Here is a 62,795-nt window from a genome sequence, read left to right as displayed (position 1 = left end):
GACCGCGGTGGTGGCGTGCCTGGTGTACGAGCAGCACCGGCGGCCGGCGTGGGAGCGGGCGCTGGCGTGCTCGTGCCCGACGGACCCGCGGCGCCGGCGGCAAAGCCCCTCCCCCCCCGGCGACCCGGGCCCGGACTACGCGGTGTTCATGCTGAAGTACTTCATGTGCCTGGTGGTGGGGATCACGTCCGGGGTGTGGATCTGGTCGGGGAAGACGGTGGAGTCGTGGAGGAGGTTCGCGGCGAAGGTTTGCCCGTGTTGGACGCGGAAGAGCGCGGCGGCGGCGTCCGCGTACGGCGAGGCGAGCGCGGCGCTGACGGGGCACGCGGGGTCCGGGTCGGCGCCGCCGGGGATGTACCACAAAGCTACGGCGTCGCACATATGACGACGCCGGAGGAAAGACTAAAACGACAGGATTCGTCCATTTCTCGCTCGATCGCTCACAGTTTATGTGCAGCTTTTTTGTTTCCGTCACGTGACTCTTTTTTTATGTTGAACACTTTTATTTCATGACACAATTGGCTTGTTGCACGGTGTGGCTATGCTAGTTCCTCTGACCTGAAGGTGTGAGCGCCTGGACTTCCTGTCTGTTTTCCTTTCCTGGAATAATAATAATCAGATTTTCTAAAGATTATGTTGTGGGCGGTGAGGTCCCGGTCGACGATCATTTACTGTGAGTTCAAATAGGGCTGTGCAATTAATCGAAATTCGATTACGATTTCGATTACAACAGTAAACGATTACAACATTAGCATAATCGCAAAAAATCGATTATAATTTTGTTTTGGTTTTTTTTCAATTTTTATTTATTTATTTATTTTTTCAATTTTTTAATTTTTGTCACTTTTTTGATGGATTTTTGTCATTTTTTTAATGGATTTTTGTCATTTTTTTGATGGATTTTTGTCATTTTTTTGATGGATTTTTGTCATTTTTTTTGCTGGATTTTTGTCATTTTTTTAATGGATTTTTGTCATTTTTTTAATGGATTTTTGTCTTTTTTTTTTATGGATTTTTGTCTTTTTTTTTTGCTGGATTTTTGTCTTTTTTTTTGCTGGATTTTTGTCATTTTTTGCTGGATTTTTGTCTTTTTTTTTAATGGACTTTTTGTCTTTTTTTTTATGGATTTTTTTAAAGGCAACAAATAATCGTTTGAATAATCGTGATTTCAATTATGACAAAAATAATCGTGATTATTATTTTTTCAATAATCGAGCAGCCCTAGGTTCAAATCATGAAGTTCAGATCAGAGACGCCTGTGATCATGAAGGATTGATAGTTTGTCTTGAAGCTAAAGGCTAACATGCTATAAAAGAATATATATAAAGGCACTATTTTAAGTTGTGTAAAGCATTAACCCCTTAACTCCCACCTGAACCGAGCACATTTTCTTGACGAAAACTATGATGGAAAAGTGGCAAAAATGTGGCAAAATAATGACCAAAAAATTACAAAAATGTCACAAGAAATTGACAAAAAATGACAAAAATGTGACAAAAAAATGACAAAAATGTGATAAAAAATTGACGAAAAAATGGCAAAAATGTGACAAAAAAATGACAAAAATGTGATAAAAATGTGATAAAAAATTGACAAAAAAGTGGCAAAAATGTGATAAAAAATTGACGAAAAAATGAAAGAAAAAAAATGTGACCAAAAAATGACAAAAAAGTGACAAAAATGATGGAAAAAAAAATGTGATGACGTGAGGAAAAAGATCCTCTCGGTTCAGGCGGGAGTTAAGAGGTTAAATTAGCCTTTAGCTTCAAGACAAACTCCCTGATCCTCACAAACATAAACGTCTCCTCTATGGAAATATTCCTACCAGGAACTCACTGGTCTGAGCTCATCTTAATAGAAATGAATACGAACAGGAAGTACTAGCGCCCACAGCTTCAGCTCAGAGGAGCTAGCGTAGCCACATTGTGCTACAAGCCTATTGGAAAGAGAGACTATTTCATTGTCAACGGTGTTTTTTTTTTCGTTTGACACTCATGTGAGGATCTTTGGCGATCTCTCATGGGCCAAACCCGGCCCACAAAACAGCATCATCTGACCCACCGAGGCTAAACCTGATGTACCTGTAGATGATGTCATACTGTACATCTAACTATGAAACATTTGAACTTAAGGCGAGTTTTCCTGCATTTCTGTGATGCTGTGATGATGTTGTTGGTAAAGTTAAGAATGAGTTTTGGCCACAGCTCCATTTTAAATGAATGGCTTCCTCTTTCAGTGTGTTAGAAAATAAATCAGGTATAATGTGTTTTCCCTCAGACTGTTGTAGATTTAAGTATTGAACTGAACTGGAATCATGATCAAAAATGCCCTTTTCACAGAATCGAGTGCTGTTTTCAGACACTTGACCCCAAAAAATGTCGCCTCTGTTAAAGTCTCACTCGCTCCTTTAGCTTTGGTGACAGCAGAGGTTCTCAACCTGGGGAGAAATATTCAGGGGTCGCCGTGTTAAGAAAAAGAAAATATATATATATATTATTTCATTATGACATGTGTGCAGGGGCCGGACTGGGACTAAAACACGGCCCTGGACTCGGACCAGCCCGGCCCAAGTTAGTGTAAACACAAAGACGTATTCTGACATCAGTTTATAACAGGCCTAGTTTTTATTGCGTAATTGCTGCTTTGTCACCGATGAACAACAGAGCTGTTAAAGGAATAGAATAAAGATTTTTTTTTTTTTTTTTGCTGCTTCGCTGTGCGATTGCAAGGCCGGGGAGCAGCGCCCCTTACAGCCCCTCTGTCCTCCTCCACAATGGACCTATGGCCCGTCCGCCCCTGCATGTGTGTGCATTATTAGTTCATTTGGGGGGGGGTCATGAGCCACAGTCATAGCTACGATGGGGGTCGCGGCTCCAAAAGGTTGAGAACCACTGGATTCCAGCACATTCCCTGTGGCGTCGTTTCAAAAGCTTCTGCCACGTAGAAAGTTTATTATTCACTAAGATCTTGTATCGATGATGGAAGAGTGTGACCCATGTGCAAAGCCTCCTCCAGCACATCACAAAGATCCTCAATGGAGTTAAGATCTTGAATCTGCGGCGGCCGATCCGGGAACCACTTTTCCCCAATGTGAGTTTGATGAATCCATAACCTGGAATAACCTGGTCATTCAGGATGTTCATGCTGAAGACCTGCACTGGTAAAAACGCCATCTTCTCCTGGACAAACGGCTTGAAAAGTGCTTGAATTACAACAGTTTATGTTGATTTTGTGTATGTTCAGACTGTCTTTGAACAAACATTATTCTTGCTTAAAATAAGAAAAACGAACCTGTACACAAGAAATAAGACGTGAAACACTTGAAATGAGACCAAAAAGGCGCAGGTAAGGAAGTCAATGGTGAGAAGATCCAATATCTACACAAACCAGTGTTAATTTTGACATATTTTAATTTAGTTTTAGTCTTTTGACTAAAATGTAGTTTAATTTTAGTCGAGATTTAGTCAAAAAAATTGCATGTCATTTTAGTCGACTAAATTTAAGACTACTTTAGTGGACTTTGCATTGATAATCTTCATTATAATCATATTTAATGTTGTTCCTCTGCTTCATGTTTCTGCTCCACATGAACAAAGCTCAGAGCTGATCCTTTAAACATGATCTGAGGCTCTTTCAGACGCTCAATACAAGTTTGGATGATTTTAGTCTCTCCTTTTCATTTTTATTTAGTCTCATTTTAGTCGACTCAAATATCTGGACATTTTAGTCACAGTTTTTGTCTCATGAGAAACTTTTAATTTAGTTTTAGTCCAATTTTAGTCACAAAAATATCACTTTGACTAAAATTAAGACTAAATATTTCAGTCGACGACATTAACACTGACTCAAAATCAGCACAAATCCAAGAATTTCAAGCATTTTTCTGTCATTTTATCTCAGACGGGACGGCCTTTTTACAGTGAAACAGCTGCAGTTCATTAAATCCAGGTGGACGCGACATTTAGATCTTTACCCTCTGCTACCGAGTCCTTCATCTCAAAACACCTCAGTGTCTGACAAAACAAACCTAAAAAGTGACACTAGAACACAAGTCGACACAATGAACGTTAGTTTATACGTCAGATGGAAAATAGGGCTGTGCAATTAATTGAAATTCGATTACGATTTCGATTACAACAGTAAACGATTACAAAATTAGCATAATCGCAAAAAATCGCTTATAATTTTTTTATTTTTTTATTTTTTGGATTTTTGTCACTTTTTTGCTGGATTTTTTTAGGGAATTAAAATTAGGGGAAAAATGGAATTAATAAAATAGAAATATTAATAAGAGAAAAAAAATGGAGATAAAAAACAAGGTTAAAAGGTGTAAAAATGGAGCAAACATTCCGGAAAAAAAAGGGGAACATTTTGAAAAAAAATGTTTTGAAATTGACAAAAATAACTGAAAATAGGTTGAAAAAATTGATGGAAAAATTGGGAAAAGAGAAAAAGTGTAAAAATGGAGCAAACATTCGGGGAAAAAATTGGGGAAATTTTTGAAAAAAAATAAAAAAAATAGAAATTGACAAATGTGCAAAAATCCATTTTTTTATTTTTATTTTTGTTTTTTTTTCACATTTTTTTTTTTTCTTTTTCTAATTTTTAATTTTGGGATTTTTGTCACTTTTTTGCTGGATTTTTGTCACTTTTTTGCTGGATTTTTGTCACTTTTTTGCTGGATTTTTGTCACTTTTTTGATGGATTTTTGTCACTTTTTTGCTGGATTTTTGTCACTTTTTTGCTGGATTTTTGTCACTTTTTTGCCGGATTTTTGTCACTTTTTTGCCGGATTTTTGTCACTTTTTTGATGGATTTTTGTCACTTTTTTGCTGGATTTTTGTCATTTTTTTAATGGATTTTTGTCATTTTTTGCCGGATTTTTGTCACTTTTTTGATGGATTTTTGTCACTTTTCTGCTGGATTTTTTGTCACTTTTTTGATGGATTTTTTTTCACTTTTCTGCTGGATTTTTTTTCACTTTTTTGCTGGATTTTTTTTCACTTTTTTGCTGGATTTTTGTCACTTTTTTCCTGGATTTTTGTCACTTTTCTGCTGGATTTTTTTTAAAGGCAACAAATAATCGTTTGAATAATCGTGATTTCAATTATGACAAAAATAATCGTGATTATTATTTTTTCAATAATCGAGCCGCCCTAATGGAAAATACTGAATAAAAGTTCCCTTTAGACTCGCGACCCACTGAAAATGGCTCCGCGACCCCCGTTTTCCTTTATATAAAATGACCCAGTGGGACGTTCTGCCAGGACATCCAAAACACTGACACTTTCTCTCATTTTTAGATACTTTAACAGGTATTTGATCTCTAATTTACACAATAATATTTCTCAAAATCATCTTGGGGGCCAGAGGTTCTGCGCTGAAGGGCCGGCCGGATTTGACCCCTGACCTAAAACGTCCCGCTGAAAGGAGCCATGACACGTTTTAATGGAAGAAGAAAGTGTTGTAAACTCGACCTTCACAACCGCAGCTTCGTGCAAAGTTATACAATTTATTCAAACGTTTGTAGCCGACGTTCCCAGTGACGCTTTTCAAAGATAAAGTTCAAGGTCGTTCTCAGACGGCGTCCAGCAAACGCTACTAAAGTTATTTTTCCATTTATTCCTGAGAGAATCGGCCTGAGGGAAATCCACTTTCTATGGAGCAGCACCAGACAGACTTCATTTTTGTTTCAGAGACGTAATTTTATTTATTGCTGTAAATATCTGTGTAAAGCAGGAGCTGTACAGTGTGAAAGTCTATGATGAAGCGTAAAGACTCTAAGTTCTCATTTGCTCGTGTAATGTTGTACTTTTATAATGTTTTTGTTCCTTGTGTTGTTTTTGTGTGATTGAAAAGTAAATTTATCCCTGGGAAAAATGTATTAATTTATTGTAAAACTGGAATTCTATACAGACGCCGGCTCTGTTTGGCCTGGAATTAGACACATTTTTAGGTTTAGTTGTGATCGGGGCTGGAGCTGCTACTTTGTTCTCGATGCCAGAACTTTAGTGATACTTGGTTTTTGATACTGAAACCTGAACGATGGGGAGTTGATGAAATTGTCATAAAATAAAATAAAATGGGACAAATAATCTGGAAAAAAGTAGAGGAAATTGGAAAAATGGGTAGAAAATATTAGTGATGAAAAGTGTGTAAAAAGAGGTGGAAATTCGGGAGACATTGAGGAAAAAAATGTAGTAATAATTGGCAAAAATTAGGGAAAAAATTGAGGGAAAATTTGGTTAAAAAAAATAAAATAGAAATTGACAAAAATGTGTAAAAAAAAACAACAAAAAAATGAAAATAGGGGAAAATATTTGTAATGGAAAATAAAAATAAGGGGGAAAAAAAGGGAATCTTTTGGGGGGAAAAATTAATAAAAATAAATAAATAAGGGAAAAATAGGGAAAAATGGGGCAAACATTCGGGGAAAAAATGGGGGAAAATCAAAAATAAATAAATTAAAAAATAGAAATTGACAAAAATGTGTAAAAAAAAAAAAAAAACAGAAAAAAACTGACAATAGGGGAAATATTATTGATGGAAAAATAAGGTAAAAAAAAATAAAAAAGGTAATCCTTTGGGGTGGGGAAATTAATAACATTAATAACAAAAAAGTAAGGGAAAAGGTTTAAATATGGAGCAAACATTCCGGAAAAAAATTGGGAAAAATTTGAAAAAATAAAATAAAATAAATAAAAATAGAAATTGACCAAAATGTGCAAAAATAAAATAAAAAATGAAAATAGGGGAAATATTTGTAATGGAAAAATTGGGAAAAGAGAAAAAGTGTAAAAATAAGGTAAAAAAAAAAAAAAGCTAACATTTTTTTTATGGGGGGGGATTAAAAAAAAATGTGGAGAGAAAAAACAAGGGAAAAAGGTGTAAAAAAATGGGGGGAAAAATAATGATTTGAGCTGAAACAACCAAGTCACTTCCTTCAATGCTGCCCCTGGACCAACAGCATCAACACTAGTATTGTTTAACCCCTTAACTCCCGCCTGAACCGAGCACATTTTCTCCAGTTTGGCTTTACCCCAATCCAAAAGCTTCTGGAAAAAAGGTGTGAAAATAGCAACAAAACCGAGACGAAAACAGTGATGGAAATGTGACAAAAAAATGACAAAAATTGGATGAAAAAATTACGAAAAAATGTGCTAAAAATTGGACAAAAAATTACAAAAATGTGATAAAAATGTGACAAAAAAGTGAGAAAAATTGGATGAAAAATTGACGAAAAAATGACAAAAATGTGACAAAAAAATGACAAAAATTGGATGAAAAAATTACAGAAATGTGATAAAAAAAATTGACGAAAAAAATACAAAAATGTGATAAAAATGTGACCAAAAAATGACAAAAAAAATAGCCGAAAAAGTGACAAAAATGAGTTGAATGAAAAAAAATGAAGAAAAAAAATGTGCTGACGTGAGGAAAAAGATCCTCTCGGTTCAGGCGGGAGTTAACAGGTTAACAGCCCCAGCCCAGTGGATCAACATTTGTAACAAACACATATAAATCTGCTCATTATGTTTCCCCTGATCCCGTTTTGAATCCGTCTGTTCTGTGTAAACGTGAAGCTGCGACGGCTCCTGGACCAGCTCTTCAATTCATGTGTTTGAGTTTGAAATGTGGAATAAAACTGTCTTGAACCGTTGCCATTGTTTGTTAAGTGTTGCAGGAATGTGTGAATCACAAACACTCACCCTGATATTGTACATGTTTTAGTGGTGGGGAGAAACCAGCACCTGGAGGAAACGAGGAGAACCTGCAAACTCCACAAAACATGAAATATATGAGAAGGTGAGAAAATAGCGACAAAACTGAGACGAAAACAATGATGGAAATGTGACAAAAAAGTGAGAATAATTTGACGAAAAATTGCGGAAAAAAGAAAGAAAGGACGAAAGAGTGATAGGAATTTGACAAAAAAATGCGAATAATTTGACGAAGAAGTGACCAAAAAATGGACCAAAAAAAATCGGAAAATTTGACAAAAAATTTAGAAAAAATGGATGAAAAAGTGACAAAAAAAATGACGAAAATTTGACGAAAAAGTGACAAAAAATTGACAAAAAAAGTGATAAAATGTGACGGAAAAAAAATGAGGCAAAATGTAGAAAAAATTTATGAAAAAATTACAAAAAAGTCACGAAAATTTGACAAAAAATTTAGAAAAAAAAGGACGAAAAAGTGACAAAAAAATGGACCAAAAAAATGGAAAAAAAATTTGACCAAAAATTTAGAAAAAAATGACGAAAAAGTGACAAAAAATTACAAAAAATGTACAAAAAATTTAGAAAAAATGGATGAAAAAGTGACAAAAAATTGACAAAAAAGTGATAAAAATGTGACGGAAAAAAAAATGAAAAATTTGACAAAATGTAGAAAAAATTTATGAAAAAATTACAAAAAAATTACAAAAAAGTCACGAAAATTTGACAAAAAAGATAGAAGAGATAAATGACTTCAAATACATTCCTTCAGTGCACACGACAGGTTTTAATGCTTTGGAAAATGACTTATTTTGAAGTAAAACATCTGCTTAAGTCATAATTATGTTATTTCAGTGAAGCAGCAGTTTTGTTGGGCAGAAAAGTTACTTGAATTTTAACAGTTTAACCTCTAACCCCCCGCCTTAACTGCTCCGCAAAAAGTGGATTCTAAGCAAGTAAAAAATGTCTGACTTTAAGAAATAAGTTCTTATTTTTCCCCTAAAAAGTAATAATGTTTAGTGGAGCAAAGTTTTCTTGAGAAAAAATAAAATCTAGCCATTTCTTGTTCAGATAAATTTACTAAAAAACATAATTAAAATAAGACAAGAAAGAAAAAGTTTTTGAATCTTCTTCAGCTTCAGAACATTTTACTTAAATCAAGCAACATTTAAGTAAAATACCCACCATTTTTCACTAAATAAGAATGTTTTCCTTAAATTATTCCATTTACTGAGGACATTTTGCTTAATTCTAGTTATTGATTTGCTTAAATTTAGTGTTTGTTTCTTGTTTTATGATGAGAAAAATATTCTAGAAATAAGAATTCTTAGAAAAGAAAAAAATGCTGACGCCATTGGCAGAATTTTTTCCTTAAAACAAGAAAAAACGTCTTATTTTACGATTGTTTTCCTTGGTTTTAGGAGGGCACTTTTTGCAGTGTGAGCACATTTTCTCCAGCTTTACCCAAATCTAATCTTCTCGACTGGAGAGCAATAGGCCAGTGTAGCGCCTCATTTGAAAGCTAAGACCTACAAAACTGATCTAAGTGGATCTTTTTCCTTGCGTTGTTGCCACTTTTTCCATCGTTTTTATCACTTATTTGTTGGACGTTTGTTTTGTTTTTATCACGTTTTGATGTTTCTTATTGTTGCGTTTTCACCCTCATTTTAGTCGCCTTTTCGTAAAAAAAATGTGTCGTTTTTTCATTTCTTTTTTGATGTTTTTCTTAATGCGTTTGTTACATTTTTGAAGTTTCTTTTTGTCGCCATTTTGACACTGTTTTAAAGGAGCTTATACATGTGGGTAATGCTAAGCTGGAGAAAACGTGCTCTGATCAGGCGGGGGTTAAGAAACGGTTTGCCTTCATCTATGTCACTTCCTGTCAGTGTCTAATAAGGAAGTGAAACTAAAAACATCACAAAATGCAGCTCCAGAGTTGCTTCCATGGAAACTACTCCTTTTTCCTCCTCTGTTTTATGGAAATCGGCCTGAAATCCGATATATCGAGGCGGGAAAATATCGCGATAAAAATTGATCTTTTTCCTTACGTCATCAGGTTTTTTTCTCACTAATTTTTGTAACTTTTTTGTAATTTTTTTGTCAAATAGTAAATGTTTTGTCACTTTTTGTCACATGTTCATCATTTTTTCATCATTTTTTTGTCCATTTTTTGTGACATTTTTGCCATTTTTTCCATAATTTTTCCATCCATTTTTTTGTCCATTTTTTGTCAACTTTTGCCACTTTTTCATCATTTTTTTTTGTCACATTTTTGTCATTTTTTCGTCAGTTTTTTATTAAATTTTTGTCATTTTTATTGTTACATTTTTGTCATTTTTTGTCAAATTTTCGGCAATTTTTCGTCACTTTATTGTCATTTTTTTGTCATTTTTTTGTCACATTTCCATCATTGTTTTCGTCTCAGTTTTGTTGCTCTTTTCTCACCTTTTTCCCAGAAGCTTTTGGATTGGGGTAAAGCCAAACTGGAGAAAATGTGCTCGGTTCAGGTGGGAGTTAAGGGGTTAATCATATCCTAAAATCCAAATCCAAACATGGATCGTTTCTGTTTTTTACTGAACGATAAGTCGATGTAGTAATTATCGTGACTTGTGTTTGAGAAGTACACAAGGCCGTGGGAACCCAGGGTGCTGAGGGCGCTGCAGCACCCCCTGGTGGATAGTTTGTGAACTGCAGGCAATATTAACCCCTTAACTCCCACCTGAACCGAACACATTTTCTCCAGCTTTACCCCAATCCAAAAGCTTCAGGAGAAAAGCTGTGAACAACAAAACTGAGACGAAAACAAGGATGAAAATGTGAAAAAAAAGTGAGAAAACATTGACGAGAAAGTGACAAAAAATTTACATAAAGTGAGAAAAATTTGCAAAAAAGTGAGAAAAATTTGACGAAAAATTGCGGAAAAAAATGACAAAAATGAATTTGACAAAAAAATTACAAAAAATGTATAAAAAAAATGACAAAAATGGACAAAAATTTGACCAAAAAAAAAATGTGAATAATTTGACGAAGTGACCAAAAAAATCGAAAAATGTGAAAAAATTTTAGAAAAAATTGATGAAAAAGTGAAAAAAACATTTTTTTTTAAATTTGACGAAAAAGCGATAAGAATATGCCCAAAAATGTGAATAATTTGACGAAGAAGCGACCAAAAAATTGACCAAAAAATCGAAAGTTTTGACAAAAATTTAGAAAAAAATTACGAAAAAGTGACAAAAAAATTACTAAAAAGTGATAAGAATTTGACCAAAAAAAAAATCAAAAAAATTGACGAAAAAAATCAAAAAAATTGACGAAAAAGTGACAAAAAAAAGTTACAAAAAAATTACAAAAAATGTACAAAAATTTTACAAAAAAGTCACAAAAATTTTACAAAAATGTGATGAAAAACAATCTGCTGTGAGGAAAAAGATCCATTTAGTTTTGTAGGTCTTTCAAATGAGGCGTTACACTGGCCTACAGGATTTGGGTAAAGCTGAACTGGAGAAAACGCTCTCGGTTCAGGCGGGAGTTAAGAGGTTAATAAACAGGATTTATGCACAGAAACAGTATTTCGGGGGTACATTCTGTCCCTCAGCGCCCCCTCACTAAAACACCTCCCCACGGCTCTGGAAGTACTTGTACATATTCTCATTAAAGCACCGGGAAAGTCGCGTGAACGAAGAAGAAACGTGACAAACAACAAAGCGACGACACAGGCCCTTTTGTTCATGATTAGTGTTTATTTAAAATGGTCCATCTGCAAATGGTTCTGTTAAAAACACGACGGTTCACAGCTAAGGCCTACACAGTAAGCAACGAGGAGCGCCCCCCTGTGGCCTGCGGAGTTTGTTCAGGACCGGGGCAGCACAATACTGTTTAAACGGACTTCACCGATGGACCGAACCATTCTTCACATTCTGTAAACGAGAGTCTCACCGGGATCGTACGGGCTCGAAGGCGGCGGCTTCTGAGGGACGTTTCTGATGAAGATACGGAGTCACTGCAGAGGAATCGAGTCTGAACCAGGACTGAACCAAACACTCTCAAATCAACCCTTTTCTCCAGCTTCAAACACACAAACCTTCATGTTTCACTGGCTCCTGGTAAAAGAATCTACATAGAAAAAGAATATCTAGTCTAGAATATCCCCTAAAACCAAACTACTTCACATTTTGTCATCAGGGCGTCTGGTTTAAAATGGAAAAATTCTGAATATGCACATGGTGTAATAAACTCTAGCCCTCTTTGTGTTACTAGGACAAAATATCGGATCGGACTTGGATCGCAATACTTTGTGCTGCAATACTAAGCATCAATACTTTTTCAAGTATCGCAATACTTATATTTCATCAAACAGGGGAAAGAGAAATGGAGAAAACAACTTCATAGCAAAAATATGTGGTCAGTTGGGGAAAATTAAAAAAAAAAAAAAAAAGAAAATAACGAGATTTAAGGTCATAATTTTGACCTTAAATCTCGTAATTTCGACTTCCCGTTGGGCTTTTATTTTTTAACATGGCGGAAACGGGCTTCCATAAGAAATTGACAAATATGTGACAAATATGTGTTAAAAAAAACTGAAAACAGGGGAAATATTTGTAATGGAAAAATTGGGAAAAGAGAAAAAGTGTAAAAATTAGGTTAAAAAAAAAAAAAAAGGGAATCTTTTGGGGGGAAAATTAATAAAATTTGAGAAAAAAAAAAAAAGGGAAAAAGCTGTAAAAAAAAATAAAAAATGGGGCAGAGGAAAGAGAATTGGAAAAAACAACTTTATAGCAAAAATATGTGTCAGTTTCAGCTAAAACTGCAACTGAGTATTTTTTGATCCATGATTTTATGAACTTCTACAGTAAAAATGGTCGAGCGATGTCATGATTTTCAAATTAATTTAGATTTAAAGCAGCACTAAGTAACTCTTGCCCCTAGAGGCCATGAGCGCCACTGCAGGTGTCATTGTGACATTAACATATAAAAAAAAAAATGGGACATTGGAAAAATGGGTAAAAATGAGGAAAAGAAATTGGGAGAAATAAGGGAAAAGTGTGTAAAAAAGAGGTGGAAATTCGGGAGACATTGAGGAAAAAATTGTAATAAAAATTGGCAAAAATTTGGGATAAAATGGAGGGAAAATTGAAAAATTAATTAATAAAAATTAATATCATTGTGGAGAAAAAAAAAAACAAGGGAAAAAGATGTAAAAATGGGCCAAACATTCCAGAAAAAAATTGGGGAAAATTTTGAAAACAAAAAGAATAGAAATGGACAAAAATGTGTAAAAAAAAAAAAAAGAAAAGAAGAAAAAACTGAAAAAAAAGGGGAAATATTTGTAATGGAAAAAATTAGGAAAAGAGAAAAAGTGTAAAAAAAAAAAAAAAAAGGGGGATCTTTTGGGGGGGGGGGGAATTAATAAAATTGTGGAGAAAAAAAAAATAAGGGGAAAAGGTGTAAAAAAAAAAAATGGGGCAGAGGAAAGAGAATTGGAAAAAACAACTTTATATAAAAAATATTATAATATATATATAATTAAGTAACTCATGCCCCTAGAGGCCATGAGCGCCACTGCAGGTGTCGTAGCATGTTACGTTTTTTTTACTCAGTAATTGTCCGTGAGAGTAAATACTTCGCTGACGTGAAAGACAAAGGGACAGAGGGATATTGTTCATCCAATTACACAAGAGAGATTATTTGTTTTTCACTCAAACTTTGTACTATAGCTGTAAATACTGTTTAAGTGGTGCTAGCCCTCAGTTAGCTTTGCCCGTTAGCCTGTTAGCTTCTTCTCCGTGATTCCATTAGTGTCCACATCTCCACCAGGGGGAGACGAAAGACCCTCCATCCAATCCTCCCATAAACACTTGTATCACCCCCACAGGGACTACGGGAAGGATTTATTAAGGTAAAAGAGTTACTTAGCGCTGCTTTAATGCAATCTAATTCAATGCTTTAAGGCCTTGATTTTGGCACAATTAGCTACAACTTTTCAGACCCGCTTTAGTGCTGATTTCATCTCGATCTAGACCTGGTGTGAACAGTTTGAGGAACCAGTGAATCAGATCCATCCCGTCCTGGCAAAATGAGAACTGGCATAAATAAATGAACATAACCTTCTCCTTCATTGGCACTAACCCCACGAGAGTCTTCTCAAACCGAGCTCTCTTCGCCTTTTCGACCTTTCCGACACGAGCCGCTTTCGTCGCCGCCTTCGAGCCCGTTCTCCCGGCGGACGTGGGGAAGTAACATCTCCTAGAAACGTCGAATCCTTTGCAGACTTATTTTACATACGTTTTGGCATCAGTCCCGTTTGTTTTCAGCGTGGGTTAAATAGATTTTATTCATAATGCGATCGTGAAACGGCAGAAAGACGTTGAGGTGAAGTGAGAACATCTGGATTCTGAGCAGCTGTGGTTTGACACTAAAAACGATTTTCAGAAACGGCCCGATCGATGCAGGGGATTCCTTCATTACTTTGGCAGCTCATGTTTTACTCGCTGAAATGAACTGAAAAGGGCTTTAAAAACACTTTACAAGCCACAACTATTGCACCTTTTTGACCTTTCGCTAAAGCCCCGCCCCCTTAGCAAGTGCTGCTAACGCCGTCAAGAAGTGGAGTTTAACATATGTCATGTAAACGAGGGAGAAGAGTTTGTTAGTGACTCTTTTTGGTGCAATACCAGCGCGATATCCTCCAGATCAAGGCAAAATTAGTTACAATGTGCAGGGTAGGAATATATTTTAAATATCCGCTAAAGGTCAGCACACACTACACAACTTTTCTAGTCGCAAACGATTTTATATAGAATGGGGGGTCCACACGACACGATTCTGACAAACAGCTGATGTTTTATAACACAGCGCGTCTGTCGTCTCTACGGCTTCAAAACTGACCCCAAATCCGCAAAGACAGGCCTGTGTTTGTGAGCGCGGGATAACGTGTGTGTCCCGATTGGTCAACGGTGTCAACAATGTCACAACACCGCAGCGCTAGCTTACTGCTACTACCAAGCTTCAACTGGGCTATAGTTCTGTCACATGGAGATAAAAGTCGGCGACAGGAAGAAGCGGGACGTGTTTCAGTGGATTTAATAAGAAAAGGAGACGGGCGTCGACCTCAGGATGGAGGAGACGGAGGAGAAAGCGGGGAGGCTAGTCGTCGTTAGCATCGAGGTGAAGCTAAACAGTTCGTCTCCAAACTCAGTAAGAGCCGCTAAACTCTGTTCGTGGTTGAAATGTAGCTGGAAAAGGTGGTTGTGGTGAACGTTTGGTGATATAAAGTTGAAATGAGTTGTTTGTGCCGCTGGTTTAACAGAGAAGTGAAAAAAGGAGGCGCGGCCGTGTTTTTCTGTCTTTATATCTCTCTGTCATGCACATTTGTGTCGGTAAAATCACCCACGTTTCTCCCGTGCGTCCAAAATCGGGCTTAAAAATCAAACATGTTTGATTTCCTACGACTGGAGTCTAGTCGCGTCTTTCTACCCCCCCACACTACACGACCCGACTCTGTGTGACGCCTTCGACTGAGAATTAGAGCGAAATCGGGCATAAAAGTCGTGTAGTGTGGGCCGACCTTAAGGGACACAACTAGCGAGGTCAAAGCACCGACCAGAAATCAGAAAATAAAATCCCTAATGCTGCTTTAAATGTAACCGGCACAGTCATGTGGACTAGTCCTGCTCTTGCACTACCGCTTCTCCTCCTTTTGTTAAGCTAGTGATGAGAAATATGAGTGTGTTAAGCTAGCTGCTTGCTAACAGTACAGAAGCCAGGTCGGTTAGTGCTAGATCGTCTGCTCTGGAGGGACAGTCTGCTGTGAAAACGTGGAAAAAAAAATGTGAAAAATTGTTGTCACATATTTATCACATTTTTGTCATTTTTTCGTCAATTTTGAATCCATGTTTTGTCACATTTTTGTCATTTTTTTGTCATTTTTCAATCAATTTTTGTCCTTTTTTTGTCACATTTTTGACATTTATTTATCAATTTTTTGTGACATTTTTGTGACATTTTTGCCACTTTTCCATCAATTTTTCGTCACTTTTTTATCAATGCTTTCTCACTTTTTTGTCACATTTCCATCATTGTTTTCGTCTCAGTTTTGTTGCTATTTTCACAGCTTTTTTCCAGAAGCTTTTGAATTGGGGTAAAGCCAAACTGGAGAAACTGTGCTCGGTTCCGGTGGGAGTTAAGGGGTTAATTTTATTAGGATTAGGATTAGGATTATTTGTATTTTTAGACAAACCAACACATAGATCTATACAAAATCACAGCAGACCGTCCCTCCGGAGCAGACGATCTAGCACTGACCAGCCAGGTCCCCCGTTGCTTTGTGTGGCGATGTCCAGCAACAGCAGCTCATGAAACTCTTGGCAAACGACTGGACGGACGTTAAACAAGTCTTACCCGGGCCTACAAGCTAGCAGGAACCGTTTCTGCTTTGTTTTTTTTGGCTTTGAAGCGAGGAAAAACCCACCACGTTTCACTATTTTCTATGACCTTAGATCCGGAGAGTGGCGTGTGATTGGACGGTGGCCGTTTTGGGGCGGGGTTTTGCAAAACGTCAATTATTGTTACTTTTAAATGTCAAACCCTTTGCTCAAAATCAAGACGTCGCTTCGCTCGAAACGCTCCTCACTTTCTGCCGTGTTCAGAAGAAAAGGCGGATAAATACTTTGTAAATTTGATGCTTGTTCTGAGGGTCTGGTGGTGCAGTTGGAAGTGTTTGTTCTGGAGCGACACGGAGAAGGGGAGGAGTTTCGCGGCGTCGGGACCTCGGCTCCTACGACAGCACGGCGTTGGTGTGGCGGATCCCGATCAGGTTGTCTGCGCTGAGCGAGCGCCTCATGGCGGCGCGGCTCAGGTCTTTGTACTTGTCCTCGCACAGGCGGGAGATGGCCTGAGGGGGGAGACACGCACCACATTATTTACAAGCTTTAAAACTAAAAGAGTTACACCTGCCTCCTTCAAATACTATGGGTGCTTTTCATTTCGAAGGCACAGTTTATTTGTTTGGACATTTTCCACAGGGAATTGCGTAGCCGTGTATCAGAGGCGCCATTATTTACTTAATTCAACAGTGACACTAAAATATAAACAAAACTGCTAGGCCTATGCTGTTTGCATGAATAAAAGAGCAGAGGACATATTGGTAATATATATTGGGAGGTCCCGTTCACGGTAAAGGTCCCGAGTCGTCTGTGAAACTTACATGGCTGCTCAATCTCCTCCTATGCAGCCTGTTTCTTAAAGGAACAGGCCACCGTTTTTACACACTGAGATATGTTCTTACCTGAGCTGTGACGAGTTCTTTAGGACCTGTCTGATCTTCAGTCACGTAAACACAGCGCAGACGGCGTTAGCATTTAGCCTCTCCCTCTCTCCTCTATAGCTCCAAAACAGGTCAAGATAGAAGCTACCAAGCTCTTCCACGTTTTCCCTATTTAAATATGGTTACGTGAAGTGTTCCACTACAAAGTATAATTACACACAATTAAACAATGTGGATTTTCTAAGCGGATAAAAGGGGGAACTATATTGTCAGGCGTAATAATACCAGGAGTAGTTTGGCATCCACGCAGTAAAGTGAAGATTACTGCGCGGATTTCGAACGACTCCTGGTATTATTACGCCGTCACGTAACCATATTTAAATCGGGAAAACGTGGAAGAGCTTGGTAGCTTCTATCTTGACCTGTTTTGGAGCTATAGAGGAGAGAGGGAGAGGCTAAATGCTAACGCCGTCTGCGCTGTGTTTACGTGACTGAAGATCAGACAGGTCCTAAAGAACTCGCCACAGCTCAGGTAAGAACATATCTCAGTATGGAAAAACTAAGGCCTGTTCCTTTAAAAGTACATAAAGGTGGGGTTAGCGGAGCTTCGACAGAGCTCCAGAGCTTCAAAATGCTTCCATTATTACGGGCTGATATACAAAAACCCGCATGATTAAAAATACTTCACCCACCCCAGCGTTGTCACATGGGTAATAGCGACTTTTAGAAAAAATAAAACCCTTTGGAGCCAGGCTTTTAAGCCGCTCTAGGGAGGTCTGAAGTCCCATTAGAATCCTGTTTCCCAAGTGTCTTTTGAAGTCACCCCTGGCCACCAGGGGGTGGTATTACAGCAATGCCCCGAGGACCATAGAGAAGCACGTTCCACGCCCATTAGCAGAGGAGAACAATCTTCTCTATCTGACCGTTTGCTAAATTCACTTTACATCAGTTCTGTTGTTTTGTCTTTACAATATTTACAATATTTACAATTACCACAAAGCAAATTCCAGATGTAATATTCTAGTGGATTTTACAATGGGACAAAGCTGAAGTTACTGTTAGTGTGGCCGTCTATCTCAATTCAGCTTTAAGGCCCCTTAATCAACTGCCCACCCCTGCCCTCGTGGTTAGAGGCGATTGCAGACGGAACTCTGTAATATAGAATCCAATGCAGACTTTACATCTCCCAAAAACAACTTAACCTCTTAACTCCCGCCTGAACCGAGAGGATCTTTTTCCTCACGTCATTTTTCCATCATTTTTTTTGTTGGGTAGTCAACTCATTTTTTTGTAACTCATTTTTTTGGGTCATTTTTTGTCACATTTTTGTCATTTTTTCGTCAACTTTTTGTCTTTTTTGTGGTCATTTTTTCGTCAACGTTTTGTCATTTTTTTTGTGCAATTTTTTCATCTAATTTTGGTCATTTTTTGGTCATTTTTTTTTTGTAGTTTTTGTGACATTTTTTGCCACTTTTTCATCAATTTTTTTGTCACTTTTTTGTCAAATTTTTCTCACTTTTTTGTCACATTTTCATTATTGTTTTTGTCTCAGTTTTGTTGCTATTTTCACACCTTTTTTGGATTGGGGTAAAGCCAAACTGGAGAAAATGTGCTCGGATCAGGTGGGAGTTAAGGGGTTAAAAGCCCGGCAACAAAGCATTTACTTTATTATGTCTAAAGATAGAGTTTCCTCCTATGATGACCTTTTAGAAACAGAGTCTGGCATCATGGATTCTAATGTAAATGGGGAGGGGTGAGGAATGGTGGCCTATCCTGGGTTCACTTTTAATTTGAAGGATTGTTGGTGCTTTAGACTCTCTAGTTTTGAGTGCTTTGATTCTTCGGTTTCTTGTTTTTTGTCTCTTCTTGGGTCTTTTACTCACCTCTAGTTTCTGGGCCCTCTGGTTGTTGAGCGGCTCCAGGGGGAAGCTGAGGTTGTTGTCGTCGGCGAGTTGTCTCAGGTCGAAGTAGTATTTTGCGTAAACACTCGCCGGGACGTTAATGTTGAACTGCAGGAGCTCCAGGAAGTGACGCTCCATCTCGTTCCTGTGGAAACACGAGAAACTAAAAACAAAAGCCCGACACAAAACTGAACCAAGGGATGTGAAAATTAACTGCTTTAACTGAGCACGTTTAATCGGCTTCACCCAAATCTAAAAGCTTCTTGAAAAAAGCATCAAAAGAGCAACAAAAATGTGACTAAATGGTGATGAAAATGGAACAAAAAAGCGACAAAAAAGGGACAAAAAAAATGATGAAAATTCAAACCCACAAAATGATGGAAATGGAAGAAAAAAAGATTAAAATGGGGCAAAAATGCAACAAAAAAGGAAAAAAAAAAATGATGAAAATTCAAAAAAAAAAAAGATGGAAATGGAAGAAAAAAAGATTAAAATGCAACAAAAAAGTGACATTTTTTTTATGAAAATTCAACCAAAAAATGATGAAAATGGAAGAAAAAAAAAAGATGAAAATGGAACAAAAATGCAACAAAAAATGATTAAAATTCAACAAAATAATGATGAAAATGGAAGAAAAAAGTGACAAAAAAGATGAAAATGGAAGAAAAAAAATGATTAAAATGGAACAAAAATGCAACAAAAAAATTATGAAAATTCACCAAAAAAATGATGAAAATGGAAGAAAAAAAAGATGAAAATGGAACAAAAATGCAACAAAAAATATTTAAAATTCAACAAAAAAATGATGAAAATGGAAGAAAAAAGTGACAAAAAAGATGAAAATGGAAGAAAAAAAACGATGAAAATGGAACAAAAATTCAACAAAAAATGATGAAAATGGAAGAATAAAAGATGAAAATGGAAGAAAAATGCAACAAAAAAATGACTAAAATTCAACAAAAAAGTGACAAAAAAGATGAAAATTCAACCAAAAAAATGATGAAAATGGAAGAAAAAAAAGATGAAAATGGAACAAAAATGCAACAAAAAAGTGACAAAAAAAAAGATGAAAATGAAAAAAAAAATGATGAAAATGGAAGAAAAAATGATGAAAATGCAACAAAAAAAGGCTGAAAATGGAACAAAAAAGTGACAAAAAAGATGAAAATTCAACAACAAAAAAATTATGAAAATGGAAGAAAAATGCAACAAATAAATTATTAAAATTCAACAAAAAAGTGACAAAAAAAGATGAAAATGGAATAAGAAAAAAATGATGAAAATGGAACAAAAAATGCAACAAAAAAGTGACAAAAAAAGATGAAAATTCAACAAAAAAAATTATGAAAATGGAAGAAAAAAATGACAAAAAAGTGATGACAACGCAGCAAAACATGGAACAAAATAAGACACCACAAATGTGACGAAAAAGTGACGACAGCACGGCCACAACACAAGGTAAAATCTCTGATCCGTTTTGTAGCTTACAGGCTGGTCGGTCGCTTTTAGATTTGGGTAAAGCTGTACTGGAGAAAATGTGGCTGGTTCAGGCGGGGGGGTATGAGGTTAAAAGAGACGAGAACTCAACATAAACACTTCAGAAATGTGACACAAAAGGGTAAAGGTGGGGGTGAGGGGTTATGGTTAACTTTATTTTGCGTCTAAACCAGCTCCAGGAAGTGACGCTCCATCTCGTTCCTGTGGAAACACGAAACCAAGGCGTCGTTTTGTCAAAAGCCCGACACAAAACTAAACTACGGGATGTGAAAATTAACTGCTTTAACTGAGCACGTTTAATCGTCTTCACCCAAATCTAAAAGCTTCTTGAGAAAAGTGTCAAAAGAGCAACAAAAATGTGACTAAATGGTGATGAAAACGCAACAAAAATGCAACATAAAAGTGACAAAAAATTGATGAAAATTCAACAAAAAAATGATGAAAATGGAACAAAAATGCAACACAAAAGTGACAAAAAAATGCTGAAAATGCAACAAAAAAGTGACAAAAAAATGCTGAAAATGCAACAAAAAAGTGACAAAAAATTGATGAAAATTCAACCAAAAAATGATGAAAATGGAAGAAAAAAAGTGACAAAAAAATGATGAAAATGCAACAAAAAAGTGACAAAAAATGATGAAAATTCAACAAAAAATTTAAGAAAAAAATACTGAAAATGTAACAAAAAATGCTGAAAAGAAAATAAATTATGAAAATTGAACAAAAATGCAACAAAAAAGTGACAAAAAATGCTGAAAATGCAACAAAAGTGACAAAAAAAAAATTAAAATGGAAGAAAAATGCAACAGAAAAAATGACGAAAAAAGTGATGACAACGCAGCAAAACGGAACAAATAAGACACCACAAATATGACGAAAAATCTATCCGTTTTGTGGCTTAGCTTACATCATAGGCTGGTCGCTCCAGTTGAGAAGCTTTTAGATTTGGGTAAAGCTGTACTGGAGAAAATGTGGCTGGTTCAGGCGGGGGGGTAAGAGGTTAAAACAGACGAGAACTCAACATAAACACTTCAGAAATGTGACACAAAAGGGTAAAGGTGGGGGGTAAGGGGTTATGGTTCTTCTCCTAAAACCGGGACCAGGCCGGGTCTGTCGCTGGAGTCGGTTTCCCCGAGCGACTGCATCCTCTCCCGTCTCTTTGTTGGTTTTCGCAGCGTCGGGACTAGAAAGCGCTTGTGTGTGATGTCTGGTCGCCCCGGGCAACTAATGGACCGGCCGAGATCCAGCTCCATTATACGGAGAGCAGGAGAGGCACTCCAGACCCGGCCCCTCGGAATAAAAGACACTTCAGAGACAGAGCGAGGGGGGGGGGGAGGAGGCCGCGGATCTAAATGTGGGCGCAGAGCGATGTCCCCGCTCTGATATCCTCACACAAGCTACAAACGCACACATCCAACAATCTAACGCAATAATACACAATGAGAAATATCTGGGACTCTGATGTGAGTGTTTTTACTCTGCGATTAAAGGCCTTACACCTGATATTTGTATTACTATATTAAAATGTTCTCCTCTCACATTTGTGTCATCATAATTCTTTACAGGGACGAGTTTATCACAACTTGCAAGGTCACTTTTCAGGGTCGCCGTCACAGAAATGAGAGAAAAATAGCCTGAGAGTTCATGAAGTTGATACAAAAGCTTTAGACACACAGGTTTTTTTTCCCCCACAAACGTCCGAGTTTACAATATCAGGTATAGCGCCTTTAAAGCAGAACTATGTAGCTTGTATTACCACCCAGAGGGACTACGGAAAGGATTTATTAAGGTAAACAAGTGTTAGTGGGATGATTGGAGGGTCTTTCATCTCCCCTGGTGTCTCTGGCCAGAAAACCACAGGTGCAGCTTTCTCCAATACAAACTAATGGAATCACGAAGAAGAAGCTAACAGGCTATAGACTATATTGTAAGGCGTAATAATACCAGGAGTAATTCGAAGATTACTGTGCGGATGCCAAATTACAAAAAATGACCAAAAAAATGACAAAAAAATGACAAAAAAAACAAACAAAAAAATGACAAAAAAAGACAAAAAAAGACAAAAAAAGGACAAAAAAATGACAAAAAAATGACAAAAAATGACCAAAAAAATGACAAAAAAAGGACAAAAAAAGGACAAAAAAAGGACTAAAAAATGACAAAAAACACAAGTTCGAAATCCGCGCAGTAATCTTCACTTTACTCTGCAGATGCCAAATTACTCCTGGTATTATTACGCCTTACAATATAGTTCCCCCTTTTATCCGCTTAGAAAATCCACATTGTTTAATTGTGTGTAATTATACTTTGTAGTGGAACACTTCACGTAACCATATTTAAATAGGGAAAACGTGGAAGAGCTTGGTAGCTTCTATCTTGACCTGTTTTGGAGCTATAGAGGAGAGAGGGAGAGGCTAAATGCTAACGCCGTCTGCGCTGTGTTTACGTGACTGAAGATCAGACAGGTCCTAAAGAACTCGTCACAGCTCAGGTAAGAACATATCTCAGTGTGGAAAAACGGTGGCCTGTTCCTTTAAGCTTAGCAAGAGATGGAGAGGTGGGGAAAGCACTTCCAGCTAGGAGTGTAACAATATGTAGATTTTCCACTATATCGCGGGATATTTTGCGGGACGATATGATACTTTTTATTCCGATATCGATACTTTTGATGAAGTCATGTATATTAATGAGGCGGCAGTGATCCACTGATTTCACAGTCAATAGAGGCCAACAATGATAAAGAATTGAGTCAGGACAGCAGGGGGCAGCACTGCAGTTTTAAGCACTTAGACCAAACACTGGCCGTTTCTCAATCTGTGTACTTGTGTGGACTTCTGTGCTCGTAGACTCGTGAAACGCCATCACGCGCGGCCCAAGTCCTGTTCCAATTCAAAGTTCGCTTCTCAGCAAGTTCGCTGTAAATCCCCGGATGAGAACTTGCTCCGCCCGTTTTACCCAGGATGCATCAGAGGAGACTTGTGCGTTCTCCGCCAGCTATATTTCCCACAATCCGTTTCGTTTTGAGCACCGCGAGCCCTCGCCTGCAGCGGCCCCTCCTCCTCAGCACCGAGCCTCCAGCTGAACTACAGCTGATCGCTCACATGTAAATAAACGCGGAGATGTTCCTGGTTTAAGAGTCTTTTATCCTCAGAGACGTGTCTTCTGTTTAAGATGCTTTTCTGAGCAGAAGTGTGGAAACAACTTTGAACATGCTTCATTTTCTCACATCAGCAACAGTTTCATTTAAAGTCTTAACGTCATGAACAGGTCATTGAGGACAAATGCATTTTACTTTTACATTGTTTTATGAAGGGGGCGCTGCAGACACATCTTTATGGGAACTTCAAAAACAGTTACATATTTTAAAGTCTAAATTGTTTGTTCGTTTTTTCAGAATAATTTGCCCCAAACAAGTTCATATTTGACCTATTTGTTTATTATTATTATTGTTTCAATTTGCACATCAGATTTTTCATGACTTTCCACATAACGCCTTATTTATAGGCTATAATTGTAAAAAATAATGTGAAATTGTATAAAATGTAAACATTTATTTTTGTTTATTCCAAAAGTGTATAATTTATGACTTTAAAAACATATTTCCACTTCGCCTGCAGTGTCACCCTTTTAATTTCATATGAGGTGATTTAATGTTCTAAAAGCTCACAGCCCTGTGTTCAGGAGCGACTTCCTGTGATTTCATCGAGTTCACTCGTTCCAAACGCTGAAAAAGCTGAGTCCAAACTCGTGAACTCCTCAAGTCCGTTCTCAGAGTCTGCACCCGCAAGTCCGTACCCCGGAGTTCACGAGTACTGAGTACGCATACTGGGGATTGAGAAACGGCCACTGTCACACCAATAATTTACTTTTAATGATAGTCTTTACATTTATAAAGATTAATTTGGGGTTGATTTATTCCTTTTAAAATAGGACTGTGGTTTCTTGTTTATTTAAATGTAAATGAAGAGAGAGATCTGTCGGCCCGTTTTCAGTGTGTGAGTCAAGGATCTTTTATAAAAGTGGCACAAAGCACATGAAAAGAAATGTACATGATGAATAATATGTAGTATTTTAAAATAAAGTGGCATGTTTTTTTTTTTTATATCGTGATGTATCGCAGGTTTTGTGCCATGTATCAATTACACATTATCGTTATTATTATTGTCAGGCGGCTGCAGACCTGATGATTCCGTCATTACTCACATGTCCTCCACAGTGATGTCCTTCAGGATCTGGCAGTAGTCCACGTTCCAAACCGCCTGGTCGTCCCACACTTTGGACGCCAGGAGGATGGCCCCCAGGACGATCCGCTTCCAGTTGGAGGGGCAGATGTCCAGCTCGGCGTAGGTCAGCAGGCGCTCCAGGTAAACCTACAGCCAGCAAACAAAACATGAAGGAAGGAGAATGAGCTCCACTCTTATTGTTGCCAGATCCTATAGTTTAAACCAGTTTGGAAATAACCCTCCTTAATCCCAGCTCTTGCTCCTGTGCAGCCTCCAGTCATACCAGCTCAGTGGCTGAACTCTGAAGGTTCTTAGCTTTCAAATGAGGCCTGCCCTGTTCACAGAAACTTGTGCTCGTCTTCATCATGTGCAGCTTTGAGCAAACCGAGTTCAGCTGCAGTGACTTTTTTAAAAGAGGTTTTCAACTCATTTTTGTACCTTTTTTGTTATTTTTTTGTCACAGTAAATTTTTTGTCACTTTTTGTCACATGTTCATCACTTTTTCTGAAAAATGTGTCGTTTTTTGTGTGACATTTTTGCAATTTTTTCATCATTTTTTCGTCAATTTTTTGTAAGGTTTTCGGATTTTTTTTGTCCTTTTTTGCCAATTTCTTGGTCAATTTTTTGTCACATTTGTCATTTTTTCGTTCTTTTTTTGTCAATTTTTGTGACATTTTTGCCACTTTTTCAGCATTTTTTCGTCAATTTTTTCGGATTTTTTTTGTCCTTTTTTGTCAATTTCTTGGTCAATTTTTTGTCACATTTTTGTCAATTTTTGTGACATTTTTGCCACTTTTTCATCATTTTTTTGTCAAATTTTTGTCTGTTTTTTGTCAAAGTTTTCTCACTTTTTTGTCACATCTTCATCATCGTTTTCGTCTCAGTTCTGTCGCTATTTTCACACCTTTTTTCCAGAAGCTTTTGGATTGGGGTAAAGCCAAACTAGAGAAAATGTGCTCGGTTCAGGCGGGGGTTAAGGGGTTAATAACAAAAATAACCATCAGATTAATAAATTACTCACAAAAATCGTAAATTGCAAACTCAATACAATTATTTTGGGGGGAAAATGACACGTATTGTCTATTTTCAATCTTTACTCACTTCTTTCTGATTAGTATTATGTTTAATTTTGCATGATAATGTTAATTAAAGAAGCAAAAAGTACAATTTGTCGGACTATTTACTCTATGTTTCATTATAAAGGCTGCTATAGTGGCTTTTACTGACAACAGGCCAAATGATATGACTACACCGCCCTCTAGTGGACAAAACCAGCAGCACATCTCCCTCTAAGGAACATTAAGATCATAGTCAGTCTATTTTAACAACTACTGTGGAGGCCTTAGACTGAGAATCTTCTGAAAATGGCAGGTCTAGCATTATCCGTCTAGATCAGAAAACATCTCCATCATTACTGTTTAACCCCTTAACTCCCACCTGAACCGAGCACATTTTCTCGAGTTTGGCTTTACCCCAATCCAAAAGCTGATAGCAACAGAACTGAGATGAAAACAATGATGAAGATGTGACACAAAAGTGACGAAAAATTGGACAAAAAATGGACAAAAATTTGACAAAAAAATTAAGAAAAAGTGGCAAAAATGTCACAAAAATTGATGAAAAAAATTACAAAAAAATGACAGAAAGTGACAAAAATGTGACGGAAAATTTACAAAAAATTGACGAAAAAATGCTGAAAATGTGACAAAAATGTGACAAAAAATGGACCAAAAAAATTTGACAAAAGGACAAAAAAATAACAGAAAGTGACAAAAAAACATACGAAAAATTAACAAAAAAATGACGAAAAAATGACAAAAATGTGACGAAAAATTGACAAAAAACGGACGAAAAAATTATGAAAATGTAAAAAAATTAACAAAAAAACGGACAATTTTTTTTTACAAAAGGACAAAAAAAATGACAGAAAAAATTATGAAAAAGTGGCAAAAATTTCACAAAAATTGATGTAAAAAATGACAAAAAAATGACAGAAAGTGACAAAAAAATGACGAAAAATGTACAAAAAATGACAAAAATGTGATGAAAAATTGACAAAAAATTGACAAAAAAAGTGGCGAAAATCTACAAAAAAATTACGAAAAAATTATGAAAAAGTGGCAAAAATGTCACAAAAAAAGGACCAAAAAAAAGGACCAAAAATAATGATGAAAATATGATGAACATGTGACAAAAAATTTACTATTTGACAAAAAAATTAAAGAAAGCTACAAAAATTAGTTGAAACCCCCCAAAAAATGATGGAAAAGAAATCTGATGACGTGAGGAAAAAGATCCATTTAGATGAGTTTTGTAGATCTTAGCTTTCAAATGAGGCGTCACACTGGCCTACAGGATTTGGGTAAAGCTGAACTGGAGAAAATGCTCTGGGTTCAGGCGGGAGTGAAGAGGTTAAAGCTCAAACCTCGGGGTCAGAGCAGTGGACAGAGCGCCGTGGACAGAGCGCCGTGGGCAGGGACTGACCAGAGTGACAATGGCACATTCTGCCGTGAGCTGCGCCGCGCTGAACAACGTCCTGACGAAACGATAGATGAGCTTGTGTTCCGGGTCGACGCGGGAGTATTCCTCTGGCACCGGCTCCCTCTGCCAACAACAAACACAAGGCTTCATTCAAATCAGTCATCTCCTGTAATACTTTGAGAGTTTAGAGACAGTGGAGAGAGATGATGTTCCTCTCGCAGAGTTGGGAGCAAGGATTCCTGTTTCCATGTTTTTGTTTTATTTTTCATGATAAAAGCAACTATAATCCATAAAATTTGACATAATTGCTTTAACACTACATTTCATTTCATTTTTTTTCATTTCATTTTATTTATTTATTTCATTAAAAAGTGATGTTATGCAATCACAATAAAACCGCCAACACAGTATGAATGAAACGGAGCAGAGGAGAAGAACAAGTCTCATAATATCTGCCCCTTTTGTTACTTCACACTTCACACTGTTGTCCTTTGGAAAATGGTATGTATTTATGTCTACATACATATATTTACAGTCTTATATATATATATATACATACATACATATATATATATATATTTACAGTATTAACAGATGTTTTTGTATTTTATATTCAGTTTTTCAATATATAAAATACAGAACCTTCGTATTCTTGAATGTTTACAAATGGTCAATAAGAAACAAACCGTCATATTCATGTTTGTTCAAATCAAATATCCCACATTATTCATGTCCAAGTACTTCATACTTTTTTAACATTGTAGCTTTTATGTGTATTTTAAACTCCAGGAGAGTTTTACTTTTGTTCTAAACTTTGTACCGTCTCAAAGTACTGTATTTTCCGGAACATGTGTCGTACTTTTTTCATAGTTTTTATGTTATTTGTTTATATGGCTGGGACAGTGCATGTTAATGAACACACATGGGTCTCATGCTCTCAAACACACTCTCATTCATCCTGGCCTATTGTACATGTTTTTTGTAGTACTCCACAGACAGGCCCCGTCCAGGTGGGAATCAAACCCGGGGCCTTCTAGCTGTGAAGCACGAGCTCTAACCGCTGCGCCACCTTATACATCAACATACTGTAGCCTATATAATTTTACATCTTTGTTATTTTCACACTGAAACTTGTGAGGTTTCTCTGACTGCAATGAAGAAAACAAAACAAGCCGGAGAAAAGCCAGAGGAGTTTGCAAATGGACGCTTGGACAATGCGCTGCCGGGAGAGGCTTGTCAACGATGCACAGCGTTGGGGAGTAACTGAATACATGTATTCAGAATATGTATTTAGAATGAAAATTTTGAGTAACTGTATTCTGGAAAAGTTACTCTTTCATTTGAGTGTATTTAGAATACAGTTAAGTTTCCTAATATCAAAGGAATGCCTTGTATGTTCTGCACTTTAAGTCGGTACAGAGTGCAAGACGCACTAGCCATAAAATGCCTAATGGGATAAAAACAACAGGCTGAGGCGCACGGTTTGCTAACGTGACACATTACACAACGAACTAAATATGTGTCTGTTATGTTAACATCACATAAACAGTTCAGATGCTAAAGCATGAGGAACAAACCTCTGCACCGGTGACAAACCTCCAGCACGTTTTTCAATCTCTTATTTGCAAAGTCGTTCCTCTAAATGCGGCCATCGAGCTTTTAGCCCGTGATTAGCTTCGTTTTGTATCTGGCGTTGCTCTGATTGGTTGATGCCGTCTGTCAATCACGCCCACCGGTAAATCGTTAAGATTATGCTGCTCCCAGAATTTATATCTTTGAAACATCTATGAAAAAGCATGTTGTTTGGCAGGACAGGCAAGAATAAAACCCACTTGGAATCAGACAAATTATTGTTTTTCACTTGAAATGACACAAAATTATCTGAATTAAGAGAATAACGACTACTAGAGGTTTCTTCTTGAAAATGATTATTCTTTTTCCTGTGCACTTCTTTCAAATGCCAGTGTTATGACCTAATTGGGTGCATTGACAGTATTTCTAACTTATTTTCACCCATTTAACTCTAATAATGTTAAAAGTACTCTGTGATTTGTGTAATAGTGTTTCTCAAAATCATCTTGAGGGCCAGAGGTTCTGTGCCGGAGTGCCGGATTTGGCCCCCGGGCCTGACGTTGCCTACCCCTGCCATAAACACTTGTATTACCCCCACAGGGACTAGGAAAGGATTTATTAAGGTAAACACGTTACTTAGTACAGCTTTAAGGCAAGTATTCAGTATTCTGACGGTAGAGTTACGCCTCCAGGGCCAGGTAGTTGTCAAGGCTGGTGCGACTTATACTTCAGAGCGACTTACAGACTGGAAAATACAGTAAGTTGTGTTTTACTGTATTTCGTGTTCAATGTGGGATATTTTAAGATGAAGCACTTTTCAAACAGAGCTTTCGAGTTAGTTTGTTTTTTTCCATTATAAGGTCTTCAACAATCTTGCCTCCATAGATCGAACTTCATGGTAAATGGTCTCAACTTAGATCGAACTTCAGATTATGCTATCGTGACAGAACTAGGGAAGGGTAAACTCACCGATAAAGGATGGAGCTTCTCGTCAAAGATGTCCATGGACCTGTCCGAGTCCCTGAAGTGAACATCACATATTACATGACCATCACAGACGGAAACTAAATCATAAAAATCACTTCAAAGGTCTAAACGCTCACCTGTTTTTGATGTGGTAGTATATTGCTAATGTAACACTGGAAGAAAAGGGATAAAGGTCTGTTAGATTCAATGGAAAATCATGAAAACAGGGCAGTAACGTGTGGGAAAAGCAAACACATTAGTGATAAGTTTAGTCCGAGATCGGGGCTGATTCAGTCCCTGTTTAGACTTGGTTTAGCTCGGATTTTGAGTGATTAGTTTCAGGTTTAACCCCTTAACTCCCACCTGAACCGAGCACATTTTCTCTAGTTTGGCTTTACCCCAATCCAAAAGCTTCTGGAAAAAAGGTGAGAAAATAGAGACAGAACTGAGACGAAAACAATGATGAAGATGTGACAAAAAGTGAGAAAACTTAGACAAAAAATTGACCAAAATTTGACAAAAAAAATATGAAAAAGTAGCAAAAATGTCCAAAAAATGAACGAAAAAATGACGAAAAACTGACAAAAATGTGACAAAAAATGACAAAAAAATGTACACAAAATTTACAAAAACTGACAAAAATGTGACAAAAAATGTGACAAAAAATTGACCAAAATTTGACAAAAAATTAATGAAAAAGTGGCAAAAATGTCACAAAAAAATTAATGAAAAACGGACAAAAATGTGACAAAAAATGGACAAAAAAATGATACAAAAAATTACCAAAAAAATTACAAAAAAAATTACAAAAAAAATTACAAAAAAAATTACAAAAAAAATTACAAAAAAAATTACAAAAAAATTACAAAAAATGACCAAAAAATGAAAAAATGAACAAGTGACAAAAAGTGACAAGAGATGTACTATTTGACCAAAAATTTCAAAAAACTGACAAAAATATGACAAAAAATCTGAAAAAAATTGACCAAAATTTGACAAAAAAATTATGAAAAAGCGGCAAAAATGTCCAAAAAATGAACGAAAAAATGACGAAAAAATCACAAAAAAATTTACACAAAATTTACAAAAACTGACAAAAATGTGACCAAAATGTGACAAAAAATGACCAAAAAATGACCAAAAAATTACAAAAAAAATGACAAAATGAACATGTGACAAAAAGTGACAGGAAATGTACTATTTGACCAAAAAATTACAAAAAACGGACAAAAATGTGACTAAAAATCTGACAAAAAAATTATGAAAAAGCGGCAAAAATGTCAAAAAAAAAATTGTGAAAAAATGACGAAAAACGGACAAAAATGTGACAAAAAATTTACAAAAAATGACCAAAAAAATGATGAAAAAATGATGAACATGTGACAAAAAGTGACAGGAAATGTACTATTTGACAAAAAAATTACCAAAAACTTACAAAAGTGAGTTTAAAACCCCCCAAAAAATGATGGGAAAAACATCTGATGACGTGAGGAAAAAGATCCATTTAGATGAGTTTTGTAGATCTTAGCTTTCAAATGAGGTGTTACACTGGCCTACAGGATTTGGAGAAAATACTCTCGGTTCAGGCGGGAGTTAAGAGGTTAATGTCACGTTCGATCCTCACCACTTGATGGTGCTCTTGAGGTTGGGCTGGCTGACCGTGCTGTCGTCGATGAAGATGGTGGAGCAGGAGCTGTACTTCTTTGACAAAGGACTGGGAGAAACCTGAAAGGAGAATAAAAGGAGAATAAAAGGAGAATAAAAGGAGAATAAAAGGAGAATAAAAGGAGAATAAAAGGAGAATTATGAGCAGCCAGAGCCGTCAGTGACAGAAATACAAAGTTCACTTACATGGCTGATATGGTTTATGTGGTTGCTTTTCCTTCTGTCTCGAACTGAAGGAAACAGATTCAAAAGAAAAAGTTATTACAGAGAGACAGAGTGAAAATGAAAATTCTACGTCTATATTTGTGATGACAGAAAATTCCAAATACAGGAAACCTTTTTTTTTTTTACTTTTCCGTTTTACCGGGTTTCAGGTAAATCTGTATATTCACATTTTGTTTTGTTTTTTATGGGCCTTTGTTCCATAAAACTTCTAATTATTACATTATTTTTGAAAAATAAATATTAAAGTCAGAGTAAAAAGTAATGTATTTTAGAAAATGTGTGAGTAACTGAGCACGTCTGACTCATGTTTCAGTTCTGACATAAATTATGAGAAACAAAACTTCTGATGAAGTAAAAATCCTAATATTCCAAAGGAAATACCGTAAAATGTATTAATAATATATATTTCTGTCGACATGACGCTTTTGTAACTTTAAAATGTACTAATAGTGGAACAGGAAGAGTAAAGCTTGCAATATTAGTCAAGTTAGGGCAGCTCGATTATAGAAAAAATAATAATCACGATTATTTTAGTAGTAATTGAAATCACAATTATTCAAACGATTATTTGTTGCGTTAAAATTTTTTTATTTTATTTATTTATTCATTTTTATTATTATTTAACAAAAACAACTATGGACTACATTTTCGTTGGACAATAAAACCCCTTTTTTTTTTTTTTTTTTTACTTTTTAATATGTTCAGTTTCTATAGGGACACCTGCCCCCTGCTGGCCAGCCCTCACACCTGTCCAACAGAGCCGCGCGGCCTGATGACATCATCACTCAGCGCTAATGTTTTTATGTCAAACCAAAGCATGAGCCTCTAGCTCGTGAAATGCGAAGGGAACAGAAACAATCATCTCAGCAGCTGAAGTAATAAGAGTTTGTTTGAGCTCCGTTGATCTGCTCCTGAAGAAGAGTTTTAGACTTTTCTACTAAACAAAACCAGGGCCTGAGCAAAGGATGTCGAGGCTTCTGAACAGCTGTTCTCCTTCAGCACAAGGTGAGCTCTGAACAGCAGCGTTATCTAAGAGTTAGGTATAAGAAATATTAGTACAATAATATTTACAGTTCTGTCGCTGCGCTGGTTCAGCTGATCAGACGCGTCACACAAACCGCACAGGACGAGCGGGAGCATCCTTAATAATCGTTTGTTCTCGATAGGGCTGCTCGATTATTGAAAAAATAATAATCACGATTATTTTTGTCATAATTGAAATCACGATTATTCAAACGATTATTTGTTGCCTTTAAAAAAATCCATCAAAAAAGTGACAAAAATCCATCAAAAAAGTGACAAAAATCCATCCAAAAAATGACAAAAATCCATCAAAAAAAGATAAAAATCCATCAAAAAAGATAAAAATCCATCAAAAAAGTGACAAAAATCCATTAAAAAAGTGACAAAAATCCATCAAAAAAGTGACAAAAATCCATTAAAAAAGTGACAAAAATCCATCAAAAAAGTGACAAAAATCCATCCAAAAAATGACAAAAATCCATCAAAAAAAGATAAAAATCCATCAAAAAAGTGACAAAAATCCATTAAAAAAGACAAAAATCCATCAAAAAAGTGACAAAAATCCATCAAAAAAAGACAAAAATCCAGCAAAAAAGTGACAAAAATCCATTAAAAAAATGACAAAAATCCAGCAGAAAAAATACAAAAATCCAACAAAAATAGTGACAAAAATCCATCAAAAAAATGACAAAAATCCATCAAAAAAATGACAAAAATCCATCAAAAAAATGACAAAAATCCGTCAAAAAAAATGACAAAAATCCATCAAAAAAATGACAAAAATCCAGCAAAAAGACAAAAATCCAGCAAAAAAATGACAAAAATCCATCAAAAAAATGACAAAAATCCATCAAAAAAATGACAAAAATCCAGCAAAAAGACAAAAATCCAGCAAAAAAGTGACAAAAATCCAGCAAAAAAGTGACAAAAATCCATCAAAAAAAAAAGACAAAAATTCATCAAAAAAAAGACAAAAATTCATCAAAAAAAGTGACAAAAATCCATCAAAAAAAGATAAAAATCCATCAAAAAAATGACAAAAATCCATCAAAAAAGTGACAAAAATCCATCAAAAAAGACAAAAATCCATCAAAAAAAAGACAAAAATCCATCAAAAAAGTGACAAAAATCCATCAAAAAAGACAAAAATCCATCAAAAAAATGACAAAAATCCATCAAAAAAATGACAAAAATCCATCAAAAAAATGACAAAAATCCATCAAAAAAGTGACAAAAATCCATCAAAAAAATGACAAAAATCCATCAAAAAAATGACAAAAATCCATCAAAAAAATGACAAAAATCCATCAAAAAAGTGACAAAAATCCATCAAAAAAGACAAAAATCCATCAAAAAAAAGACAAAAATCCATCAAAAAAGTGACAAAAATCCATCAAAAAAGACAAAAATCCATCAAAAAAATGACAAAAATCCATCAAAAAAAGACAAAAATCCATCAAAAAAATGACAAAAATCCATCAAAAAAGACAAAAATCCATCAAAAAAAGACAAAAATCCATCAAAAAAGTGACAAAAATCCATCAAAAAAGTGACAAAAATCCATCCAAAAAATGACAAAAATCCATCAAAAAAGTGACAAAAATCCATCCAAAAAATGACAAAAATCCATCAAAAAAAGATAAAAATCCAGCAAAAAAGTGACAAAAATCCATCAAAAAAGACAAAAATCCAGCAAAAAAAAAGACAAAAATCCATCAAAAAAGTGACAAAAATCCTAAAATTAGAAAGAAAATAAAAAATGACAAAAATTGAAAAAAAAAATATTGGAAAAAAAAAAAAAAAAAATTATAATCGTTTTTTTTGCGATTATGCTAATTTTGTAATCGTTTACTGTTGTAATTGAAATCGTAATCGAATTTTGATTAATTGCACAGCCCTAGTTCTCGATTATGCTAATTTTGTGATCGTCTAGTGTAATAATCGAAATCGTAATCGAATTTCAATTAATTGCACAGCCCTAACACTGCGTCTTGTCTTGGATGAGCTCTTACAGTTGTATCACTGCCTCGCTCGCTAACTTTCCTGACACCGGGCGCTAACAACAACACGGGGAAGAAAACCACGATGCAAACGCGGTTAAAGACTAATAATATCCTTCCCATATGAAGCCGCTCTTCTCAGGTGAGTCTCAGGACGAGCTCATCTATGTCCCCCCCCCATCTAGTGCAGTGATGGAACTGGTAAACATTGTCCCGTTCACCCCTCAGAGAAAACAGCACACAAAAAATTCAGCTAAAATTGAAAAAATGCAAATAATAAGCTCCACTTTACATTTGTATGAGCGTAATCTGAGCCTTGATGTTGATGAGCAGGTGACTCTGAAACTCGTCTCCTCTCAGACTTTTACACACGAGTTTATTCACATTTCTGTTGCAAAATGTACCAAGACTGTTCAGATCAGGTTTAGTTTAGCTCCATTTATCCTGCAATCTCACATTTTTACTAATATAAATAATGTGCAGCCATTCAGTACATTTATAAAAAATAAAAAAACACTTGAGATTAATTCATGAAGGATAAAAATTGCTCAAAAGGATGAGCGGGGTGGGCAACGTCAGGCCCAGGGGCCAAATCCGGCCCTCAAGATGAGTTTGAGGAAGATTATTACACAAATCAGAGAGTACTTAAACACTTTCAGAGTTAAAGTATTCTAAAAACTGGAAGAAATACCGTCAATTACTTGGTGCTTTACTTTGGGGTTAGGGCTCGTGGGAACCCAGGGTGCTGAGGGGGCTGCAGCACCCCCTGTTGGATAGTTTGGGAACTGCAGGCAATATTATTACATTGGAAATCTGTGCAGAAAAAGCGTTTTCGGGGTACATTTTGTCCCTCAGCACCCCCTAACTAAAATATCTTCCCACGGCTCTGGGGCTGGGTACCGTTAAAGCAGGAACCAAAACAATATGACTTCTTCAGAGACCAGGATTTGATGCCTGTTTGGTCCAGGGGCAGCATTAAAGGTTTCAGCTTAAATAAAATACACAAATTCAAAGGAAAGTGTCTTGTATGGAATGAATTGGGGCTAAAATTGGCCCCTTGGTCTTTTTACAATGAAGAAAACCTGGTATAGAGACTGTTCCAACACCACATATTTCAGTCACTGCTAGGGCTGTGCAATTAATCGAAATTCGATTACGATTTCGATTACAACAGTAAACGATTACAAAATTAGCATAATCGCAAAAAATGGATTCAAATTTTTTTTTTTTTTTTTTTCAATTTTTCAATTTTTTTTTTTTTCACATTTTTCAATTTTTGTCACTTTTTTGCTGAATTTTTGTCTTTTTTTTAATGGATTTTTGTCACTTTTTTAATGGATTTTTGTCATTTTTCTGCTGGATTTTTGTCTTTTTTTTACTAGATTTTTGTCATTTTTTAACAGATTTTTGTCTTTTTTTTAATGGATTTTTGTCTTTTTTTAATGGATTTTTGTCTTTTTTTTAATGGATTTTTGTCTTTTTTTAATGGATTTTTGTCACTTTTTTAATGGATTTTTGTCACTTTTTAATGGATTTTTGTCTTTTTTTAATGGATTTTTGTCACTTTTTTAATGGATTTTTGTCACTTTTTAATGGATTTTTGTCACTTTTTTAATGGATTTTTGTCACTTTTTTAATGGATTTTTGTCACTTTTTTAATGGATTTTTGTCACTTTTTTTAATGGATTTTTGTCACTTTTTTTAATGGATTTTTGTCACTTTTTTTAATGGATTTTTGTCACTTTTTAAATGGATTTTTGTCACTCTTTTAATGGATTTTTGTCACTTTTTAATGGATTTTTGTCATTTTTCTGCTGGATTTTTGTCTTTTTTTTGCTGGATTTTTGTCATTTTTTTAACGGATTTTTGTCACTTTTTAAATGGATTTTTGTCACTTTTTTGCTGGATTTTTGTCACTTTTTAAATGGATTTTTGTCTTTTTTCTGCTGGATTTTTGTCTTTTTTTTGCTGGATTTTTGTCACTTTTTTAATGGATTTTTGTCACTTTTTAAATGGATTTTTGTCACTTTTTTGATGGATTTTTGTCTTTTTTTTGCTGGATTTTTGTCATTTTTTTTAATGGATTTTTGTCACTTTTTTAATGGATTTTTGTCATTTTTTGGATGGATTTTTTTAAAGGCAACAAATAATCGTTTGAATAATCGTGATTTCAATTATGACAAAAATAATCGTGATTATTATTTTTTCAATAATCGAGCAGTCCTAGTCACTGCCTTTTTTTCTGGTTTTATTTAATAGTTGTGATTTCTGAAGCACATTCATGTTATTTAAAGCCTCTTCATCTCATTGGAGCAGCAGAACTCATGAATCTGGTCGAGACGTGACGCCGTCAGATGCCGTAGAGCCGCACAGAAGGTTGTTTTTTTCTTCTATTTTGACCAATTACCACAACCAGCTCCACTTCCCCATTGGAATCGCTCTAATTTTTTTTGTATTTTTTTTCAATTTTTCAAATTATTTTTTTTTCAAATTTTTAATTTTTGTCACTTTTTTGCTGAATTTTTGTCTTTTTTTTAATGAATTTTTGTCTTTTTTTTAAATGGATTTTTGTCACTTTTTTAATGGATTTTTGTCACTCTTTTAATGGATTTTTGTCTTTTTTTTAATGGATTTTTGTCACTTTTTTAATGGATTTTTGTCACTTTTTTAATGGATTTTTGTCACTCTTTTAATGGATTTTTGTCACTTTTTTAATGGATTTTTGTCATTTTTCTGCTGGATTTTTGTCTTTTTTTTTACTGGATTTTTTGTCATTTTTTGACGGATTTTTGTCTTTTTTTTTATGGATTTTTGTCACTTTTTTAATGGATTTTTGTCACTTTTTTAATGGATTTTTGTCACTCTTTTAATGGATTTTTGTCACTTTTTTAATGGATTTTTGTCATTTTTCTGCTGGATTTTTGTCTTTTTTTTGCTGGATTTTTGTCATTTTTTAACAGATTTTTGTCACTTTTTTAATGGATTTTTGTCACTTTTTTAATGGATTTTTGTCACTTTTTAAATGGATTTTTGTCACTTTTTTGCTGGATTTTTGTCACTTTTTAATGGATTTTTGTCACTTTTTTAATGGATTTTTGTCACTTTTTAAATGGATTTTTGTCACTTTTTTGCTGGATTTTTGTCACTTTAATGGATTTTTGTCTTTTTTTTTGCTGGATTTTTGTCTTTTTTTGCTGGATTTTTGTCATTTTTTTAATGGATTTTTGTCACTTTTTTAATGGATTTTTGTCATTTATTTGCTGGATTTTTGTCATTTTTTTGCTGGATTTTTGTCACTTTTTTGCTGGATTTTTGTCACTTTTTGGCTGAATTTTTGTCATTTTTTTTGCTGGATTTTTGTCACTTTTTTGCTGGATTTTTGTCATTTTTTTTATGGATTTTTGTCACTTTTTTGCTGGATTTTTGTCTTTTTTTTTGCTGGATTTTTGTCATTTTTTTGATGGATTTTTTTAAAGGCAACAAATAATCGTTTGAATAATCGTGATTTCAATTATGACAAAAATAATCGTGATTATAATTTTTTCAATAATCGAGCAGCCCTAGTCACTGCCTTTTTTTTTCTGGTTTTATTTAACTAGTTGTGATTTCTGAAGCACATTCATGTTATTTAAAGCCTCTTCATCTTATTGGAGCAGCAGAACTCATGAATCTGGTCGAGACGTGACGCCGTCAGACGCCGTAGAGCCGCACAGAAGGTTGTTTTTTTCTTCTATTTTGACCAATTACCACAATGGGGAAGTGGAGCTACTTCCCCATTGGCATCGCTCTGAAAATGTGGGTCAAACTGTGTGTGCGTCGTCGGCTGTACCTCTTTTACAAAAAGGATCAGTGCGTCATGTCCTGTTCCTCCAAATCTTCCCAAAAAAAGAAACTATTTTTAAACCTCGGCGTGACTGCGGCTCACCGTCTGTCTGGGACTTGCAGAGGAAGATGGTGCTGGCGCGAGCGTGGTCCGACGGGTTCGACTCCAACGCCAGCTCTGACGAGAGAAAACACAAGCGTGGAAACGTTAATACAACGGGATCAAACCAGGGTTCATTTTCACGTCATTTCATTTAGATTTAGTCTTACTCTGTTGACAAAAATGTAAGTTAATGTTAGTCTAGGTTTGTCAGGGGCGCTGAGAGTAAAGCGGGTTGTCTTGTGCACACTGTCATTGTGTCCTTGTGCAAGACACTTCACCCCCCCTTGCCTCCAGTGTCTGCTTATACACTGGTGTGTGAATGGGTGACTGGTTCCTTGATGTAAAGCGCTTTGAGTGCATAAAGCAGGTAGAAAAGCACAATATAAATGTGACCGTTTACCATACCTACACTGCCTGACCAATATTTGGGTCGTAGCGCCTTTAGAGTGAGTGATGTGACGTTCATGACTCTTTAAAGTAGAACTAAGTAACTTCCGCTGCAGGTGTCGTAGCATGTTGCGCTTTAATTTTTTCATTTATTAATTTATTTGAATGGGACAGGGCACGTTAAAGGAACAGGCCACCGTTTTTCCACACTGAGATATGTTCTTACCTGAGCTTAGACGAGTTCTTTAGGACCTGTCTGATCTTCAGTCACGTAAACACAACACAGACGGCGTTAGCATTTAGCCTCTCCCTCTCTCCTCTATAGCTCCAAAACAGGTCAAGATAGAAGTTTCCAAGCTCTTCCACGTTTCCCCTTTTTAAATATGGTTACGTGAAGTGTTCCACTACAAAGTATAATTACACACAATTAAACAATGTGGATTTTCTAAGCGGATAAAAGGGGGAACTATAATGAAAGGCGTAATAATACCAGGAGTAATTTGGCATCCGCACAGTAAAGTGAAGATTACTGCGCGGATTTCGAACTTGTGTTTTTTGTCATTTTTTTTGTCTTTTTTTTGTCCATTTTTTGTCATTTTTTGTCATTTTTTTGTCATTTTTTTGTCCATTTTTTGTCATTTTTTGTCCGTTTTTTGTCCGTTTTTTTGTCATTTTTGTCCGTTTTTTGTCATTTTTTTGTCATTTTTTTGTCCATTTTTTGTCATTTTTTGTCATTTTTTTGTCATTTTTTTGTCCATTTTTTGTCATTTTTTGTCATTTTTTGTCCGTTTTTTGTCATTTTTTTGTCCATTTTTTGTCATTTTTTGTCATTTTTTGTCATTTTTTGTCCATTTTCTGTCATTTTTTGTCATTTTTTGTCCGTTTTTTGTCATTTTTTTGTCCAGTTTTTGTCATTTTTTTGTCCATTTTTTGTCATTTTTTGTCATTTTTTGTCCATTTTTTGTCATTTTTTTTGTCATTTTTGTCCGTTTTTTGTCATTTTTTTGTCGTCTTTTTGTCATTTTTGTCCGTTTTTTGTCCGTTTTTTGTCATTTTTTTGTCATTTTTTGTCCGTTTTTTGTAATTTTTTTGACATTTTTTTGTCCATTTTTTGTCATTTTTTGTCATTTTTTGTCATTTTTTGTCCGTTTTTTGTCATTTTTTTGTCATTTTTTGTCATTTTTTTGTAATTTGGCATCCGCGCAGTAATCTTCGAACTACTCCTGGTATTATTACGCCTTACAATATAGTTCCCCCTTTTATCCGCTTAGAAAATCCACATGGTTTAATTGTGTGTAATTATACTTTGTAGTGGAACACTTCACGTAACCATATTTAAATAGGGAAAACGTGGAAGAGCTTGGTAGCTTCTATCTCGACCTGTTTTGGAGCTATAGAGGAGAGAGGGAGAGGCTAAATGCTAACGCCGTCTGCGCTGTGTTTACGTGACTGAAGATCAGACAGGTCCTAAAGAACTCGTCACAGCTCAGGTAAGAACATATCTCAGTATGGAAAAACGCTGGCCTGTTCCTTTAATGAACAGACAACTAGTGCTGCAAATATGCCGAATTTAGCTCAAGGCTAATTTCCATCCGCAGTCCCAGTCTTTTTTACTCATTAATTGTCCGTGAGAGTAAATACTACGCTGACAGGAAAGACAGAGGGATATTGTTCATCCAATTACACAACGTAGAACATTTTTTTCTTTCAAACTTGGCTGTAAATACTGTTTAAGTGGCGCTAGCCCGCAGTTAGCTTTGCCACGATAGCCTGTTAGCCTCTTCTTCCTGATTCCATTAGTGTGTATTGGGGCCTCCGACACAGTGGCAGGAAAGTTGCAATTGTGGACACCAGGGGGAGATGAAAGACCCCCCCAATAATCCCATTAACACTTGCATTACCCCCAGAGGGACTAGGAAAGGATTTATTAAGGTAAACAAGTTGCTTAGTACTGCTTTAAAGTGAACAATTCGAACGAAATCTCAGTCGTGAAAAGAGACGGATATACAGACGGCGTCTCGTCATAGAAGGGGGCGTGGCCTTGCCGAGGGGGAAAATAGAATCTTTAGAGAAACACAAATTTCCGCTCTTATTACTCATTTTCTGGTGGAATATCAACTCATTTATCACACAAATAAAGTCAAGTCTAAATCGGGCCCATATGGATAATTTCTCACAGCAGATTGTTCAGTAGAAGCGAAAAAAACGGCAGTTGTAGCTAGCGCTAGCTAACCATTAGCATTAGCCCGATGCTAACATGTAGCATCATGTTAGCATTCTCCGTTTTTTAATGTATTTATGGGCTGTTGAACCACTTTGCTCCTCTCCATGTCTTTGTATCTTTATTTAGTAGAAACTACATCAATAATTCAGCATTTGTTAAAGTAGTTTTTGAATAATTAGAGAGTTTAGATTTTTCTCCACATTGTTTTCCCCCTTAACTGCTTTCAAACATGACCATATATGGGCGATTCCAGAGTTGCCGTCTGTATCTATCTTATTTTTCCGGTTGTTTTTACCCAGAACTCCCCCAAAAGAACTCAAGAATCATCCCAACAGCGGAGCAGGCGACAAAAGCGAAAGATTTACACTAAAGTCAAAGCTAAATGCATTAAAAAGGATTTGTCAGACAGTCGCAGCCTCTTTTTATTAGTTTTGGCGCAAGATAGTATTCACAAACACGTTTTTTTCAAAGCTTAAAAAAGTGTGGGTCATAGATATAGTGAGTTTTCTGGCTGGCGTTAAAAAGAGCCAGTCTTCTGAACGGCTCTTTGAAATGAACAGATCCCAAAGACTCAGCTCCCGGTAAAGAGCCGTAATTCCCATCAGTTAAATCCAGGTAGCAACTTTTTTTTTTTGGTCAGGCAGATTTATTATGAAGTAATTATATTTCATCGCCGCTGTTTCATGGAGCTCCAGAGCCATTTTCAAACAGGATTCAAGGCTCAACTAAACGAGGTCTAAACGTTACGCCGAGGCTTTCTTTCTTCTCAGTTCTTACACAATAGTCTTGGGCTGGTGAGAGTCTGAACCAGGACTAACTGAGGCCTCACGAGCCGTTTGTCAGGAGTTGTTTAGTTTCACAGGACGTGGCCCGAGGGCGAGACAGGAGGAAGTCATGAGCTGCATCACACTCTTCAAACACTCACATAACTTCTCTCTCTCTGTGGTTCAAAAAGAAACCACCGCGCAGCTTCTTCTACCAAACTACTTCAGAAAACCAGGTTCTACTGGTACTGAAAGACAAAAATCTCTCTTGGTGTTGGTCCAGGGACAGCATTAAAGGGATATTTCAGGATTATTGACATAGGGCCTCATTTCCTAGTTATCCAGAGTGTTGTTGATTCATGCAGTTCTTATATTCGAAGAGTTTAGCGGTGCTAGGCTAGTGCTAGGCTAGTGCTAGGCTAGTGCTAGGCTAGTGCATGTCTATGGTAACTTCTAGCCTGCATTAAAACCCTCTTCAAAATTACCGGGTCGTCCTCCAAATGTTGCCATGTCTGGTTTGTAGAAGCGTGTAGTAAAGCGGCTGCAGGAAAACTCATGTAGATCCGGTAACCGAGCAGATCACTCCGCCGCGGCGTAGCTACAACCAGGAAGCTGATGCTGCTCAAATATAAGTTCTTTTAAATGCAAAATGGTTATATTTCAAAGATTATTCAGTCGACACAGACATTTATATCAATAATCTGGTGTTATAAGTGATTTTCCTCACTGTGCTTGGGTCAGACTGTTTTTAATGCAGGCTACTAGTTACCATAGACGTGCACTAGCCTACACTGAAAGAAATCGGAAAGGCCGTCTGTTAAATGGACCAAATTTTATTTTACAGCGTCTACTCTAACGTGTTCTGTGTTTCAGCACGTTAGTTTTGTGTTGAACCGACACAAAGGGCGATAAAATGCGCATACACCTTAGATAAGTGTCAGCTCAACATGAACAGTCCATGTCAGGGGTTCTCAAACTGGGGGTCGCGAGACAGATTTGGGGGTTCGCCAGAGCATACAGATAAACGTGTATGTTATTATTATGGTATTGTAGCATACATGCTATTTTACCACGGTGCTAGTATTTCTTCTTTGATTAATCTTATTTTAGCCATTGTTTTTTCTTTGCTTTTTAAGAATTATACAGGTTAATGTCCCTGTGTTTCCCATGGTCTGACCCAGGCGGGGGTTACGATCCATAATGAACTGTTATAATGGGGGTCGCGACTCCAAAAGGTTAAGAACACTGGTCTATGTTACAGTAACGCAATTCATTCATGCTTTTGCAATGCATCATGGGAAGAAGAGAGCCAGAGACTGCGGTCTTGACAATCAGCAGCGGCAAAAAATAAGAACAACCCTGAAAAGTTGGTAAGTACACATGTATGAGAGCTACATAACTTTGTTTTTAGTAGACAAAGGAATGTTGTATTTTTTAAATTATTATTATTAAAGCAGTACTAAGTAACTCTTCCCCCTAGAGGCCATAAGTGCAACTGCAGGTGTAGTAGCAAGTTACGATTTTTTAACTTATTAATTGTCTTGGAGAGTAAATACTACGCTGACAGAAAAGGTGAAGGGACAGAGGGATACTGTTCATCCAATTATACAATGGAATTTTTTTTTTTTCACTCAAACTTGGCTGTAAATACTGTTTAAAGTGACGTTAGCCCGCAGTTAGCTTTGCCCGTTAGCATGTTAGCTTCTTCTTCGTGATTTCATTAGTGTGATGCGTTTTCCGGTCCGGTGGCAGTCAAGTTGCAAACATGGTTTTCTGGCCAGAGACACCAGAGGGCGACGAAAGACCCTCCAATCATCCCATAAACACTTGTATTTCCCCCACAGGGACAACGGGGAGGGTTTATTAAGGTAAACACGTTACTTAGTACTGCTTTAATGTCAAAGAAGCGGAAATTGGCTTCTGCCAATGAATCTCATCATACGCCATTATTCCAAATTTTGAAATGAAAATTTCATATTTAACATTTTCTTCGTTTGTGGTCATTACCCTTTTTAAAAAAGTTACTCCTTACAGATAAACTGACCGCTGTAGCACTAGCCTAGCACCACGAAACTCTTCAAATATAAGGACTGCAGGATAAAAAACTAAAAAAAAAAAACTACAGAAATCAACAACACTGTGGATAACTAGGAAATGAGGCCCCAAGTCAAAAATCCGGAAAAATCCCTTTAAACGAACTGACCATTTCTCCCTATTTCCCCCCACGTTTTCCCATCCACCCCAATACATTCCCAATTTTTACAAATGTTCCTTAATTTTGCCACAATTTCTCCCAGTTTTCTTCCAATTATCCCCATTTTTTCCTCACATTTCTTGACATTAGAGACAAACCCGATATTGTAAATGTATCTTCCACACATTATTGCTCGGTTTTCTGGTTCTAGATGACGAATAGTACAGGTATCCAGTATAGGCGTCTGCACAGGCATCGGTATCAAAACCCAAGTATCGTTAAAGTACCGGTGGTGTAATTAATCAAGAAGAGAACAATAAACATGATGATTATTAATTTACTACAGCTCAAAGTGCAATATTGTGAAATGACTTGGGGGAAAATTATTGGGCTCATGAGGAAGTGGCGTCTCACCACCAGCTGAAGCCGGTCTGCTTTAGTAACAGGATATTCAAATGATCTGTGTTTATAGGAGCTGTAATCCGGGAGTGTGAAGAAGAACGTGGCTCACCTACATGAACACAATCGGACTCTGAAGTGAACGGAATCATCAGGAGTTGTTCGAGAGTCAGGGAGCACGTGCAGGAGCGTCGGAAAAACCTGGAACTAAGTCTGATATGGGTTTTGTCAAAAGAAATCTATATAGCAGCACAACAGTTTGACGATGAAACATGGCTGAAGTGTTGCCTTGGCACATTCACGTATTTGTGAGTAATCTGTATAAACTCTGATGGCGGCCATTTTAGGGACAGGTTTGCCTGAGTCCTCCTAGGAACGCCCCCACCTCCTGGAGACACCTCCGAGCTTTGGTCACCAGCCGAGTAACCAACCACTGCTCCTCAGCAGAACCCCCTCCCCACTGACGCCACAGACAGCGTGTGGAGGGGGCGTGTCTAAAGGCTCAGAGGTTCTTAAAGAGACAGAGGCCTATTTCAAGACATTCACTACAGCCATTTTGAGAGAGACATTTTATACAAGGCAGTTATTCTAATTTACTGCATTTACAGACCAACAGAAGGTTTGTCATCATTGTAGTGTGATATAGACTGGTGCTGTGGGACTGAAAAAAGCAGAACACCCCCTCTTTAAAAATCAAGTTTTAAGTCGCTCCTTTTTTGAGCTGCCCTGCTCTACAAATGTGTCAAGAAGAACAGAGCCCACCTAAGAAGAAAACTCTAGCTCCTCCTTTAAGAAGCAGCTCCTGCATCACTGTCCCAGCAGTCAGTAAAGGACCAAATGGAAGCAGAGCCTCAGACTTATCAGGTCCTGAGGTGGATCCTGACACTGACCCACCTGAGTGGAAGCAGCATCAGCCCAACTTCACAAAACTCAGTTGTCTGGTAAGAAAATACCTGGCCGTTCCAGCAACTAGCGCCCCATGGAAGAGGGTCTTTAGTGTGGGGGGGTCTTTAGTGTGTGGGGGGGGTTGTCACCTGTCACTGAGCTGGCCTACAGCCTGCTGTTGTTGAGAGGCTCCTTTTCCTTGCCAAGAATGTTTGAAATGCAATTTCATTTTTTATGGCGAATGGTGTTACTGTTTACATGCCCAACTAAGAGTTATCTCAGGATTTTTTGTTGTTTTATTTGCTCAATCCAAATACAGAATGAATTATTTGGATTTCAAACAAACTAAAACATGCAGGAGCGCTGCTTGGATATCCTTTTTCAAAAATCTAACTTTGGTGCTCTTCAGTGCAGGGATCAGCAATTTACTTTAAAAAGATACAAAACTGAGGCACTCAAAGAAAAAGTGCTGGTAAAAGGCCTTTATTGCAGCATGGCCATTAGATTAAAACATTGCCTACGTGTTTCAGAGTACTGCCCTGACGAAGGCCTATACTTTGAGTGCCTCAGTTTTGTATCTTTTTAAAGTAAATTATTTGGATGTTTAACAATCTTTGTTGCACAATGACTTTTCAGTTAAAGATAGTTTGATGCACTTTAATGAAACACACATTTTTTTTTCATCATATATTTACAGTTTGCAGCTATTTTGTTTTAAATGCTCTGCCTAAAACGACAAATGCACGGAACTTAAAAATGTACAAAAGTAAAAATCTTGTAGTTCAGTTTTAGCCTCGTTCTGAAAAAGAAACCACATTACAGAGCTGCACGATTTTGATCTGACTTGCGATACGCGATACAGCTGTGCAATATCCTGATAACAATACGATATTTCATTTAAACATTTCAACACGTGCTCCATTCTAATGAAACACAAATCGTAAGTAACTCGTTTTTCAGCAAATTGTGTCAAAAGACTTAAAAAAATACCAAATCAAGACTAAAATTTAACTAAATTAGTGATGTTTAACTAAAACTGAACCTTTATGTGTTTTTAAGTTCTGTTCATAGTTTTTGGCTGAGTTTGTAAAAAAAAAAACGTCGATCTCAGTCAGATGAAGAGTTAAGTGATGCTGCAATATATTGTGGCTTTTTTTATTGTGGCGATACTGATATTGCATCACCTAATATCGCGATATATTGTGCAGCCAGTATTGTCCCCCCAAAAATCCACATCGGCCGGGCCCTACTTAAGATTTATTATTAGTTTTAATGGAATCTATCACATTGAAACAGCTTGGTAAAATATTATATCTATTATAAGTGTTTTCCAATCTTGTGCAGCCCTACTGTTTTCCAACACTGCAAAAAGTGCCCTCCTAAAAACAAGGGAAACATCTTAAAATAAGACATTTTGTCTTGTTTTAAGGAACAAATTCTGCCAATGGGGTCAGCATTTTTTTCTTGCTAAGAATTCTTATTTCTATAATATTTTTCTGATCATAAAACAAGAAACAAACACTAAATTTAAGCAAATAAATAACTAGAATTAAGCAAAATGTCCTCAGAAAATGGAATCATTTAAAGAAAACATTCTTATTTAGTGAAAAATTGTGGATATTTTACTTAAATGTTGCTTGATTTAAGTAAAATGTTCTAAATTACTCACATTTTTGAGCAAAATGTTGTTAATAAATACTAATATTTAAGGAAAGTATTGCCCGGAGACCCGTCTCCATGATGTGGAGCCAGGCTGATGGTCAGAATCACCTGCTGGAGGATTCACCTATTGTACATGTTTTTAGTGGTAGACACGGGGAGAACATGCTCCACACAGAAAGGCCCCGTCCTGGTGGGAATCGAACCCGGGACCTTCGAGCTGTGAAGCTGAGGCTCTAACCGCTGTGCCACCGAGCCGCCCACTTTAAAGAATGGAATGTTTTATCTCTCTGTGAGAAGCAGTTCTTACATTAAGAGTTTTTGATCTTAGTTTTTCTTAAAATAAGAAAAAATATTCTTTGTCTAAAACTGAAGAAGATTCAAAAAGTTTTTCTTTCTTGTTACAAGAAAAATTATCATGTTTTTAGTAAATTTATCTGAACAAGAAATGGCTAGATTTTATTTCCTAAAATAAGATTTTTTTTTCTCAAGAAAACTTTGCCACACAAGACATTATTACTTTTTAGGGAAAAAATAAGAACTTATTTCTTAAAGTAAGACATTTTTTACTTGCTTAGAATCCACTTTTTGCAGTGTGCTTCTGCCTGGTTGTTTTATCTCCACAGACGGAGCCTTACATAAAAAAGAGGATTAGTTTAAAGGAGAGAGTGAAACTGAGAGACGAGACTCCCGACCCCGACCTCACCGAGAGCAGCTGTCCCCAAAACACCAACACCTCCCAGACAAACATCTCAGCAAACCTCTACACTTCACCTCCACTTTAAACAACAGTTATTTCAGAAAGTTCACCGTCATCAGACAGTTTAGCTAAATCAGCCCGACTACACGACACACACCACAACCACATACATCAGCCTCCTGGACGGCGTTGATGTTGACTTGTGTTTGGTGTAATCCTAAACCTAAAGCCGGTATCACGCTGTGGGCCCGCCCTCAGGAAAAGGGTGTGTGTCGTGACCTCCCTCGCTCTTCCTGACCATTCTTCTCCCTGTGAACTCCACGTCCTGTTTGTTCTACGGCAGATTACTTACATACCTCACGGATGATCTCAACTCTCTTTTAGGGCTGCTCGATTATTGAAAAAATAATAATCACGATTATTTTTGTCATAATTGAAATCACGATTATTCAAACGATTATTTGTTGCCTTTAAAAAAAACCATCAAAAAAGTGTCAAAAATCCAGCAAAAAAATACAAAAATCCATCAAAAAAGTGACAAAAATCCAGCAAAAAAATGACAAAAATCCAGCAAAAAAATACAAAAATCCAGCAAAAAAGTGACAAAAATCCAGCAAAAAAATACAAAAATCCAGCAAAAAAATACAAAAATCCATTTAAAAAAAATACAAAAATCCAGCAGAAAAAAGACAAAAATCCATCAAAAAAGTGACAAAAATCCCCCCCCCAAAAAATTAAAAAAAATATATATATATAATCGATTTTTTGCGATTATGCTAATTTTGTAATCGTTTACTGTTGTAATCGAAATCGTAATCGAATTTCGCTTAATTGCACAGCCCTACTCTCTTTATTAATAGATTATTAGAAAGCGCGAGTTTATGAGGCTGGAAATGAGGCAAACTGTTCACCTGAATGTGTTACAAACCTACAAAACTGATGGGGACTTTTCTGTGGCATTGTCGCCGCTCTTTTGTTGTTTTTAATGGCAAATGGTCTCAACTTAGACTATCCAAACACAAGACCTGCATGAATTACAAAAAAAAACATCTCCAGAAATCAACAACACTCCCCCACGCCAAAAACCCCTTTACCGTCGATCAAAGATGTCACAAAGGGTGTGACACATAGCCAGCAGGTCTCAACTTATATAGCTCTTCAATGGCTTCTCCCGTCACGTTTTAATTGTTTATTTGTCGCCTCTTTGATTGTTCAATTGAAGCTTTTCCGTCACGTTTTTGAGCTTTTAGACGTGGGTAATGCCTAGGGCTGCAACTAACGATTATTTTGTAATCGATTAATCTATCGACTATTTTTACGATTAATCGATTAGTCTCTTGGCTGTGAATGGTGTAGGAACATTTTATTGTTTCCATTTTTTTACCACATAAAGCTAAAGTGGATCCGCCTGAGGACGCGTTGATGGAGTAAACGTAAAGTAAATGTTTGTTGGAGGCTCTTGGCGCTAATTCTGCTTCTGATTGGACGAGACACAAAGACATTCATGAAATTTACAAGGTACAAAGTGAACTACATACACTTGCTATAAAAACAGGGGGTTCAGGTGGGGGTTAAGAGATTACTTTGCCATAATACATCGCCTTTTGTGGTGTTTTATATTTTTAAGAGCTCCGTTTCAGCCCTCGTTTTGATTTTTCATTCTCGACTTAGTCCCCGTGGAGACTCTGGTTCAAGTTTTGGTTAAGCCCATCTTAGTTTAGTCAAAGCAAGGTTTCGTCACTTGGCTTAGTCCTGATTTACAATTATTATAACTCTCTTGGTCCTTACCTAGACTTTGTTTGAGCTGGTTCACGTTCTGGATAAGTTCATCACTTTGGTCAGACCAACCAATTCCAACAATTCCAGTTCTCAAATAGACTGTAATCGCCTAAACACATTAGAAGAGCAGCAGCTTTGCATTATCTTTCTGTAGGTCAATGAAGACTAGGGCTGCAGCTAACGATTATTTTGGTAATCGATTAATCGACCGATTATTTTCACGATTAATCGCTTGGCTGTGAAAGGTGCATGGAAATTGGAAAAAAAAAAATTCCGTCAAATTTTTCGATTTTTTTGTCAAATTCTTATCGCTTTTTTGTCCAGTTTTTTGTAAATTTTTTGTCGTTTTTTTGAACATTTTTTGTAAATTTTTAGTCATTTTTTTCTCACTTTTTTGTAAATTTTTTTGTAAATTTTTTGTCATTTTTTCTCACTTTTTTGTCATTTTTTTTGTCAATTTTTTTTGTCAATTTTTAGTCACTTTTTCGTCAATTTTTTCTCACTTTTGTGTCAAATTTTTGTCCGTTTTTTGTCATTTTTTGTAAATTTTTAGTCCATTTTTTATTTTTTATTTATCACATAAAGCTAAAGTGGCGCCGCTTGAGGACACGTGGATGGAGTAAACTTAAAGTAAACGTTTGTTGGAGGCTCTTTGTGCTAATTCTGCTTTCTGATTGGACGAGACAAAGACAGATATTTATGAAATTTACGATGTACAAAACACTGCAGACCCTCACTTTAAAAAACAAAGTAGGTTTTCATCCAAAATACATAATTGTCATGTCTTTTTTACTCAATTTTAGTCTGTGTTTACTAGAAAACGATTAATCGATTACTGGAATAGTTGACAACTATTTTAGTAATCGATTAGTTGTCGATTAATCGATTAGTTGTTTCAGCCCTAATGAAGACATTGGTGTTTTCCCCCTTATTAGGCAGTGCATATCGCATTTGGTCATGTTTTGAGGGCGGGACTGAAGGGCCGCATCTGTTTGCCTGATCTAGGTTATGTCCCTGGTTTAGTCTTGGTTTACTAACTGTTGTTTTTCCTGACTTGGTGCAGATGTAGAATAGTTTGAGCTGGTGAACCTCTTAACCAGCAAATCTTTGTCCGTGCGTTGTTGCCGTCACTTTTCTTGACTGAAGAAAAAGTGCCCTTAACAAAAGAACCATCAATAGTTTTAACTAAGACAGTATGAACCTCTTGCAAAGTTTTTTTTTCTTTTTTGTTTGTTTTTGTCACACATTTTTGCCACTTTTCTGTTGCTCTTTTATTTAATGCGTTTTTGTCACTTTTTTTGTTGCGTTTTCGTTAGGCCTGTCACGATAACAAATGTGAAGTTCGATATATTGAGGCAGGAAAGTATCGCGATAAACAATATCATTGACTCTAACGATACTGGATACCGTCAACTCTCAGGCATAAAAAACACCACACAAGCTGCAATAAACATGACACATAATGAAATTAAATTTGCTTCAGTCAAAAATCTAAGTTTTACAAAGGAAAAATAGGGGGAAATGCTAATAAATGTCAATTTTTTTTCATTTTTTTAAAACATTTTTTGTGGAATTTTTTTCATTTTTTCGTCCATTTTTTCTAACTTTTTTGTCAATTTTTTTTGCATTTTTTTGAACATTTTTTGTCAATTTTTTGTCCATTTTTCCCACTTTTTTGTCAATTTTTTTTCATGTTTTTGAACATTTTTGGTCAATTTGTAGTCACTTTTTCGTCACTTTTTTCTCACTTTTTGTCAAATTTTTTGTACATTTTTTGTGAATTTTTCGTTCATTTTTTCGTCAATTTTGTCTCACTTTTTTCACATTTTCATCCCTGTTTTCGTCTCAGTTTTGCTGCCATTTTCACACTTTTTTCCAGAAGCTTTTGGACTGGGGTAAAGCTGGAGAAAATGTGCTCGGTTCAGGTGGGAGTTAATGGATTAAGAGGTTAAAGTTCTTGAAAACTGAGCTTCAACCAAGTCTGGGTTTCACTTTTGCTTTAGCCCTGATTCCTCACCCCCCCTGACTCAACCTCCGCTTACACTGACTAACTAAAGACCCCTAAGTTTGGTGATCCCCCACAGAAAGCCGAAGCCCTGAACACAGTCTCCCACCCCCGCCGCCCGAGGCCCGTGCCAGTGCGTACCGTCGGGGATCTCCCTGTCGCTGATGTGCTGCAGATACGGCCCGGTGTTGTCGTCGCTCACGTCGGTGCTGGTGTGCACCTCCTCCAGCCTCTCCGGAGCCTGCCTCGACGGGAGTTTGGGGCTGGATTCCGGGGACACGCAGCATGACAGCGTGTTTCCCATCTTATAGCGCGGGGCTGCGGGCTCAACACCCAAGTCCGAACAGTGCAAACGAACGCGGCTAGTTTACGGTCCTTCTCCTCGCAAACATCAGCGCACTCTTCTACCCTTCTATCTCCTCTTCTTCCTCTTCTTTAATCACAGTTTTCCCAAGAACCTCATTGCAATTCATTTGTAAACGCCCACGTCCTCGCTACGGGTTGGATCGTCAACAAAAAAATACAATAAAAAGGTTGTTTTCGAGGCTGAAATACAGTCCATTCATTCATTCATTCAACATGGGGAAATTATGCTAGGCGGCTAACGTGCTAGCATTCCCGTCAGAAAAAGCCGAACGAACGCGTCTTTTTTCAAACTATATAGCGATGAGTGTAAAAGGTACACCCTGTTAAAACGTGCGTAGGTTAAAATCTACAAATCCTTCAGTTTTCTGGGTAAAAAGCAGAACATTCTTGAGAGTATCCAAACAATCCCGGCAGCTGTCCCTCTCGGACGCGGATCGGGCAGCGAACTGTAGTCCGGAGATTTTGAGATCGTCGTTGGGTAAAATCCACAAAAACACGACAGGAGGAATAAAAGAGCGTGAAGGTTAAAGCTACACCGCCTTTACGAGTGAATTTGCAGTCGGTAAACGCGTGTAAAACGTCCGAATCTCCCGTGTAGCGGTCCTCATTGCTCCGCCGTTGGAATTACTGTCCGCGCCGCTGTCACCGCCCAATTCGAGGAGCTGCCCGATTTGTTTCCCCAAAGCTTTCTGCGCATGCGTGAGCCGGTCTGGATATTTCGGTACGGCAACAAAGCTCAGACAATCAACAACAGAAAACTTTATTTTGTGTGTGTGTGTGTGTGTGTGTGTGTAAATTAACCTCTTACCCGCCACCTGAACCGAGCGCGTTTTCTTCAGTTCGGCTTTACCCAAATCTAAAAGCTATCAAAAAAAGCGGCAAAATAGTGACAAAAACGAAGATGACACAACAAAAACGTGTCAAAAAAGCGACAAAAACGCAGCTCAAAAGTGACTAAAACATAACAAAAAAGCGTAAGAGCCACAAAAAAGTGACAAAAAGTGACGAAAACGTGACAAAAAAGCGTAAAAAAAGTAATGAAAAAGCAACAATGCCAACAAAAAAGAGACAAAAACAGCAAAAACGTGACAAGAGGGTGATGAAAACGTTACGAAAACGCAAGAAAATAGATCTACCATTTCCATGTTTTCTAATTTTAATATATTATTTGTGCTTTACTGACAGGTTATTTATTTATTATAGGGACAGTGCATATTAATATACATTAAATATGCCAGAATTAGCCTAAGGGCTATTTTTCATCTGTAGTCCCAGGACAGTTGTTATGTGTCCTCCTGAAGGGACTAAAAGTACAATTAAGCTTAATCTCTTAAGCCCCACCTGAACCAAGCACAGTTTCTCCAGTTTGGCTTTACTCAAATCTACAAGCTTAAAAAAAATAAAAAAAATTTTAAAAAAAAGCATCAAAATAGCAACGAAAATGAGGATAGAAAAAGCAACAAAAAAGTTTTTTTTAAAAAGCGCTGAAAAAGCAAAAGATGTTTTTTTTTTCTGTTTTGTGTGTTTTCGTCACACATTGTTTTGCCACTTTTCTGTTACTCTTTTATTTAATGCGTATTTTTCTTTTTTTTACTTTTTTGTGGCTTTTTTGTTGCGTTTTCGTCACGATAACACATTTGAAGTTCGATATATTGAGGCAGGAAAGTATCGCGATAAACGATATCATCGACTCTAGCGATACTGGATATACCGTCAACTCTCAGGCGTATAAAATACAGTAAACCTTTGTTCTAAAAGTGCATCATATCCTAAGTGACAAAAAGTGACGAAAACGTGGCCAAAAAGCGTCAAAAAAGTAACGAGAAAGCAACAATGCCGACACAAAAGAGACAAAAACGGCAAAATCGTGACAAGAAAGTGATGAAAACGATACGAAAACGCAAGAAAAAAGTGACAAAAACACGACAAAAAAGTGATGAAACAAGGGGATGAAAAAGCAACAAAAACATGACAAAAGCGCGGTGACAACGGAACCTTTTTGTCACGTTGTCGCTGCATTTTTGTCATGTTTTTGTTGCTTTTTCATCACTTTTTTGTGGCTTTTTGGTGCATCTTCGATACTTTTTTTGTCACTTTTTCGCAGAGCCGTGGGAAGATGTTTTAGTTAGGGGGCGCTGAGGGACAGAATTTACCCCCAAAATACTTTTTCTGTGCATAAATCCTATTTATTAACCTCTTAACTCCCGCCTGAACCGAGAGCATTTTCTCCAGTTCAGCTTTACCCAAATCCTGTAGGCCAGTGTAACGCCTCATTTGAAAGACCTACAAAACTAAATGGATCTTTTTCCTCACGTCATCAGATTTTTTTTCATCACTTTTTTTGTTGGGCAGTCGTCTCATTTTTGTCACATTTTCGTGACTTTTTTGTCAATTTTTCGTCAAATTCTTCGCATTTTTTCGTCCATTTTTTGTCAATTATTTGTCAAATTATTCGCAATTTTTGTCACTTTTTTGTCAAATTTTTGTCATTTTTTTGTCACTTTTGTTAAAAAATGTTGTAAATTTTTGTCATTTAAAAAAAAAAAAAGTCACTTTTTCGTCCATTTTTCTCACCTTTTTGTCAATTTTTTGTCAAATTTTTTTTCAATTTTTTCTCACTTTTTTCACATTTTCATCCTTGTTTTCGTCTCAGTTTTGTCGCCATTTTCACACCTTTTTTCCAGAAGCTTTTGGATTGGGGTAAAGCTGGAGAAAATGTGCTCAGTTCAGGTGGGAGTTAAGGGGTTAACATTGCCTGCAGGTCACAAACTATCCATCTGGGTTCCCACGGCCTTGCTTTTTCGTCACTTTTTCGTTGTGTTTTCGTCTCTTTTTTTTCCTTTTTTCCTTTTTTACGTTATTTCTTTTTTTCATCACTTTTTTCATCGCTTTGTCGTCATATTTTCGGCACGTTTTGTCACTTTATTGTTGCTTTTCCAGCACATTTTTGTTTTTGGACGCTTTTCCTTTAAGCTTTTAGATTTGGGTAAAGCTCGGGGGTGAGGGTAAGGTAAAGTGAGGGGCCAGACCGGTGGCCCTAGAGCCAGTGGCCCCTCTGTGCTCTTCCAGAATACAGGACATATGGCCAGTCCGCCCCTGCTTTCAAATGCTCTCCAAGCCGAACCTGAGAAAACGCGCTGGGTTCAGGTGGGGGGTAAGAGGTTAATAAAGCTAAACTGCATCTAAACGACTCTTTTATGGTGCCAAAATGCGTAAGAGTTTGACGATTTATGCGGTGGCTGAATACAAACAGCTAATAAAACAAGCTATGTCCGTGGCTGTTCTGTTCATTCATAACCAGTACAAATCTGGCAGCCTCTCCGTCGCCGCCATCTGTTACAGCATTTGGCAGGAAAGCGCTCTAGCCCCGCCCCCGAGCTGAATTCTTTCCACGCTGATTGGCCGAAGAATCAAAACAGGAATCTGCCTCGTCCTGCGATTGGCTGTCGCGGCTGTCCGTCAAAGAGGATTTAAACCGGGGGACTGTATTTACGAGCACGAGGACTATTTTTGTATCCTCAGCGACAGCGACTCACACCCTTTTATGAATGAGGGAAACGCATCACGGTAAAAGTGTCAATCAAGCTTCGATCTGCCATTTAGAGCCATGTTTTCTCATTTTAGTGCATTATTTGTGCTTTACTTTGGTTTAATCGCTTTAACCCCACCTGAACCGAGCACATTTTTTCTAGTTTGGCTTTACCCAAATCTGCAAACTTTAAAAAAAGAAAAAGAAAAAAAAAGCGTCAAAATAGCAACGAAAGTGAGGATAGAAAAAGCAACAAAAAAGTCATGAAAAAAAGCGATGAAAAAGCAAAAAAAAAAAAGACAAAAAAGTGTCAGAAAAAGCAACAGAAACATGACAAAAACGCAACAAAAAAGTAACAAAAGAGCGATGAAAAACGTGCTGGAAAAGCATAAAAAAGTGACAAAAATGCAACAAAAAAAAGCCATCAAAGAGCAACAAAAGAAAAAAAAAAGCCTGACAAAAAAGAAGACAAGAAAGAGACAAAAACGCTTAAAAAATGTGTCAAAAATGTGGTGACAATGGCTGTATCCGAATGTCCACAGTATTCCCTATATAGTGACTATATAGTGACTATATAGTGACTATATAGTGCGGGCCTATGTAGTGAATGAGGGGTTAGGGACTAGTGTGGACATTCGGATACAGTCAATGTGACAAAAAAGAATATGAACACACACACACACACACACACACACACACACACATGCACAATCTTGCACTTAAATCTTAGTGAGGACACGCATAGACATAATGTATTATCCAGACCTAACCCTGAACCCTAAACCCCGAACCCTAATCTAAACCCGATTCTAACCCTAACCCTAAAACCACATCTTGACCCTCAAACAGTCCTTCAAACAAGCGAGGACCACCCAAAATGTCCTCACTTTACAAAAATGTCCTCACTTTGTTGGTTAAAACTCACACTGGTCCTCACAATGTCGTAAGTACAAGAACACACACACACACACACACACACACACACACAATTTTGTACTTCTATCTTAGTGAGGACGTGCATAGACATGATGTATTACCCAGACCCTAACCCTGAGCCTAAAACCCCGAACCCAAATCTAAACCCAGGCAGGGAGGGGGCCAGGGAGTGGAGGGGTTTGTAGGTAAGATATTTAATTATTACACTGGGCAGCAAATTTATTTTATTTGACCATAATTATTCCTAAGAAAGTTAGTTTAGCACATATTATTACATCACTTTCATACAATTTTACTTTATTACTAGTTTACTTACATCCCATTACAAAAGCGCCACCGAAGAACTTGCATTGTAGTTTATTTTGACATAACAAGTTTACAAAAAGAGTGATAAACAACAGCACTTCCCAATAATGAGTTGTAGTCGGTACAGATATAACCCCCAAACAAACAAACAAACCTTATATAACGCTTCGTTTTGGCGACAATCATTTCAACAAGATACTGTACAACAAAATGACTTTATCAACTTGTGCAAGAAGTGGCAATATACAAACATGACTTGTTAGAAAAGTAGATTTTGGAATTCTACAAAGTCTATGATGATGTAAAATTCATGCAAAATCAAGGCCTGCAGGTTAAAACTGCTGCGATCAGAGCGACTGTGGAGGACTGCAGGTTCCAGAAGTAAACGCTCATTTTTCCTGTAGACTTTAACAAATAAAGCCCCACATCTATATTAAGGACCATCAAAAATTGGACCGCGTTTGTCCCCCGGGCCGCAGTTTGGGCACACCTGAGAGCTTAGTGTTCGTACGCACTGAACAGCTCTCAAAATCTGTCTACATATTCAGCATGAAAATAGAATTTGATATAAACTTTTATGTATTTGACTAAATGGAAATACTAATTTGTTGCGATTAGCATTGTTTTGAATAGAGTGAACACATGGTGGGAGAGCAAAGAGGAAACCAGATGATCCCAGGCACTCTGACTTTAGTTTTAAAGGAATAGGCCACCGTTTTTACAGACTGAGATATGTTCTTACCTGAGCTGTGACGAGTTCTTTAGGACCTGTCTGATCTTCAGCCACGTAAACACAGCGCAGACGGCGTTAGCATTTAGCCTCTCCCTCTCTCCTCTATAGCTCCAAAACAGGTGAAGATAGAAGCTACCAAGCTCTTCCACGTTTTCCCTATTTAAATATGGTTACGTGAAGTGTTCCACGATCCAAGTATAGTTACATAAAATTAAACAATGTGGATAAAAAGGGGAGCTATATTGTAAGTAAGGGATAATGTATAGAACACTGGTATTTATTGGGAAAATAAGCACCGACAGGGTATGACCAGCGTTCTTTACATTATCCGCTTATTATTCGGCCATTTGCCAACTGAACACACAACATAAACTTCGTAACTTTCATGAAGGTCGAAAGGTTTTTTTAATGACTTCCGCGACAAATAGTTCCCAAAAGTTTGCGCGTTGCTCGGCGACGTTTTGCTAGGCTAGAAGCAGCAAGGCTAGCAGCTAGCCTAGCTGCTTAGCTGAAGGCGCAGTTGGAGGAATGGTGGTGAATCTCTGGGTAAGTTGAAAGTCAGACTCACGATTCCCCGACTTCTCTCTCAGTGACGGGACAGATAGTGTCGCTGCTACGTACGTGCGGAGTGATATGAAAGCATGAACTCCGTTGCCATTGGCAGCGTCATTATTTTTCTCAGACGTCCTTTAATAGAAAATAATGACCGGGAGAACGTTGGGAAATCCCATTCAAGTCAACGGAGCTTCTACTTACGTTGTGAAGAGCCGTATAATAAGGCGTAATAATACCAGGAGTAGTTCGAAATCTGCGCAGTAATCTTCACTTTACTGTGCGGACGCTGAAGTACTGCTGGTGAACGTGGAAGAGCTTGGTAGCTTCTATCTTCACCTGGTTTGGAGCTATAGAGGGAGAGGCTAAATGCTAACGCCGTCTGTGCTGTGTTTACGTGACTGAGGGCACGCGTGAAGACCAGACAGATACACATGAACTCATCTAAGCTCAGGTAAGAACATATCTCAGTATGTAAAAACCTGTTCCTTTAATATCAGTATTATTTTAGACGCCCCTGTGTTCTACAGATGTTCTAACTGGATCCCTGAAGAGCACTTTCAAAATATGTGTTCTAACCAGAGGCGCATTCATCGTTCTTTATCTTTCAAGAAGTTAATTAATGTTCTTACTTAGGTCCCATAATTACTCAGATATGCTCCAAGCAGAAGCAGCTCTGTGCCGTTTTTATATCATTAAAGAGGCTCAAAGGAGAAAAACCATGGATCAACACTCTTAACATTTGAATTTAGCAAACAAGTCTACTGGAAAAATGAACGTGGATCTGGAACCAGAAAACCCTTCTCACTGTTGCACTGCATTGGCTAAAAATTAAAAATACTATTTGTCGGATATTGCAAGATATTGTGTTGTAGCGTCACAATATTAACAGTAGTGTAAGTTTGTATTAAAGCACCGGCTGGAAAAGAACTAGTTTTGAAAAGCAAATAAAAAAAACGTATTTAAAGTTAACGTTTGAACTGGATCGTGAAAGCAAAAACAAGCAGAAAGTCTCGACAACTTTGGAATCATAAAAAAAAGTGCTATAAAAATGTCACATGTTCGTTTGACAAGTCGATAACAGTATTTAAGTCATAAATTGCTTAAGCTTGTGCCGGTCTTGACAAACCTGTTAAACACGTCTCCTTTCAGAAGAGATTTGAAAAACAGACATTTTTACACGTAAATATTGTACATTATACTCACTCGAAACTGAAGCTGAATTATGGCCACGCATTTTGAGGAATCGTCCGTTACAGACTCGTTTTACAGCTGTACAGTGATTGAATGTGTTTGTGCTGCAGTATTGGAACGCGGACCCTGGAGCTGCTTTTTGAGAACAATAATCTCGTACTAAGGCCTTTTCCAAAGACATAGCTGCCATGACGGTTTGAACACACACAGTGGCTTCAGGAAGTCTTCACGCCCCTCTGTCCATTTATGTTGTTATGTCGAGGTCTGATACTAAAGGTGGTTTGTTTGCTTTGGTAAAGAACTTTGGCAATGAGTGAAATTCACCACAGACTGCACTGTAATCGCCAAGAACTATCATGATAACGATACATACACAAGATACTGTAAAAAAGAACAACCAATCAGGCCTTTGTGGCTGCAACAGGACATTTTTGACGTTTTTGCCGGGCATTTAAACTCTTAATATTGAAGTCGATGCAAAATATGAATGGGATTTTAACTTCCTGACCCTGGCAATAGTCCGGAAGGGGGCGGGGCTGTTGAGCTCTATCCACTTTATATCCATTTACACATTTCTTGATAAAATGAATCTGAAGAATGAACTAATTTTTGTAGTTATAGTGTCATGTTAAAGGGGGGTATTCTGCAAAATGGACTTTTTCAAGCTTTCCATCATGTTATTCTGTCACTCCCTCATTAAAAACACGGCTGAAGTGTTGCCTTGGCACATTCACGTATTTTTGAGTAATCTGTAAAAACTGTGATGGCGGCCATTTTAGGGATAGGTTTTTGTCACATTTTTGTTGATTTTTAGTTCAATTTTTGTCATTTTTAGTTGAATTTTTGTCATTTTTAGTTGAATTTTTGTCATTTTTAGTTGAATTTTTGTCATTTTTTTTGTCAATTTTTTGTCAAATTTTTATCATTTTTTTGTTGAATTTTTGTCCAATTTTTGTCTTTTTTTTTGTAGATTTTTTGTAGAATTTTTGTCACATTTTTGTCAATTTTTTGTTGAATTTTTGTCACATTTTTGTCAATTTTTTTGTCACATTTTTGCTGAATTTTTGTCACATTTTTGTTGAATTTTTGGCTGATGGCGGCCATTTTAGGGATAGGTTTGCCTGAGTCCTCCTAGGAACGCCCCCACCTCCTGGAGACGCCTCCGAGCTTTGGTCACCAGCCGAGTAACCAACCACTGCTCCTCAGCAGAACCCCCTCCCCACTGATGCCACAGACAGCGTGTGGAGGGGGCGTGTCTAAAGGCTCAGAGGTTCTTAAAGAGACAGAGGCCTATTTCAAGACATTCACTACAGCCATTTTGAGAGAGACATTTTATACAAGGCAGTTATTCTAATTTACTGCATTTACAGACCAACAGAAGGTTTGTCATCATTGTAGTGTGATATAGACTGGTGCTGTGTGGCTGAGAAAAGCAGAATACCCCTCTTTAAGTATTTCCTTGTATTGCTAATTGCTAATTGCTGAGCAGTTTTTTACCAATAGAAAATGAATTATTCTAATATCAGACCACGACATATAAAACATAAATAATGGAAAAGAAAACCTTGAAAACCCGTAAAGCCACTGTAGTTTTTACATAGAGAGACCCCCCACCCACCCTACATCTCTGCCTATTATACACATATGTTACAAAATGCTTTTTATATCAAATGAAAGTCTACACATGCATCAGGGGCCATATGTACAGGGGATATAAAAAGTATCAGTTCAGACGGGGAGTCCAGCACTTCACAAGACGTCCAGAACATCTTTTTCATCAGCGACCCGTCTCAAACTCACGGCCCCGAGAGGCGTTTTACAAACACAGAGCTCGCCCTTCGTTAACATTGGCAACGCTGACGTTAAATATTAGCAGAGCGGGTGTTGAGGCGGCTCCTGTTTGGTTTGCAGATTCCAATTACAACAAGTTAATTAACAAACAAAGCCTCAGTTCGCCATAGACTTAAGTCAGTGTTGCCGATATTAGCAGACGGCGAGTTTTCCGATGTCTTCAAAACAACTCAGTAGAAAAACCTCCACTAATATAGACATGGTTTAATCTCTTTTTATCCAAGCTTCATTCCCTTCTGTAGAAAGTGTATTGCCGGCTGCAGTTAGAAAACGGTGCTACCCGGGATTTACACCAAAGACGTGAACAGGAAAGTGCAGCTTTAAGTCTTTCCACTTCGAGAGACTTCATTTACACGATTTGGAGATAAAAACTGTAGTAGATTCTGTTTGATTTAGAATGACTGAATGCTTTAAAAACACCACTCTGAAAGTAATAGCTGCTCTGAGGTCCCAGAGTCAGGACTAAACGGGCTGCGATTCAGTTTTATGACACTATAATCCGGGCATTTGACGCTGAAAGTATCAGTAACACTTTTGTTCACACGGCCCTTGACACATTGCAACGATTTTAGTACAGTGTGATGCGCCTCGTGACAAATGTGATGTTTTTTAACCTCTTCACCCCCACCTGAACCGAGCACATTTTCTCCACTTTGGCTTAAAAAAAAAAAGGGACAAAAATGTAACAAAAGAGCGACAAACACACAATTGTAAACCCGAACTGGAGAAATGTGCTTAGTTAACCTCTTAACTCCCACCTGAACGGATCCAGTTTGGCTTTACCCTAATCGAAAAGCTTCTTGGGAAAAAAGCCCCAAAACAGCCACAAAAAACAAAACAAGAGAAAACAAGGATGTAAACGCGACAAAAATGTGACAAAAATTCAACAAAAAATGACAACAATTCAACAAAAAATGACAAAAATTCAACAAAAAAATGACAAAAATTTAACAAAAATGTGACTAAAATTCAACAAAAAAATAACAAAAATTCAACAAAAAATGACAAAAAATCAACAAAAAATGACAAAAATTCAACAAAAAAATGTCAAGAATTCAACAAAAAAATGACAAAAAATCAACAAAAAATGACAAAAATTCAACAAAAAAATGACAAAAAATTAACAAAAATGTGACTAAAATTTAACAAAAAATGACAAAAATTCAACAAAAAAATGACAAAAATTCAACAAAAAATGACAAAAATTCAACAAAAAAAATGACAAAAATTCAACAAAAAATGACAAAAATTCAACAAAAAAGGGGTCTTAGCTTTCAAATGAGGTGTTACACAGGCCTATATAACAGCCAAAGAGGACAGAATGCATTTGGTTTAGGCGGGTGGTAAGAGGTTAATGCAATTTTAATGCCACAAATACAAAAAATCGGTACATATTCAATCACTTTATATTTGCGACATTTCATCAAACAGAGGAATAAGGGTCATTTTCAATATTTAAACGCAAACTGGATGGAACGGGAAAGAGCGAATAACATTAGCAGTTGTTTTTTGGACCATATTATTTGTATTTTTGATCAACTTGAGCAACATCTTTTATGTCCAAATGAATCTACATTTAACGCCAGTTTGAATCCAATTGTAGACTTTTTAATGACGTTAAAGGCCTTCATGTTGGCACAGTTCACCTACTGACTTAAAGCAGTACTAAGTAACTCTTCCCCTAGAGGCCATAAGCGCAACTGCAGGTGTCAAGTTGCGATTTTTTAACTTATTAATTGTCCGTGAGAGTAAATACTACGCTGACAGAAAAGGCGAAGGAGGAGAGGGATACTGTGCATCCAATTACACAATGGAGATAACTTTTTTCACTCAAATTTGGCTGTAAATACTGTTTAAAGTGACGCTAGCCCACA

At 36.8% G+C, this 62,795-nt stretch overlaps 1 protein-coding gene across 1 annotated transcript; it reads right to left on the bottom strand.

Moving 5' to 3' along the window:
- Positions 1 to 16,478: 16,478 nt before the first annotated feature.
- On the bottom strand, positions 16,479 to 51,921 carry ccnyl1 (cyclin Y-like 1). Its single transcript, XM_079563469.1, has 10 exons — positions 51,596 to 51,921; positions 38,459 to 38,533; positions 31,472 to 31,515; positions 31,245 to 31,345; positions 29,758 to 29,793; positions 29,624 to 29,675; positions 27,086 to 27,205; positions 24,582 to 24,748; positions 18,864 to 19,026; positions 16,479 to 16,608 (listed from the first exon to the last, which is right to left on the bottom strand). Exons 1-10 carry the CDS (start codon positions 51,756 to 51,758, stop codon positions 16,492 to 16,494), a joined length of 1,038 nt encoding a protein of 345 aa, XP_079419595.1. The 5' UTR covers positions 51,759 to 51,921; the 3' UTR covers positions 16,479 to 16,491.
- Positions 51,922 to 62,795: the final 10,874 nt, after the last annotated feature.

This window comes from Gobius niger, assembly GCF_951799975.1.
Source record: "Gobius niger genome assembly, chromosome: 9".
In the NCBI taxonomy this organism is placed as follows: domain Eukaryota; kingdom Metazoa; phylum Chordata; class Actinopteri; order Gobiiformes; family Gobiidae; genus Gobius; species Gobius niger.
This window is presented reverse-complemented; position numbering and strand designations above follow the sequence as displayed.

What these genes read in the sequence shown, in the direction of transcription:
- ccnyl1 (XM_079563469.1), bottom strand. Translation starts at nt 51,758, where the DNA reads ATGGGAAACACGCTGTCATGCTGCGTGTCCCCGGAATCCAGCCCCAAA. An exon ending in CTGCAAGTCCCAGACAGACG is followed by an intron (nt 31,516 to 38,458) that starts GTGAGCCGCAGT and finishes TGTTTCCTTCAG; the next exon opens with TTCGAGACAGAAGGAAAAGC. An exon ending in GACATCACTGTGGAGGACAT is followed by an intron (nt 19,027 to 24,581) that starts GTGAGTAATGAC and finishes GTGTTTCCACAG; the next exon opens with GAACGAGATGGAGCGTCACT.